The sequence below is a fragment of the Bicyclus anynana genome, chromosome 9 (genome assembly GCF_947172395.1).
Source record: "Bicyclus anynana chromosome 9, ilBicAnyn1.1, whole genome shotgun sequence".
Taxonomy (NCBI): Eukaryota; Metazoa; Arthropoda; class Insecta; order Lepidoptera; family Nymphalidae; genus Bicyclus; species Bicyclus anynana.
In genome coordinates this window covers 4,017,175-4,083,554 of record NC_069091.1, presented here as the reverse complement: position 1 = coordinate 4,083,554, position 66,380 = coordinate 4,017,175, and the positions used below count along the sequence as shown (strand labels likewise).

The window sequence follows — 66,380 nt, the reverse complement described above, 5'->3', positions numbered from 1 at the left end:
GAAAAACGCACGACTGGTGCACCTCACTTCGCACGATTTCACACCCGTGCAGTTTCCCCCCGTCGCCCGCATATCATGGGAGTATCATCAAAGAACTTGCCAGACTTACTAATTACTCGTAGTACCTACGTGAGAATGATAACCGATAGTATATTACTCGCAAGCACTGCAAATGGCTGTCATAAGCACCGGAACTAATATCGTAACTCGGTAGCCGGCGTTTGCAATTAAACGGCGAATTAGCTATTACAATACATCAGGCGTGGTTGCAACGATCACGCTCGTATGCAAATTGGGTAATAGGGGTTAATCCCGTCCACCGCAAAGAGTTGACAGTAATTGTTAAAACGGCATAAAAGCTGAATAATGACTTTAGTGGTTTTTATAGTTGTACTGATAATTAGGTAGTAATTTTGATATTGCGTTTCCAAAAAATTAACTATTTCTCTGTCTTGTGAATTACTTACGAATTGCATGTGTTTTGATTTTATATTTCACTAGCGGACGCCGGCGACTTCGTCCGCGTAAAAATCGATGTCAAATTTCAACCCCTATTTCAAAATCTTCTATTTATATTTTTGCAACCTAAATAACGTATACCTAATAAACTGTTCACTAATCATTTTACATTTACAAATGTACCTAGGAAAATGAAGGACTTTCCATACAAACTTTCTACTCCTACTTCACCCGTTTTTGATTTTATTTTCGTATTATTCTTCTTATAATAGTCAAATTCGTATTATATCAAAAAAAAAAAACTTGGCACAGTTTCATATAAATTCATTTAGTGTTTTTAGCGTGATGCCCGGTCAAAAAAGCCAGACAGACCGACAAAAAATAACAAAAAGTATTTTAGGCTTCTGTATCGATCAAAGTGCCTTCCAAGAAAATTATTCAAAATATTATATTCAATAGCGGACCTGGTCAAGGTTTGCTTTTACTTATGTGCACTTCTTCCCTACCCCTAACTTACCCTACCCTACCCCTACCCTAACCCTACTCTGCCTTTCACCGTTAGAGACACGTGATATTTATTTTCTTAAAATGCACACAAATGAAAAGTTGGAGGTGCATGCCCCGGACCGGATTCGAACCCACACCCTCCGGAATCGGGGGCAGAGGTTGTATCCACTGGGCTATCACGGCTCATGCATGTGATATTAAAGACATTTTATTATTATTTTTGTCGTAATTTTCGACCTATTTGTATGTAACTGTGTTTTTTTTTTAAATACTGATAATCCAATTTAGATGAGGTTCTTGTAACTTAGATGCAATGTTTGTTAGGAAATAATTACTTTGAGGCGGTTCATGTTACCTTGCAGACAATTATTATCGTTCTTTCTGATTCCGGGCAGAGTGAATTTTACACAAAAAATACCTATCCACTGTTCGATCATGTATGGGTACATCGTTATCAACCCATATTCGGCTCACTGCTGAGCTCGAGTCTCCTCTCAGAATGAGAGGGGTTAGGCCAATAGTCCACCACGCTGGCCCAATGCCGATTGGCAGACTTCACATAGGCAGAGAATTAAGAAAATTCTCAGGTATGAAGGTTTCCTCACGATGTTTTTCCTTCACCGTTTGAGACACGTGATATATAATTTCTTAAAATGCACCCAACTGAAAAGTTGAAGGTGAATGCCCCGGACAGGATTCAAACCCACACCCTCCGGAATCGGAGGCAGAGGTCATATCCACTGGGTCATCACGGCTCTCGGTATGGTATGGTACATATTGATAAAAACCAATTCTTCATTATGAGTAACTGAATATTGTGGTTTATAAAATCACCAGAAAGCAGAAAGAAAATCAGAAATTTCTCTGAAGTTGTATAACATCTGTTTTGTGAAGAGACAAATTCCTGGTTTTAGACAAATCGATTTCATAGGCGAACGAGTAAACAACTCGTGTTCACTTCGATCTACGTGATTTCCGATCGGGATAAGCTTCTACTTACGAAATCGACACGGAAAAATATATGTGTAATGCGAGTACAAACTACATCTGCGATCTATATGTGGACTACAACAATACGTCGTAAGTATATGTATTTTAAAATATTAGAGCAATGATATGCTCAGTGGATATGACCTCTTTCTTCGATTCACATGAATTCTATCAGTATTATCTGTAGTTAGTTTCATTATCGAACCATATTCGGCTCACTGCTGAGCTCGAGTCTCCTCTCAGAATGAGAGGGGTTAGGCCAATAGTCAAAAAATCAAAAAAAATCAAAAAAACAAAAATCATTTATTTCAAGTAGGCTCAGTTTACAAGCACTTTTGACACGTCAGTTGACTATTTGTAAAGATTCTACCACCGGTTCGGAAGGCAGGTTCTGCTGAGAAGATACCGGCAAGAAACTCAACAGTTGCTCTTTTGAAAAAGTCATACAGTATTATAATTTACAATTAATAACAATTACTGTTTACATTTTTTATAGTTTTACTTTCTGTGTGAAGGTGGAAGCTGATCCAACGACCTCCAAGCATCTTTATCATTAAGGAACTCATCAATGTTGTAGTACCCTCGACTAAGTAGATGTTTTTTAACACATTGCTTAAAGCTATGCATTGGCAGGTCCATCACAGTCTTGGGGATCTTATTATAGAAGAGTACACCCAAACCTACAAAAGATTTTTTTACTCTTTGGAGACGATATGCAGAAATAACTAACTTATGCCCGTGTCTAGTAAGACGTGGGTTTAAATCTCCTTTTCGTTTGTACAAATTAATATTTTGTCTTACATATACTATACTGTTATATATATATTGACAGGCTACTGTTAGTATACCTATTTCTTTAAACTTTTGACGAAGGGACTCGCGTGATTTTAATTGATATATTGCTCGAATTGCTCTTTTTTGAAGAACAAATATAGATTGTATATCGGCAGCCTTGCCCCACAATAAAATACCGTAAGACATTACGCTGTGAAAGTACGCAAAATAAACAAGCCTAGCTGTATCAACATCAGTAAACTGTCTTATTTTTCTCACGGCAAATGCCGCTGAGCTAAGTTTACCAGACAGTTTTTCTATATGAGCACCCCACTGAAGTTTACAATCCAAGGTCACTCCCAGGAAAACTGTGGAACTCTCCATTTCCAGTGTTTCACCATCGATCTTTATAGACTTATCTAATTTTTTAACATTTGGCAATGAAAACTCAATACATTTAGTTTTCTTGGCATTCAAAAGTAGATTATTTGCAGTGAACCAATGCGACACATGCGATATGGCAAGGTTTACGTCGTCAGAGTTATCTTTATTTCTGTCGGACTTAAAAATTAAGGATGTGTCATCAGCAAACAGTACAATCTCACATATGCCGCTGACATGGTATGGTAAATCGTTTATGTACACTAAAAATAGAAAAGGACCCAGAATTGAACCCTGTGGGACGCCCATTATGGTAGTGGAACCGTGCGACTTTATATCATTTATGCATACCTTCTGCGTTCTATCACTGAGATAAGAGGCAATAAGATCGAGTGCAACACTTTTGATGCCATAGTGGCTTAACTTGAGTAGAAGGGTGTTATGGTCAACACAATCGAACGCCTTGGACAGATCACAGAACACACCAATAGCATTCTTAGAACCTTCCCATGCTTCATAAATATGTTTTAAAAGTTTAGCCCCTGCATCAGTTGTATTGCGACCTTTTGTAAAACCATACTGTTCAGGATGAAACAAGTTATTTAAATTAAAATGACATAAAAGTTGATTTAATATGATTTTTTCAAAGACCTTGCTAAGTGTTGGCAATATTGTAATCGGTCTATAATTATTAAGATCTGGAGTCGGGATGATAATATACAAATTATAATACAATTGTGCGTATGTGAAGAGAGCCTTACGCAGGCCGACCTCTAATAACTTGTGTACGAAGAAAATAACGTGGATGTCACGTATTTTCCGTACCTCAACGTCATATTGTATGTTATTAAATAATGAGAAAATAGGTTGATGTTTATGTATTAATGAACGTTCTTTGACTCAAATTACCTTCAGTAAAGAGGAACTCCGCTATCAAAGACTCTGTTACTTAAGGAAAGTGTATTTGTTTTAGTAAATACCCGTATATTGAACAGGGGATGTATTCTGAGCGCTTTATACAATGGAGTGAGAGAATGAATTGCATTAGCTTTTCGTTTGTTGTAACAAACCTTCAATAGAGGTGAAGACTTTTCGGCTGTATAAGCATATTCATTATGCTTACATTGTAAAGGTAAGCATGGTTTTTGCAAGAGATTTGATAAACAATCAATATACGTGACTAAATATACACGATATAAATTATTTTTTATAGAAGCAAATGTGCAATACACTAAAAGCTTTGGTAGATAAAGTTGGTAGATGCAAATGGACTTCCTTGCGTCGTATTCCTCATTACTGAGGGTCATGACCCCTAACACAAGCTTGCTTCTTCACGATGTCGCGCCATGTGGCTCAGCTTTTCGCGACTTGCAGAGCCTCGTGTACTTTGGTGTCGAGAGTGGTGCGGATTTGGTCTGACCAACGCATCGGGCTACGTCCTCGAGCTCACGTTCCTTCCACATTGCTATGTAAATTGACAAGAGTTTATAAATAAACTATAATATACCTTACAATTACGAGTATAATAAGTTTTCATTAATACAGATTGACCTTTTTTCTGACATATTCTTTCACTTGTTTTAATATCACGATAAAAAAAAGGCGTATGAAGATACGGCGGACTGTTTACCTACAAAAAAAGCAATAAGAATCGCTAGATTCGTGTGATTGTGACCACAATACCGGCAAAGACGTACCGCCAAGCGATTTAGCGTTCCGGTACGATGCCGTGTAGAAACCGATATGGGTGTGGATTTTCATCCTCCTCCTAACAAGTTAGCCCGCTTCCATCTTAGACTGCATCATCACTTACCATCAGGTGAGATTGTAGTCAAGGGCTAACTTGTAAAGAATAAAAAAAAACACACGATATATTTATAACATTAAACTAAAATTAGGTACAGTCTATGTAAACTCAAAGATAAATAAAGAACATTTTGTAAGGGAAATTCGCAGCATAAGTCGTTGGCATCCATAGATCACGTATGTCGATGTCGCAAGGCGTATTCAGAATAATCTTATTTCGCGAGGATTGGGCAAACACGACGTATTTACTCGCTCTTGTATGTGATAGCTTCATCTAAAATTCGAAATTCTATGTAATTTTATTAGTTTAGATGTTATTTAGTTCGAAGATGTCTGGAAATCATATCGTAAACTCATATTAAAGTTTAATATGCTGGCTTCAATCGATGGACAGTAGACTGTAGATATGAATTAGTCTTTAGGCCCTTGAATATTTATTTACTAGCAGATTTTCGTCCGTCCTTAGATCTCATTAATTGTGCCTAACTTCAAAATCAGTTCGTAGTGAACATTTAGGTACTAATTTTCTAATTACGGAATGTATAATGCCATCATCGTTCATAGTATAACAAAGATGATCATACTGCTCAAACGTTGATATTCATGGCGAATCACAAAACTATGAATATATCGAACTATAATGATGGTGCGTACTCGTATTTCCAAGCTATTGATCCAGACTTCGGTGCGTTCGATAACAAATATGCCGTGTGAAAATTGTCCGACAAGGTTACCACTTGTTTTTTAACATCTGTTTTTGGTTATTGTGCAAAAATATCTTGGGGTCCAACCTGAGGTTTTAAGCCTCATATTTTCATAATTACCGGCAACAATGACCTTGAAATGGGAACACATGTAAGGCAGAAACAAACAGTGCTGCTTTCCCGGAATTTGAAGTTATACCTGGATTACCACAATCTTTTGATGACCACAATCGCTATAAAAAAACAATCCTGCGATAAGCTTAAAGACTTGAAAGAAGGTTGAGGCATCGGATCGAGTTCTTAGGCATTGAGTAGAGTGGCACTATTTTAGATTTAACGTTTTTTCTTTCTTTCTTTTCTTTTTTTACCTAAGTATACCGTTTCTTGGAATTTCAATGGGAAACCATTTAAACATGACCGATTTGTTCGACCGCCACAGCTAAATTGGAACAGTCCTTTGCAATTAGTCAATGGGAACGGGAACAGAGGAGATCGACCGAATGTTAGCAAAGCATTCAATTAGTCTGCGGTACACATAAGTGCTCTACCTCGAGAATGGCGATTGAGTAGCGAGAATATCCTGACGTGAAGTATTTGAACTTCACTCCAAGATTGAGGTATTCTTTTTGTTTACTCTATAGGTACTTAGTATAGCCACAATAGCTCCAAGGAAAAGTCACAGTCAAAGTAAAAAATCATTTATATATTGGGGTTATATTCTTTACCGAAAATTTATTAAAAATGTACAAAGAAAATGTGTCGTCTGTTCGCGACAAACTCAAAAACTACTAAAGTGATGCGAATGGATTCATGAGGTTTTCAATAATGAATAAAGAGATGAATGGTTTTAAGTAAGGTTTGAATGTATAGTTTGTCAAGGCTTTGTGTAAATCGGTTTGAACGACGATAATTGTTGGAAGTTCTTTTTATTCTCTACAAGTTAGCCTTTGACCACGATCTCACCTGATGGATGCTGACGCAATCTAAGATGGAAGCGGGCAACTTGGTAGGAGTAGGATGAAAATCCACACCCCTTTCGGTTCCTACCGGGAAAGACGTACCACCAAGCGATTTAGCGTTCCGGTATGATGCCGTGTAGAAACCGAAAGGAGTGTGGATTTTCATCCTCCTCCTAAAAAGTTAGCCCGCTTCCAACTTAGACTGCATCATCACTTACCATCAGGTGAGATTGTAGTCAAGGGTTAACTTGTAAATAATAATAAAATAAAAAAAACATCATCATCATCATCATCATCATCATCATCATCATCATCATCATCATCATCATCATCATCTTCATCATCATCATCATCATCATCATCATCATCATCATCATCATCATCATCATCATTATCATGATTATCAGCCGATGGACCTCCAAGCACAACGGTCTCGAGCCGCCAGCATCCATCGGCTACTGGTATAGGGTTGATTTTATTTTATTCTACACCGACACTTAACATCAGGAGAGATTAGGCGCTAATAATAAAACTAATGGGTAAATTAAAAAAAACACAACTATAATTTAATGAAAAAAAAAACGTTTAGCGTTTTCTGTGCTTTGTGGTAAAACATGTAATTTGAAAAGATAACAATGAAGGGAACACCCGGATTTGAACCGGGGACCTATCGATCTGCAGTCGATTGCTCTACCACTGAGCTATATTCCCGCGTGTTATTTCTACTTAAAATAATAGTTACTTTTTAAGTAGAAAAGAATATGTATTATTTTTTTATTTTAATCACTGACTTAATCAACTAAAAATCGCAAAATGTACAATCAACCTTTATTTCATATTATGAATTGTATAGCGGTGTCTAGCTGAGAATTGTTCACCCCATTGATAGCATGAATAAAACAAGTAAATAATTTTGTACATTGTTTATTTTCTTACAACAATTTTTCAGAAAAACGTAAAACCTATAATTAAATTATATTAAAAATCTAGAATATTATTCATACATAATATCTATTACTGATGACGGGTTGCAAAGCTGAAGTGGCAATGGGCGAGGCACAAAGTTCGTAGAGCCGATAGACGTTGGGGTCCCAAAGTGCTGGAATGGCGACCCCGCACCATTAAGCGCAGTGTTGGTCGACCCCCCAGGTGGACGGACCCCCCAAGCGAGTCACAGGGATTCGCTGGATGCAGGTGGCTCAGTAACGTGATGTTTGGAAGTCCGTACAAGAGGCCTATGTCCTGCAGTGGACCTCTATCGGCTGATATGATGATGATGATGATGTACTAAGTGAGTCCTTTAGATAGCAGACGATCCTTTAGATACTTTCGAAGATTTATGAACATGCTCGAGAAAATCTTATTCAGATATTTTTAGATTAAGGTTATCAAGTACATGAGACTGCTACGGATATACGTGTTTCATATATGCGAATTAGATTAGGTATTCTTGGGATATGGAGGGCAAAATTGTGTTAAGCTGTAGGTTATTTTTAGACGGACGTTCTTTTTGAGGGAGGGTAACTGCACAAATACTATACATCATCATTTCTTTCCCTTATACCACTTATGTGGGGTCGGCAATGCGGTACAATAGTGGCGGCGATAAAAGTAACAAACAGTCGTACCATCAGATTTCCCAAATTTAGGGAAACCATAGATTTTACGGGACAAAGAATAGCCTATGTGTTAATCCTACTAATATTATAAACGCGAAAGTTTGTATGGATGTTTGGCTGAAATAGATTTAACTCTGGATTAAAACATAGGCTACTTTTTATCTCGAAAAAATCCCAAGATTTGCGAAAACTGATGATTTTGATGATATGAATGTTTGTTACTCTTTTACGGATTTGTGAAAAACTAAATTCCACGCGAACGAAGTCGCGGGCGTCCGCTAGTCTAGGGTATATTTTCTTTTTAATATTCATCCGAATCGGTAACGTAGTTGCGGCGTTAAAAAGAAACTGTAGTGTTGTAATGTCTGGCATACTATATTCTTTGGTTATTACTAAGTGAGGGTGAGTAAATAAATCAGTTAGCATCCGACCGCTGTGTTTCATTGACGTACATTACACTGTCGTCGAGTCGGGATTTTTAATTATTTAGATCACGCGTGCTTAAAGTTCTTAATTAAAATGCCTTACGGTAAAATTGAACCGTTTGATCTTTATTCCGGGAAGTGGTCATTGTATGTTCGTCGAGTGGAACAGTTTATATTTCTTAATGACATTCAAAGTACACACAAAGTAGCCACGTTGATTACGTTAGTGGGTGATCGTACATACAATTTAATGTGTGATTTGTGCGCGCCGACTAAACCGGAGGAAAAGACGTTCGACGAATTGGTGAAAATAGTAAAGAATCATCTGGAACCTCAACGTTCAATTTACGTGGAGCGAGAAATATTTCGACAACAAAAACAAAATGTTGGAGAGTCCATACTCGAATTTTTACAAAATTTGAAACATTTGGCGACCGAATGTAATTTTGGGCAAAATCTTGAAGAAAACCTATGTGAGCAGTTTTTAACTGGGTTGCGAAATTCGGAGATTAAAGCCAGATTATTAATGGAGAAGAATTTAACATATAAGAAGGCGGTGGAGCTAGCTCTCGGTTTAGAAGCCGCGGAGAAGCATGTAGACAGAGTCAGCGGCCGCAACAGTATGGGCGGTGCTTATTCTGGAGTCTTCGGCGGTAACGCAGGCGCGAGCGGCGTCGGCGGTGGAGCCGGTGCGCCCGGCGCGCCCGGCACGAGCGGCGCGCCCGGCACGAGCGGCGCGGGCGGCGCGAGCGGCGAAGCGGGCCGGGAAAGTGTCCACGCACTACGGGGCGCGGGCCGCGGACGGCCTACCTTCTCCTCGGCGCACTGCTGGAGGTGTGGCAAGGGACATCAAGCAGATAAGTGTCGATTTAAGCAATATAACTGTGACCTATGTAATATAAAAGGCCACCTAAAGGTCATGTGTAAATCTGGGAATAAATCAAGTGCTAAGCGCCATAATTTTTTAAGTGATGATTCTGAAAGTGAAATTTATAACATAAGGGCGGTTTCGAGCGGTGACAGACCGTATTTTGTAGACGTAAAAATAGGCAATGTAACATTGAAATGTGAATTAGATACCGGTAGCAAAATTTCGGCTATAAGTGAAAAATGTTACAATAAAATGTTTTTAAACTATTTAATTCATAAAGACGGAATTAAACTATGTTCATACTCGGGCTCACGAATCGAACCGGTCGGTTATATTTTAGTAGACGCATGTATTGATGATAATTACCAAAGTAACTTAAAATTATACATTATAAAGAACGGAAGTCGTCCGCTATTAGGTAGAAGTTGGATTCAGAAATTTAATATTAATGAACTTTTTATTAATAATATCTCAAAAGAGATTAGTGACCATGAATACCGCGACCGGTTCGTTGAGGAGTTAAAAAGAGAATATCCTTCTGTATTTACGGATAAATTGGGTGAATGTAAGAAACAAATTCGCTTACAGCTCACAGATAATGACCCTATTTTCTTACGCGCGCGGCCGGTACCATTGGCGTTGCGATCCGCAGTGGAGAGAGAAATTCATCGCCTAGAAAAAGAAGGATCGATTTATCCGGTCGAACATTCAGATTATGGTACACCGATCGTCCCGGTGATTAAATCGACTGGAGATATTAGATTGTGTGGGGATTATAAATCAACTATTAATCCTAAATTAAAACGGGATCATTATCCTCTACCGCGTATAGAGGATTTATTTGCGGCTTTGAGCGGGGGGCAAGAATATTCAAAAATTGACCTCACGACCGCGTATATGCAAGTACCTCTCCACCCGGATTCGCAAGCGTGTACGGCAATTTCTTCGCACATAGGTACCTACGCATTTAAACGGACCCCCTACGGTTTGAGTTGTGTACCGGAGAAGTTTCAGAAAATAATGGAAGAAACTCTTAGAGGTCTATCTAATACGGTAGTATTCCTAGATGATATATGTGTAACTGGAAAAGACCGAGAAACACATAAACATAATCTGCGGGCTGTAATCGAAAGATTGGCGGCAATGGGGTTAACTGTAAAAATAAACAAATGTAGTTTTTTACAAAAAAGTGTATCGTACCTAGGCTTTATTATTGATAAAGATGGTTTACATCCGGACATGTCAAAAGTGGAGGCTATTGTGAAAGCTCCAACCCCGACAAACGTGACTCAATTGAAAGCGTTTTTAGGCCTAATAAATTATTATGGAAAGTTTGTTCCTAATTTAAGCTCTTTGTTACACCCGTTGTATGCCTTATTAAAAAAAAATCAAGAATGGAAGTGGGATTTAAGTTGCGAAAATGCATTTAAAAATATAAAAAATATTTTAGCTAGTGACAGAGTATTATGTTATTATGACCAAGCATTACCGTTAGTTTTGTCAGTGGACAGTAGTGCTTACGGCATTGGGGCAGTTCTGGCACATGCTTTTCCCGATGGCACTGAACGCCCTATCAGCTGTGCTTCAAGAACTCTTGGAGACGCGGAAAAGAATTATAGCCAATTAGATAAGGAGGCACTGGCGATAATGTATGGCATACAAAAACATCATCAATATCTATTCGGAAGAAGATTTATTTTGAAAACAGACCACCAACCACTAGTGTATATTTTTGGGCCAAAAGGGGGAATTCCACAAACGGCAGCGAGTCGGCTGCAAAGATGGGCGGCTAAATTAGCAGCGTATGATTTTGAGATTAATTACGTAAAATCAAAATCCAACGGAAATGCAGATGCGTTGTCGCGCTTACCGCTTGTTAGTAACGACCGCGAGCAACACATAGAAGAGAAACATTACTTATTCTACATAGATGAAACGTTACCGGTGAGTTATAAAGACATCGCAATTGAAATAAAGAAGGATAATTTATTGAGCCGAATATATGGATATATAATGTTTGGATGGCCAGAAAAATGTAAAGAAGATGAACGAGCGTTCTACGTGAGGCGCGCAGAACTTTACATTGATCATGGTTGTATTTTGTACAAATATCGATTAGTAATCCCACAAAAATTACAGGAAAGAGTGTTATTTGAAATACACTCAGGACATTTAGGAATAGTAAAAATGAAATCCATTGCTAGAAATTATGTGTATTGGCCGTCTATAGATAAGGATATAGAGTGTATCGGGCAGAAGTGTGAAGCATGTCTCAATGTAAGGGACGCCCCTCCGAAAACCACTCTGCATCCTTGGGAGTTTCCTTCAGGACCTTGGAAGCGACTCCATGCAGATTTCGCTCAAATACAGGGCAAATACTATATTGTTGCAGTCGACGCGCACAGTAAATGGATAGAGGCGGAACAAATACGTAGCATTTCCGCATACCATACTATCAAGTTTTTCCGAAGTTTATTTTCTAAATTTGGATTAATTGAGCAATTGGTAACAGACAACGGACCCCCTTTCCAAAGCGCAGAATTCAGAGAATTTTGCAATAAAAACATGATCCGACATGTCACGTCTTCACCATATAGACCTCAAGGAAATGGAGCTGGGGAGAATGCAATTAAAACGGTGAAGAAGACGATTAAAAAAGCAATTCTAGAAGGTGCAGACATACATGCTAGTTTATGTAGATTTTTGATGCAGTATAGGAATTGCCCACACATAACGACGGGAATAGAACCGGCAGTTGCATTAATAGGGAGACGGCTTCGGAATAGACTAGATGCTATGCGACCGGATACGTCTAATATTGTAGCAGAAGCCCAAAATAAACAAATAGAGAACTCTGGGGGAATCGTTCGAAAGTTCGAGATTGGGGATAAAATATTAACACGTAACTATTCTGCGAAAGACAATAAATGGATTGAAGGAGATATAATAGAAAAAACGGGACCAGTATCATTTAAAATTTTACTAAATAAAGGAAATATTTGTCGCCGACACACAGATCAAATTTTACCACAAAGAAGTAGTCGTTTCTCGTGGGATATGGGAGGTAGATCAGAACCACCTGCAGAAATAAGCATATCGGATCAATACGTTAACACAAAACCCCGAAAAAATAATGAAAAACCAGAAGATAATGGTTCTCCCGAGAGAGAAATGGAAATAGAGGAATCACCCGAAGGCGTCGAGCAATCGCTCCCGATGCAGTCACAACCTCAACCAGCATCGGCACCTACGTCATCGCCAAGATCGCCTAAAGGAGTAGATTTGATTCCAGAAGCATCCGAGGATACGGTAGGAAGGCCGAAGCGGACCTGCCGACTTCGTAAAAAAAAAATCATAAATAAATTGTAGGCATTAAGGGACCTTTCAATTGGGACAGGTTTGAAATTTAAAAAAAAAAAAAAAAAAAAATGGTAATGGATATAAAGTTCTGAAAATAATGTAAAAAAAAAAAATCTATTGTACTATTAGACAAGTCAAATGTTTATAAATAATTTAAGGGCTAATATAGATATTTAGATTTTTTTTTTGGTAAGGGAAAGGAAGATACTAATAGTAAAAGTAAAAGTAATTAAAAGTTATCTTGTATTGTAAAAAAAAATAATAATAATAATGTAAGACTTTTCATAGGAAAGAGATGTGTAGTGTTGTAATGTCTGGCATACTATATTCTTTGGTTATTACTAAGTGAGGGTGAGTAAATAAATCAGTTAGCATCCGACCGCTGTGTTTCATTGACGTACATTACAGAAACAAATATCCATACAAACATTTTCGTTTGTACTTAGGTCATATTATTAGTAGGATGTTGTTGTATTTTAGACGGCCTTCGTAGCGCAGTGGTATACGCGGTGGATATACAAGACGGAGGATTGGCCGATTGAGGTTTTCTTAATTGGTCGAGGTCTGGCTGGTGGGAGGCTTCGGCCGTGGCTAGTTACCACCCTACTGACAAAGACGTACCGTCAAGCTATTTAGCGTTCCGGTATGACGTCGTGTATAAACCGAAAGGGGTGCGGATTTTCTAAAAAGTTAACCCGCATCCATGTTAGATTACATTATCACTTACCATCAGGTGAGATTGTAGTCAAAAACTAACTTGTGAAGAATAAAAAAATGTACAAATAACATATATCAACCTGTTACAGTTTTATGAAAAGTATAGATTTATTCCCATATTCCTACGGGAGCGGAGACTAGTAAGTTAGTAACTACGTGCGTTTAGGTTTATTTATTTGAATATAGTAGGTAGCAACTTGCAGATACCGAAAGGGTACCTGTGTCAATAATTGGTATAACGGTAATTATTCTTAAGATTATATATGCCTTTGTATGGTAATGGACTCCGATATATAACTTATTCGTTAAGAACTTATGAAGCGTGATATAAAATCATACAGCGCCATCTGTTGACAGATTTCTGCAAATGTTTGTAATATTATTTTCATACTAGAAAATAATTTGTATTTAAAAAAAAATTCAAAAACAAATTATTTTATTTCTTTTCCTAATGTTTTTCAAATTAGGTAATACAACAAAAAAATTACAATCTTCTCCATTCGTCTCTATTACTCATCAACTCATTTACAGAGCAGAGCAGGTATACATACATACATGCAGCACATAAACAGGGTCACTGGAAACGTATAGCGAACTCTATAATCCACTTTAAAGTAGAGTAACCCACATTTCTTAAAAAAAAAGAGAAAAGCCTCTTTTTTAGAAATTGGTACATTTTTGCCCCATATAACCTAGTTCAATTTGATAGCTAATGATCTCTACTATCACCCCTTAAAGGAATCGCTATACGTTTCCAGTGACCCTGTATACTCATACATAATTATTATCAACCAATGGTCTATGGGGTCTTAAGGCCTTTCAAACATCCAAGGACTTGAGCCGCATGCATCCTTTTACCCACTTGATGTCATCGGTTCACCTAGTGGTGGGTCGACACTGTGCTTTCCGGTGCAAGGTTGATATTCCACGTTGCTATTCCACGTTTAGGTGCACCAAATTCTATCGGTTCTTCATAATATGCTCTGTCGATTGCCACTTTAGCTTCGCGGTTCGTTGAGCTATGTCGGTGACAGTGGTTCTTCTGCGGATCTTTTCAGAGGGCCTAGTGGCAGCTTGATACTGTTACTATCGCGTTAACGTAAACGCGAATTTCTAAGGAATTGAAACAGCGCCATCTAGTGGCTACTACTGCACAACTGTTCCACTAGGCACATTGATTCGTTTACACCGAGACATTCCGAGCGTAGTTCGATTGATTGTATTCTAAGAAATATTTTACATTTTTTAATATCGGTGCATGATTGATCGTGAAAACAAGTATTAAAATATTGTGTTTTAATATAAGTAAAAGTGTGATAAATTTTATGATTTCACAGACATTGTGTTTTCCAGCATTACGTAATATGAAAATGTGGTTTTCAATATCTGAAACATGAATACGTTTATTAATTGATTATTGTTTTACACATAATAACGTTACTACACAGACTAATTACTTGAACAAGGCATATAATACAGGACCACATGTGGTTTGGTTGCTATTGAGATTTTCAGGAGGGCAGTAAAGGACCCAGAGAAAGTTACAGAGCATGGAGATGCAAGTAGGTAAATTAAAATATATCTGCCCATTAAAATACGTCATTATAAATAGGCAGATAATTTTATGAAAATTGAACTAAAAAAAATTTTTATTTACATCAAGATATTGGATGTTATAAAAAAATATTTTTAAATCATTATTTAAAAGCATTTTAGCATTTATTTAAAAGTTGGATGTTTCTGATGAAAATATCATGAATCATTCATCATTATCAACCCATACTCGGCTCACAGCTGAGCTCGAGTCTCCTCACAATGACAGGGGTTAGGCCAATAGTCCACCACGGAGGCCCAATGCGAATTAGCAGACTTTACACACGCAGAGAATTGAGAAAATTTTCTGATAAGTAGGTTTCCTTATGATATTTTTCTTTCACCGTTTTTCTTAAAATGCACGCAACTGAAAAGTTGGAGGTGCATAAAAGTTGAAAATATCTCAAATATTTTTTTCAAAATATAATATATCTCAAAGTATATTCTCAAAATAATGTTTAGAACCTATAGAATAGTATAGTATGATACCAACCGAGACCATAGGCTTAACTCCGGCAGTCAATATACCAAGTGCCACAAATTCGAAGACACTCTGCACGCGTTGTAAAATTAGTAGTACCGTTTTCTGATTTTGCACCGACATCTTTTCCCATGGCATACTGTATACAACTTCTGGTAGATCTTCAGCCTGAAATGATGAATATAATAAAAGAAAACTGCCCCTGTATTCAAGTGGTACGTCGACTCTCTTTCTATGATCGCAAACGATTCGAAAACTGGAAAAATGTATAGGAATGACATTTGGTATCGACTCAAGTGATCAAGATCTGTCATTCCCATATATACAGGGGCTGTTTTTCCATTTATCTGTGTTTACATCTCATAATACAGAAATTTTTCTGTATTCTGAGGTTTACATATTGTTCAAAGTTATTGTTAGCAAAGAAAAATAATTATTAAAATCAGAAAAAAATAAGTTGATTTAGAGCTATTTCAGGATATCCTTCATCTATTTAGTTTCCTCTAGAAACCTCTAGAAACCGCAACTAAGTTTGCATAAACTAGTTTCGGAAATTTCAATACAAGAACTGCAATGCAATATCGCCCTATTTAAATTTTCATTTTACCTCTTTTTTGACTTCCTCGAGCACAAATGACATCAAAATTGGTCCACCGGTGTAAGCCATAATCATTGTGGTATATAACATCTTATTTTCTCTGCCCTGTAATATTGTCAATTTGAAAAACTATACCATGAGCTTTGACACAAAAAAGCCCTTATATCATTATAGTACAATAATAACTTATTACCCCGTACATAAGTTGATATAAGACAATACTGTTTCCGAAAAGATTTTGTGCGTAATTTGCCATCACATTAAACCCAAACGCGTTTTGAACTTCTTTAAATACGCTGAAATATAAATATATCGATTTTAATTTCCCTATTTCATACTTTAGAGAATCTATTATATCCAGGCTATCAATATTTGATAAAAGTATTTCACACCATGCAATTATAAGCAACCAGCCCGCGACTTCCGGTTGCGAATGTTAGCGATGTTAGCTTTCCACAAATCCCGCGGCTACCATGGATATTATTATACAAATAAACCATCCTCTTCAATCACTTTATCTATTAAGAAAAACCGAATCAAAATCTGTTGCGTAGTTTTAAAGATTTAAGCATACATAGGAACAGAGAAAGCGTATTTGTTTACTATTTAGTGATGATTATCATTACCTTCTTTTTAGGAAAGGAGATATGAGGGGTAGATCCACCACGGTGCCCCAAATGTGGTTGGCAGGCTTAGGGTGATAATTATTTAATCTACACTAATATTATAAAGCTGAAAAGTTTGCTTGTTTGTTTGGACCCGCTAATCTCAGGAACTACTGGCCAGATTAGATTTTTTTTTCAGTGTTAGATAGCCCATTTATCGAGGAAGACTATAGGCTATATTTTATCTTCGTAATCTCACGGGAACGGGAAACACGCGGGTGATACCACGTGGCGTCAGCTAGTTAAAAATAATTATAAAATGTTTTTAACGATCTATCACGTCGTGTTAATGATAATGACGCCTTTCACGCTAAAACCTCAGAATAACGTAGATTATATATTATTCCTGTATTCTCATTAGAACGAGAACTACACAGATGAAACTGTGGGGTGGTCTACTAGTAAAAACTAAAAATAAAATGCTGTGCACTAACTTACCGCGTTATGAAAGAGTAATACTTAATAATTTTTACAAGCCGTTTATGGACTTCCTCGTCACTCAAATCCTCATTGAAATCTGTTCTCATCATATTTTTTAAAATCTGAATATGTCCGATGATATTGAAAATAAAAATGTTACTAAGAGATTGAAACGTAGCCATTAAGGTAACGGCACACCAGACTATATGAATATTGATGGCATGAATGACGCACCAATTACGAAAATCGTAACTATAGTCTAGGGGTAACCATAAGAAAACGCAAGTCTGAAGTCTCGCAGTGCGGTTGGCCACAAGCTCTTTGTTGTTGTAATTGTTCACTGCTGTTATGGATATCCATCCTATCCAGCTGATGATGAAGAAAAATGCTAAATAGTAGGTTGTCCAGCGAGTGTAGCGTTCAGATTTTAGAAGTATCTGAAAATTTAAATGATATTATGCATTGTTCAAAATGTTTTCCTGCAAAAACAACAAATGCATTCCCAAGTACTTATACTCGTATGTGCATACGAAAGCGTTTTTAAAACACGTTTTTTTTCGAGCAGTGTTACATTTTCAATTTTGGGCGTTGGAAATAGACCTTCATTTAACTTCATAGTATATTTGAAAGCTTTTTCAACGTCCGTTAAAAAAGCTCTCGTGCGAATGACAGCTTAGGTACAAAGATACAAGTACTTTTGAAATAAGCAAACTGGTTTTATTGATTGTTGTTCAATTGTTTATAGGTCCTAGATTCTTGTTGTTTAGAAGGATCGAGACAAAGTCACTCAATCACGATTTGTTTCTTTAGAGTAGGTAGTCTGGCAGACTTTCCGAGGTTTCACCCGTGTAGTTTAAATTTCCGTGGAAATACGGAGATAATATACAGTTCATGTTACTCTGTGATAATGTAGTCTTCAATTCGTCGTTATCAACCCATATGAGGGGTTAAGCCAGTAGTCCACCACGCTGGCCCAATGCGGATTGGCAAACTTCACACACGCAGAGAATTAAGAAAATTCTCAGCTATGCAGGTTTCCTCACGATGTTTTCCTTCACCGTTTGAGACACGTGATATTTAATTTCTTAAAATGCACACAACTGAAAAGTTGGAGGTGCATGCCATGGACCGGATTCGAACCCACATCCTCCGAAATCGGAGGTAGAGATCATGTCCACTGGGCTATCACGGCTTCAGTTTTCCATTGGCAAAATGGAATTTTTAGTAGATTCATTAGGAGCCTATTTGTAACAAACAATTAATCTTTCCGCATTATAATACCTAATTATATTATTTCCATAATACTTACACGTTTTACAAACTCGGTTTTATTATCTTTGTATACAGTGTACAAATGAATTTCTGTAAATAGTGATTTGATAAGTCGCTTATAGCTTTTCAATCTACATGAAATGATATTCGCCTGAAAAAGTTGTTGCTTAAAAAAAAACTTGTAAAAAAAGTACCAATTCTCGGAACTCAGTTCTTCTAAAGTAAAAAGTTGTGAGATCCATGTTCCACTTAAGTGGTCTGTCTTAAGTTATTACGTAATTAGCTAACCTTATAATATCAGTGACCATATCAACGTTAAAAATCTTTGGTATTTCAAATTACCGGCAAATTGCTTACCGCGCACTCACTCACGTTTTGGTCGTTGGACACTCAATATTCAGGCTTTTAGTTTCATCCACAACGAAGATATACGTAGAAGTCGAAAAAGGCTTGAATTGCTTCGAGAAAAGTATGGTACGGCCGTGCCTCCTTTTTGCTCGACTTGACAGATGATGATACTAAAAATTGTCTCCTGTATCTAAAATTCAGCCTTCAACTGCAAGTTTTTGCAATAAAAGAAACAACACCTTTTACCTACGTGAGTGAGTGCGCGGTGAGCAATTTGCCGGTAAGCGATAACAACCTCCTACTCAAGCGGCCCCCCACATACTGATGGTATTTATCTTTACAGCATGAGTTGCTACAGAAATTATTATTTTTTTTTTTATTATTTACAAGTTAGCCCTCGACTACAATATCACCTGATGGTAGGTGCTGATGCAATCTAAGATGGAATCGGGCTAACTTGTTAGTAGGAGGATGAAATCCACACCATTCGTCGTACCGGAACGCTAAATCGCTTGGCGGTACGTCTTTGTCGGTAGGGTGGTAACTAGCCACGGCCAAAGCCTCCTAGCAGCCAGACCTGGACCAATTAAGAAAACCTCAATCGGTCCAGCTGGAGATCGAACCCAGGACTTCCGTCTTGTAAGTCCACTGCGCATGCAACTGCGCCACGGCGGCCGTCAAAAAGGAATATAGAAGGAATCATTTACGTATTGTTGGTGAGGGCGGCAAAATGATCATAGCGTGCCCACTCCAGGGTTAATAGGTAACTTACATTAGACAATAATGAAGCTGGAAATATCGAGAAAATTATCCCCAATATATCGAAATTGAGGTCACTGTAATTGACATAAAGGTAGATAAGTTGAGAGACAATGACCCATGGACCGAAGTAAAATATTATTTTACTGTTAATAAATGATAATTTTGAGGTTTTATCGAAACCCATGAGACGTCGATCGCCAAGGCTTGAATAACTCATCACTAAGGTTAACACGCGGTAAAACTTTTGCTTTCTTGGCTCCTGCCTGAAAACAGTTTTAGGTAAAGTAAGTTAAAATATAATTCTTAAGTTGTATTTGTGGTGCTTAAACACAATAGTTTTTTTTAAAGTAAAGTTTGCAAGGGCCCAAATACGGAAAACAAAAACTTATTTATTGTACTCTTTGTGTTGTGAGAGCCTTCTGAATGTAGGCATGAATATCGTATTACAAAATCTAGCTCTACGAAATATATTTAATAATAGATAAGAAAAAATAAATAGAAAGATAAAATATAGAGATGTCAAAATAAACCAAAATATGTAATTACAAGTAATATTCTTCACTCATATTTACACAAAATTAAAAAAAATATATGTTAATTTGGTCAAAAACTTGTTGGATATCGATTGATGTTTGAAAATGAATGCTCAGTGGAAATGTAACATGTAAAATGTTTTGTTTTAATAAAGTAAATACAATTTTATACCAATTTAATGAATACGTTGGACTGTGTTGTGTCCCGTACTACAAGTTTCTTAGTTTTTTTTTTATTCTTTACAAGTTAGCCCTTGACTACAATCTCACCTGATGGTAAGTAGGTAATGATGCAGTCTAAGATGGAAGCGGGCTAACTTGTTAGGAGGAGGATGAAAATCTACACCCCTTTTCGGTTTCTACACGACATCGTACCGGAACGCTAAATCGCTTGGCGGTACGTCTTTGTCGGTAACTAGCACGGCCGAAGCCTCCCACCAGCCTAACCTGGACCAATTATGAAAATCTCAATCGGCCCAGCCGGGGATCATTTCAAATTTTGTCAATCCACCGCGCATACCACTGCGCCACGGAGGCCTTTATGATATTTTATACCTTTTATAAACTCATACCAATGTCTACCTATTTAATTAATTATGCCTAATTATAGTGGTTTGTACTATATCTACAGTTTTGCAACCAATAGCAAAATTTCACTACACCAATAAAATTGTATTTTACTCTATCATATCTAAACATAGATATTGTGTTTATTTATTGAATTTATAGCTTGTCTTCTTCTTCTCTTCTTTATTCTTTCAATAATTCCTTAGAAAAAACGTGTATTAATAACAAAATTGCACATATAGAAATAAATACCTAAATCATCAACGGATATACAGTAATCACGAGTCAATTTTACTTTATTGTAAGCAAAAACCTAATTTAGAAACAATTTCATGATTAATATTAATTTTATTAAACTGATTTCTATGGTAAAGACTTCATGCATAAGAATTCTTTATTAAAACACGATAAAGAGACATGAAACGACTTAAGAATTCAAATTAAAGACTCGGTATCTTATTAGATTATGCAAGGTATTTTAATTTTTATCGCGATGTATTCGCAAACAAGTAATTTAGCGGAAAACATAATTTATTAAATTCTCATTTCGTGCCTTTGATATGTTGAAAGAAAATGATAAGAATTTAATATTCTGATTGTTCTTTTAATCAAGTTAAATCTAACAACATTTTATACTATAGACATGTTTAGTGCCTACAAAATCACCACAAAAAGTGGCCGAATTTAGCTACTCCACTGAGCGCACACATGCAAAATTTATTGATACAGTTTCTAAATTTCCTAAACATACAACTCAACATTGTTTATGTTTATTGAAGAAAGAAGTACACTTTATTTACACAAAGCACAAACAATACAACAAATACAAAAAAAAATTACAAAAAATGCACAATAGGCGACACGCACTATAATTAGGTATTATTTGTTTAAATAACTTTCGTTGTTTACTACGACTCAATGAATTGCGGTCAATTAGCCGCCATTGTTTGCCTCAGTTTTGACGCGTGACATATCTCTAATATAAAATCTTTGATTAAATCATTTGATTTGATTACGCAAGAATTAAATAAAACTGCTTATTGGCAAGTGGTTCTCGTCTTTATTCTATTGCTAACAGAACCTCAAGGCCTTAAAGGCCAAGGTCCTAGGTCACTTTGTAAAAATAAGAAACTGTAGCTTATTATCAAAAACATTTTCAATGGCAGTCGACAGTTGAAAGATCTTTTTGTAACACCTTCGTGCTTCGCAGAGCAGTACGGCTATTCTCTAACAATGTTTTGTATAACTCGCAAGTGCGAGTTTCGAATTCACTGCTATCTTTCTCTTTCTATAGTATTGTGTTAAACAGAAAGAGATAGAGGTAAATTCGAAACTCGCACTTGCGGTTTATAAAAATATCGTTACAGAATACTCTAGCAGAAGACGGAGTGTTACGTCGTAGGTTTCAGTTATTAACATCAACTTTATACGTTCTTGTTTTTATCCTATTGGTAACAGATCACCACTCCACGTGGGTTTGATTTGTATCGTTATTAGGATAAGTTTGCTTAACCTTATTGTATTCTTACTCAATAAACAAATATATTTTTATTAAAATAATTTTATATCAGGTATCGATGCATATAAGTTGTAAGAAGAATTTTGCCAGAGTTTTCTTTGGCAAATCTTTGCATACGTGTGCAAGCTCGGCGATAAACTTAAATGGAACGTCTTGGAAAAGCACAATCGTGCAATTTCAGCGTATTGATAGCGTTCGAGAATGCACATTTTGTGACAAAATGAATTTTCAGTGGGTAAATAAATTAATTTTTCACAAGTGAACATTTTTTAATTATCTCTTATTGGTTTACTTAATGAGGCGTGTTGTGTGTTTTAATGACATTATTTAATTATTTTGGCCAATTAAGCCACCAGACCTAATTGAGCGATTTATAAGGTTTTTGTGTTTGTGTTGTTATATTTTAATTTTCAGATACTGCTATCGAATCACTATTTCTAGTAATGACAAGTAATTATAGTCATACAAAATACAAATACAAATTCTTTATTTGCTGGATACATCCAAATAGAATACAATGCATTTGGCCATCTCTGGCATGCAAATTAAATTAAATAAAATAAAATTAGTCTAAGAATTTTGAACATTTACATTCGTATAAAAAATCATTTACTGAATAAACGCATTTATCCAACTACCACTCGAATAGAGATTTTTAAATTATTTTAGAGGTTGTTGGCGTAAGGTTGGAGGTAACTTGAATATATTTTTATACACATAGCATAGCTGTTTTGTGGAAAATTTATATATATTGGGCTTATAGTTCAATAACAGCAATTATCCTTATTTTACTGAATTATCATCAAAAAAAAAACTATTTGTAAAGTATATCACTAACTATACCAGGAAAATGTAATTTAATGACATAATATACAAGTTAGGAGTATCTCTGCGTGATCGAATCAGAAATGAGGAGATCCGCAGAAGAACCAAAGTCACCGACATAGCTCAACGAGTTGCGAAGCTGAAGTGGCAACGGGTGGGGCACATAGTGCGAAGAGCCGATGGACGTTGGGGTCCCAAAGTGCTGGAATGGCGACCCCGCACTAGTAAGCGCAGTGTTGGCCGACCCCCCACCAGGTGGACTGACGACATCAAACGAGTCGCAGGGATTCGTTGGATGCAGGTGGCTCAGTATCGTGATGTTTGGAAGTCCCTACAAAAGGTCTATGTCCTGCAGTGGACGTCCATCGGCTGATATGATGATGATGATGATGATGATACAAGTACGTAATGTAAATATCGAGCTTTTTCAGGTCTTGCTTTCATTTGCCAGAGTTTAATATTATTTATTTCTTGAATTTACCATTTTCTTTACAACTCTGAGACGATTTCGTAAAACAGATCTCGCTGTTGCTAAATTTTATCCAAAAATAAACGAAATAAATGTGAATGCAGTTCCAAACAAAATTGGGTTGTCTGTACACAACACGAAATCGGTTTTACTCAATTAGCTCGAACACGGTGCACGTCAAATTGTTTTGAATGGTTTTATTTACTTTTTACCTTATTTTATATATGGCTTGATAATTAAAACGAGCGAAATTTGTACAATGGGACGCCATTGGAAACTCAATCTTTACTTACATAAAACTGTAACGGGTGAAGTTCTATACATTGCAAATATTTAGAACATCCGTCTGTCTTTATTAAACACGTCATTAGCTGCTCTAATTTTTAGGATCTGTCGCTTCATTATCCAGTTATGTATCATCACCATCATCATCATATCATCCGATGGACGTCCACTGCAGGACATAGGCCTTTTGTAGGGACTTCCAAACATCACGATACTGAGCCACCTACATCCAGCTAATCCCTGCGACTTGCTTGATGTCGTCAGTCCACCTGGTGGGGGGTCGGCCAACACTGCGCTTAATACTTTGGTTCTTCTGCGGATCTCCTCATTTCTGATTCGATCACGCGGAGATACTTCTAACATAGCTCGTTCCATCGCCCGCTGTGTGACTCTGAGCCTTCTTTTAGGCACATAGTTAGCGACCAAGTCTCGGAACCATAGGTCATCACTGGCTACACGCACTGTTCGAAGACTTTTGTCTTCAAGCACTGAGGAATTTCGGACGATTTTTCGTCAGTTATGTATAGCAGGAGGTAATTGGGCATATTGAACCGATTTTGAAAAGTGTTTTACCACATTAAAATCACGTTACTTGAAAGTGCCATAGGCTATATTTTATTTCTGTATTCTTATGGGAAAGGGAACTACGCGGGTGAGACCGCGGTGCGATGGCTAGTTTTGAATTATCATCAGCCCATATTCGGCTCACTGCTAAGCTCGAGTCTCCTCTCAGAATGAGAGGGGCTAGGCCATGCTGGCCCAATGCGGATTGACAGACTTCACACACGCAGAGAATTAAGAAAATTCTCTGGTATTATTCCTCATTAAAAATATACAACTAAAAACGATACCACTTAAAACGTGTTTTTGAAAAAAAAAAGCGTGTGTCAGCTCCGACGCACGAATGTAGTTTACTCTTTCAGATCGACTGTCTAAATAGGTGTATGTTGCTCCGCAGTATACACTATGTACATCTCAATACTAACACCGGAAAAGTAAAGGTGCGCAACCAAGGAGCAGCAGTCCATGGCGTGCGCGCCCGTGAACAGTGTACGGTGAAAGGTGCACAGAAACACGTATAGCTGTCATTCATTCATCAACTTTTACTGCCCATATTTTTTCATACCAGGGGCTATATATGTAAAATCGATTAATATGGAGTAAACTCCAAAAATAAACCTTTATAAGAACTACAATGTTCACCAGTACGTGTAAAACCGTAGTTTATAAATTCAGTATGTTATTTAAGTCTTAATTTATCTGCTCCGTACTGTATATCATGCACAGGTATTCAATTATCACGCGAACTTAAATATTCTCCATTTTTGCAAACATGTTCTGAAACGAAGCAAACAATTGACTACTATGAATTCAGAATAGAAACAAAAGAGAATGGAAAACTCTTTGCTTTATTAGTATAACAGATATCTGAACTATATTCCACAAAACGCACGCAGTATGATATTTTATATGCCACAAAACGCACGTTCCGCTCCACTGGCACATCCTCCGGAGATGACACATAAATTGAAAATAAATATGATTCCAGAAATCTAGTTAACAGAGCAGCAATTTAAATTTCAAGAATGCGAAGACGCGGAAATGCCTGTTGCGACGAACTTTGTTTTTTAGTGCACCACCGGTTACGGCCCTGATATAAATATTGAACCGACTTCAAAAACCTATCAATACCATTTTTTTTATTCTTTACAAGTTAGCCCTTGACTACAATCTCACCTGATGGTATGTGATGATGCAATCTAAGATGGAAGCGGAGACTAACTTGTTAGGAGGAGGATGAAAATCCACACCCCTTTCGGTTTCTACACGACATCATGCCGGAACGCTAAATCGCTTGGCGGTACGTCTTTGCCGGTAGGGTGGTAACTAGCCACGGTCGAAACCTCCCACCAGCAAAATGTGATGGGTGTGCTTGTTTCTTGTCGCAAATGGGTTCAATGTTAGGAGTAATTTTGGACAATTGTAAACTTAATTCTGACTTAGTATCAGTTACGTAAATCTTATCACAAACCCCCTGCCGTCCGACCCCTAAGTGGTTCGCGTACCCTACTTTAAACCTCGAAACCTTGAACTAGGATATAGAGCTTACACGCTGTCCCTACGAATTTCAGAAAATAATTTCTTATTCGAATAAATACTTTTGTATTATTATTATAGTTAATTACACTTAGTATCAACCACGTAGAATTAAATTTTAAATTACTAGTTAAAATAGCGTAAAGCCTAACTTTAAACACCCCAGTTTGCTAGTAACATTAAATTCTTGCTAACGAAATGGTAATTTAAATAGTATGAGGGTGCAGAGTTGCGGAAATGCTAAGTTTGTCTTAAGTCCTACATTACGAGTTTAACTCGCTATACAAGCGCACAGTTTTCAAATTGTTATTCATGACAAACATTATTTTGAAAATTGTTTTATCAGTAACGTTAAGCACCACTGGTACGGTATTTCTTAACATAACTAGAAGCCCATACAAATAGTCCACCAAAGCTAGCCCTCCCTTCTTTTAGGAGGCCTTACTCTTACTCTTTGAAGCCTTAAGACGCCCGGATCCGACGACCACGAACGGACGTCCGAGCAAGCTGCTCCAATGAAGGTTCTCCAAAAACGTATTCGTGCATTTTCCGATAGAATAGTAGCTTATTCTGTATATTTAATAGATACTAGCGGACTTCGTCGGCGTGGAATTTAGTTCCTCAAATCTAAAAAAATCCCTCGGGAACCATGGATTTTTCCGGGATAAAAATAGCCTTTGTGTTAATTCAGGCTATAATATATCTAAATACTAAATTTCAGCTATTTTCGGTTGAGTAGTCGTAACATTCATATCACCAAAATCATCAGTTTTCGCAAATCTCGGGAAACCATGGATTTTTTCGGAATAAAAAGTAGCCTATGTCTCAATCCAGGGTAAAATCTATTTCCATTTCAAATTTCAGCCAAATCGCTTTAGTAGTAGCGGCGTTAAAGAGTAACAACCATCCACACATCCAAACATACATCCATACAAACTTTCGCGTTTATAATATTAGTAGAATTTAATAAAACAAGCGTAATGGTGAAGGAAAACATCGTGAGGAAACCTGCATACCAGAGAATTATCTTAATTCTCTGCGTGTGTGAAGTCTACCAATCCGCATTGGGCCAGCGTGGTAGACTATTGGCCTAACCCCTCTCATTCTGAGAGGAGACTCGAGCTCAGCAGTGAGCCGAATATGGGTTGATGACGACGAATGGTGATATTTAATCAAAAATGATCAAAACTTAAAATTTGGTGGTGCATGCCTCGGGCTGGGTTTAAACCTACGGCCTCCGAATTGATGTCAGAGGTCATCCACTGATGACACCACACACAAATGTTATTTAACTATGCCAAATATTATATAACTTGAGCGGTTAGAATGTATACCGCATATATGCTTGAGAACATCGCAGAGAGTTTAACTTGAGTTAATATTTATGTTAATAGAATTAACGTGTAAAGCAAATAATTGCGGTAAATGTTAAATAAAGGTAGCTTTGTGGAGTTTTAGGGTGAAATTTTCGTTTAGTAATAAATATTGAAAAAGTATATAATGTACTTTGAATTCAACTAATGGAATGTAGTTGGAATGGAAAGTTGAACTTGAAGGCACCAAATTCTCAATTATACAAGTCTTAAATGTATATTATTCATATATCCAAGTATTTATACACTTATAATAAATCTGTAACAGGTCAAATTCTGTACATTGAAAACATTCCGACAATAGTTAAAGGGCATTGTGTAGGCAAACATATTTGTTTTTTATTTCAACTTGGCACCACCGTAATACAAAGAAGGCTTCTTTTTGTTGTGAACATTAAATCAGAAGCGGGTGAAACGGGGGCTATAAGTTTGTATGGAAAGTCCTTTAGTTACCAAGTTATATTTGTAAAAATTGGTGTGTAAACCAGAAAAATACTAAAAAGAATATCTTTTAAGACTTTTTAAAATTCTGCAAAAAAAAGGGTTGAAGTTTTTAAAATATAAATTGTTCATGTTTTGAGTTATAGTTTTGTAAAATGATTATTATTAACGACAAAACATGCGTAAATTGGGCACTCAAATGTCTTGCAGCTGAAGGGTTAAGTTTTTTTTTATAAATTTTAATAGTATTTTGTATTTAAAAACATTGTTAAAATTTAAAAAAGGACAAATTATTAAATGAGAAATCATGCGAAAATATAAATAGAAGGGCGTGAAATATGGATTGAAAGGATACATCGATTTTCACACGGCCCAACATACTTCATTTTTTACTAGAATAAATAGGTATGTTTGACTAAGAGAGGCTCTCGGTTCATAACATAATTCAGATATCGAAGTATGTTCAAGAACTGAAAAGCACAACTCACCGTTAGCGTAAGGCTGACGGCACACGATGCGTTGCGGCGCTGCTTTGCAAAGATTTAACCGTATCAGCGCGCACACGAGCGGTGCGGCGCCGCAACGTTATTTTGTCGCAGCGGCGCCGTAGCAGCGTTGGACAGTCTGTAAATCCTTGTGACGCATAAACAAGTGAGCGGTGCCGCTCCGAAGTAGCAACGCCTTCACCCCTTCCCGCCTCGTCTCGGTGGTTGCAAGTCCGGTGCGGCGCCGGAGTGCATCGTGTGACATGCCACAGATATTTCTATGTAAGACGATGCAGCGACGCCGCACCGCTGCTGCAATGCATAGTGTGCCCCCGCTCTAAGAACTCAAGCTAGTACATAATATAGCCTCGGCTTATCGGAGTTTCGAGCAAGTCTTACCAGGTTTGTCCGCTATACAATATCTCTCAACCAACTTTATCCTTCGTCTTCCTGCAATAAGTTTTACAACAACTCTTTAAAGTAATAAAGTTTTGGCGATTCGACGAATTGATGCAGAATCTGGTTTCAACTTAAAGTTGAACATTGTGCTATCCAGGTATAAATGGATGTAAAATTATTATTATCAATCGTTTGTTAAAGTTGTGTCGGTACTAGCTGTGGACAGCGGTTTAGATGCTATTTTTGTAGGTATTGCAAAATAAAAAAATCCCTATGTACCTACTATTCTAGACTACGAGTATAATAACTATCTATTTTAATCCAGAATTTCATCAAGATCCATTTGGTCCATCACCCAACCAAACTTTCACGATTACAATTTTAGTTTAGTTAGTATAATAGCTGCTTTTCACGACTTTTTTATATTTTTGGATAAAAAACACCAACAATAATATTTATTTATTTTACTAACTTGAGAAAGTAACGATTCAGTGTTTAGTTTTTATACCCTTTTTTAAGTTATATTTGCGACTAAACATAGAATTTTTATGGGTATCAATCTATAAATTTTATTGTTTGCTGATAGGTTTAACAGGGTAGGCGGAAAACGGCAGAAATAAGCCAAAAATGTGTTTTTGGTAGTACATAAAGTTAATTTTACTTTGCAATTTAAGTTAGATCAGTAAGATACAAGAAAATATTTCGTAGCATTTCTTCTACGGATAACCTGAAAATTTAATTTCAATAGTTAATCATTTTGTGAAAGTATTCGAGTTAGACGTACCAGCTGATGCCCATTCCCCGATCTCTATCAAAACGGAGACTGGGATTAGTCTTATTAATGATTCGGACATTAATAAATTATGATGATGAATTTACTGTTTCATTTCTTAGTTACCAGAATTTAGCAAAAACCTCCGAAAAACATTTCGTTTTAGAACTGAACGCTGCAATATGAATGCAATAGGCAAATGGATTCTCGGCACGAGGGAGTGAGCTTGCTTTTCCGAGTATTGACTGCGAAATTTTAGTTCTTGTGAAACAGATTCCTAAATTGACACTATACAAGCAAGAGTGACATAAAACAACGCTTAAAAAAATAACAATGCTTTTGTATATTTGTGGCATCGTTAATCACAAATCACAGAGCTATTCTGGAACGATGGTTTTAAAATCGCAAGTGCGAGTTTCGAACTCACCTCTATGTGTTTGTATCTAAGACGATTCTATAGAAAGAAAAAGATAGAGGTGACTTTGAGTTAAACAAAACATCGTTACAGAATAGCAAACATTCCAATTACACAATATGCTAATTTGTATCTATCGCTCTCTGTCTATAGTATCGTGTTAGATAGGGAGAGATAAAGGTGAAGAGAATACAGAATAGCAATGCTGATCGACTAGCATACTCAATAAGCAAAGTTGTTCAGGAGCGCTAAAAGCACGCCCCCTTCCACCCGCGTAGCAAGTAGCATGCTCATAAATCGCACGACTGTTGATTCTTGAACAAGCTCGAAATAAGCATGCTCATTATTGGCAATGTTGCGATATGTAAATAAGTAGCAACTGCTCAATAGTCGCATGCTTTCGTGCTTGAAATGAGCATGTGTAACAGTAGCTTTATTTAAAACTACGTGGGTTTATTACTTGAAATATCAGTATGGAAAAAGTTTTTGCGGAATTTCGGGTATTCGCACGTTCCAGACATGTTACCGCCCTAATTAAGTTAGTGTGCACATAATACGCTATGTATCATGATATTTCGCTCCCCGTTGCACTGCACGTACCTCCATAACTCGTGCTTGCAACGAAATTTATAGCCATTAGCACCAGAACACCAGCTCTCCATGTCGCTTTTATTAAAACAGCAGATTATGTCGTTAGTTCCAATTCAATTTTATGGTTAGTGTTAAATTTGTGTCGGGCAATAAGAAAATTTATATCTGTTTTAATGGTTTAATCTAGCTTCCGTTTTCCCTACCACCTACAACATGGGTATATTCAAGTCAAGAGTGGATAGGCATCTGCTAGGCAAGCGCGTTCCACCATAGGCTGTATCATCGCTTACTCTCAAGCATAATTGCAGCCAAGCACTCGCCTATATCCACTGGGCTATCACGGCTCTGCCTCTGATTCCGGAGGGTGTGGGTTCGAATCCGGAATGAACCCACACCTTCCGGAATCGGAGGCAGAGATTATATCCACTGGGTTATCACGGCTCAAATTCATTATAATAGAGTGTAATTAGAGGTTAATGGACTCTTCTATTTTATATACAAAGAAACAAGTAAAACAGAAAAATTGCATTAAATTAGTAGAATAAGAAAAGCGACGGTACATTTTTCTGAATAGACAAGTAGGTGCTTGGTTCACGAGCACATTATGAGGCAATACGTTATCTCTTGACAGTGAGGTTCTGAAGTGGAAAGTCTTACTTTAGAATTTAGTCGCTGTTAAAGACACATATTCTATCTTGTGTAAATACGATGTTAGTCTAATTTAGTAGTAGACTTAGTAGAACTCCGGAGGGTGTGGGTTCGAATCCGGTCCGGGGCATGCACCTGCATCTTTTCAGTTGTGTGCATTTTATGAAATTAAATATCACGTGTCTTAAACGGTGAAGAAAATACATCGTGAGGAAAACTGTATAAGAATTTTCTTAACACTCTGCGTGTGTGAATTCTGTCAAGCCGCATTGGGCCAGCGTGGTGGAGTATTGGCCTAACCCCTCTCATTCTGAGAGGAGACTCGAGCTCGACAGCAAGTCGAATATGGGTTGATAATGATGATGATGACGATGAGAGCTCTTTGTGACACAATTTATCTGAGGAAGTAGTACCGCTACATCCATTTCCGCTACGCCAGTCAACGTTTACCTGTACCACTCAAAAACACTTGGCGGTCAGTTAAATTAGTGACAATATAAAGCTTAACATCTGTGCAACTTGACAACGGTTTTAACTTAACATAGGCAAAAGGTCTTCTCCTTTATCTATGAGCTATTTCAACAGTTTAAAAAATCAATCGTTAGTAGGAATAACCGAGAAGTCATTCGGTAATGTACTATGGACAAGGTCAAGTAGTAAGGCTTTTTTGATGTGAAGGGCCTACCTACCTAGCATACGACCAATGACATAGTTCGTGAATAGAAATAGGCAAAATGTCGACCAATGGCGGTGGCGTAATCCCAGTCTCAACTCTTTTGTCCCAACGCAACGAAAGCGACAGCGATATTTCCGGTTTTGCTGTTGTTGTTGACGTGTCGTTTGGTTGTATTTTACGATTATGATGGAACTCCAACCTATCAAAACTCCGTTAAAGATTTTTCAAGGAGTTTTTTAGTGGTCATAAGTTCTTACTAATCACACTAATATTATAAAGGCGAAAGTTTGTGTGTAAATGTGTAAGTATGTATGTTCCTCCTTTACGCTGCGGCTACTGAAGCGATTTGGCTGAAATTTGGAATAGAAATAGATTTTACTCTGGATTAACACATAGGTATCTTTTCATCCCGGAAAAAACCACGTTTTCCCGCGGGATTCGTGAAAAAGTAAATTCCACGCGGACGAAGTCGCGGGCGTCCGCTAGTATTTCTATAAGCGTATGTATCTACATTACAGAAATGCTTATGTACTTACTTACAAAACTTTGTCCAAAAGCGAATCCGGAAAGTCACGCAGGAAACCTTTTCATACGCTCATATAATCTGCTTTGCAAAGACTGTAAGCCCCTTGAGAGATTACAGACTTGGATCACTAAGTTTTCCTTTGTTATTCTATTAATTAATTTGCAAATCCGTTATATTTAATATACAGGCTTATTTATTACCTACTAGCGGACGCCCGCGACTTTGTCCGCGTGGAATTTAGTTTTTCTCTCGGGAATCATAGATTTTTCCGGAATAAAAAGTAGCTTATGTTAATTTAGACTATAATCTATCGCTCTTTACGAAAAATCGATTCGTAAGGAGTAAACTCCAAAAATAAATATAACTTAACTTTAGATATTAATAGCTAAACACAATATGTGTGGAACCAAAATGGCAACCACTCAGCATGTGTTATGCTAGTGCTGGATCCACCAGACCGGCGCTGGTCTTCCGTGGAGCCATGCGGTGACGCGGGCGGAAACAACCAGAATAAAGAATATTTAATGGTATTAATAAGTACCTTTAACTTTGAAGATAAATTGAATTTTTACATTTGAATAACCAATATCGAATAGAAATGTCCCACTGTACTGCGAAGTAACATAAAAACTAGGTGCTAGAGCGAAGTGAACTGTAAAAACGTCACAGAATAGCATTTCAAAGAAAAAAATCCAATATCGAGGAGATTTGGATGATAGATGAAACACATTAGCGACAGCGCAAAGGGCGATAACTCACCCGGTATAAAAGAGGGAATTTCATCACGGCATAGGCTTTAAATTTACACCTTAAACAGAATGTTTCAATTTTTGAACGTTATACAGGTTGTATTATTTATGTATCATTTAATTAAAAAAAATGCTTTGCATCCATTTCCATAGAATTTTACCAATCTTTCACGATCTAATCGTGAAAAAACACGTATTCAAGAAATAATTTTTGAATATGTGTTTTTTTCTCCTAAATTTTTGTTGATTCCTGGGTAGGTTATTATTTTTTGAAAAACCTGATTGTGCAATTTTTATTTTTATTATCAAAATGGGCTCAAACTTTGTTATATGTATATTGTACTTCTCCTAAAAATTTGGCCAACCAACGTTGAAACGCGTTTACAAAAATGTTCGATAATCAAACTTGTTGAAATATTAAATTAATCAGTGACTTTCTTCCTTCATTAAACAGTGTAACTACTACTCTATTTGTACTACTACTACTACTACTTGTACTACAGTATATCTACTTTCTACAAATTACTTTAAGACAATCGCGGACATACAAACAAGCATACATACAGGTCGAATACAAAACTTCCTTTTTGAAGTCCGATAAAATCATTAGAGCTTTAACCTATCCGATTTCAGCCGCTCCTTTAGCGTTTACCGAGGATTTATGAAAACATAAAACGAGGCAATAATGTGGTGTCACGTGTGAGCCGTTTAATCTCCAGCAGTGGCCGCTGAGGGTCGGTATAAACCAGATTGCGATACCGCCACAGACTAAGGGAAAAGTTGCAGTTAGCGACAGTACGTACAACCAGTAGATCGAAAGTTAGTGGGATAGAGGGATATAGTGACAGAGGGATATAGAGATAGAGGGATTGAGGGATAGAGGGATATAGGGATAGAGGGCTAGAGGGATTGAGGGATACAGGGGTAGAGGGATAGAGGGGTAGAGAGTAGAGAGAGGATATATTGTGTGATCGCGTGATCTTTTCAGTTAATCTAAATCAAATAAACTCCGTTTATTAAAGAAAAAGTTTACAAGTACTTTTTAACGTTAAATTTATCAGTATGTACTAGAGTCTAGAAGGCATACAGATAAACTTGACTTACTATACTACTATACTATACATACTGACTGATTTTCAGAAAGCCACTGAGAAGAGCCGAAAAACATATATCATTTCTTATTTATTATAGATAACATATATGAGAAAAATGTGTATATCATCATCATCAGAATGATCTGATGATGAGTGGCATCTTTAATATTACAGACAATTGATAGAAGATTGTTTTCTACAATATAATTAAGTTTGTTAGCCCGTTAGACTGCATCATCACTTATAAACAGGTGAGAGTGTAGACAAGGGCTAACTTGTAAAGAATTAAAAAAAAATCATTATTTTAATATGCATATCTTGTTTCGGAAAGAATAGTTGTTAGCTTTATCTATTTGCCGTCTGATTACTGTTACTTTAGAATGAACGTCGACATTTTTTCACTAGTCTATGGTTACGGGGTGTAACGGCCGTGTGATACGCGTTATTTCGTTACGTGTTTAAAAATATTTTGATAGCAGGCTTTTTATGTCAAAGGACTGTATTGATATTTTTTACGTTTCCATTATGCATTAATATCGATCGTGGATTTTTATGGCATGTTTTTTATGAACAATCAAAAAGTATGTTTTATTTAGATTTCGATGGGCTTTTATATATATTTTTCGTCAATTTGTACCTACATTTGTAGAAGCAGTTGGCCCTCGTTTTTGTATATGAATAATATATGTTTAGTTTTGCTGTGGGAGTCTCAGTCTTCTGAACTGAGACTCCCACAGCAAAACTAAACATATATTATTCATATATAAAAAGATAAAACTTGATATTTTGGATTTGGAATCCGCTCTGTAACTATTGGACGAATTTTAACCCTTTTACTCTTTCACCAATGGAATTCTACATTATCAGTGAGTAATATAGGCTACATTTTATCCCTGTATTCCCACGGAAACGGGAACTACGTGCGTACGTGCTAGTTGTATAAGTCAAAGGTCAGGTATATGTCAAAATTTAATTTAATCTAATGGTGGTAATAATAGTCGAAAATTTTAAATTAAAGTTACGAGGGTACCAAACGCGCCTTGGTCCGAGAAGAGCCCACAACAAACTCAGCCTATACCTACTAATACAGGTACTACTCCTGTTTGTAAGAATATCTGTGTCCGATCTACACACGTAATACATATTACATAGTAGACACAGAGTAGCAATGTCAGATAGAGTCAGAAACTCCGTCGTAGCCCCACGTACGCTCGTGCATCGTGTACATATTTCAATTTAACTGCCGCCTTTTATTCGCTTAGGAAGCGTACACGGAATACGGAAACAAAAGAAGTAAATGTACCTACAAGCATATACCGTCGGCCGGTTTTTGAGTGCTCAAATGCAATAAACTCATGACGACTTGTGTCGTATGTAAGTCCTGAACAAGTAAAGGACTGTGTGTGGTGGTTTTTAGGTTTTATTCTCGTATCGTTTACCCGACTACGACAAAACCAAAAGGGTTGTGATTTTTTATTTCTAATCAATTTAACAAATGATTTCATTAATTTATACATTTTTATTGCAAAACCCTAAATAGCTTTTTTATATATTTGTATATCTATTTGTCTCTCTCCACGAGACTTAGGTCCTCGGTTCGATCTCCGGCTGGACCGATTGAAGTCTCTTAATTGGTTCAGGTCTAGCAGGTGGGAGGCTAAACCAAAAGACGTACAAAGACGTACCGCCAAACGATTTAGAGTTCCAGTACGATGTCGTGTAGAAACCGAGAGGGGTGTGGATTTTCATCTTCCTCCAAGTTAGTCCACTTCCATCTTAGATTACATCATTACTTATCATCAGCTGAGATTGTAGTCAAAGGCTAACTTGTAAAGAAAAAAAAACTTACCTCTGGTATTACCATGGGCTGACAAAGTTTCAGCCTTTGAAAAATTTGGAATATCTGGCAAACACAGTCTCTATAAAGCGTAAACAAAAGTCCTTCGCAACCTAAAAAGTAACTTCGGTACCCAGTACTCGTACTTTCGCATTATCTTTTAAAGTTAATCAACACTTAACCATGCGAACATTACTTTGAAATATTATACGCAGTTTATATTTAAAGACCACTCGAGGTGCGAACTCGCGAAGGTCGGCGTTGGGGTGGGAAGGCTAACAATGATTGATGGTCGCATTAGCATCGCGACTTGCGTACCTACGGTTACTTGGTGTATCTCGTTTGGATCTTTTTCTACACGTAAATGACACAATTCAGTTAAAAATATTCAACCAAAAATGGTTTCTTTTAAAACAAGATCCATGCATATTGTTTAAATAATAGAAAAAACCCTTAATCGCTATTTTATTTAGCGTAACTGGAATTGTTGGTCCAAATGGACCATTTTATTAAAACATTTGTTACTTTATAATATAGACACGATTACTCAAATGGGTTGTAGATGTATTTAAAAACGTTTATTGTAATATATAAATGAAGTTTTCACTACTCTTGCTCAAAAACGCTGTCATATTACCGCTCCACAGCGGGGCTAAACAACCATTTCAGCCTCTAGGGGCTAAAGTAATTTTGTTTTTTAATTTTTTTGTATGTTAAGTAGTACTCGTAACTACTTCAATCGAAGGAGATATTATTGGTAAATATAGATTATATTTGTTTTTTTTTATAAACTAGTGTATCTATACGATAAAGAAATAAAACAAAGTACATTAAGAAAAAGGTCACAAAAACCACGTCTGCACATTTTCGTCTGAGAGAAACAAAAAGCTTTTCGAGACCACTTTAATATTATTTAAAGGAACCCCGAACAAATAATATATGCAAATTCACGTTTTCACAAGAAGACAAAGTAAAATATTTGACAATGTACTGAAAGCAAGAATGCATCGAGCTATTTCATTCCACTAAGCTCCCCCTAAGAGAGGGGTTCTTATGTTCTCGTAGTTTTATTTGAATAAATAGCTGAGCTTTCCTCGGCGGGTGGTAAGTGAGCATTTGTTTTCACTTAGAAAAACCGCTCGACGCGTGCGCCAGTTTGTGTATCAAAGGCCATGGAACTAGCGTGTTATACGAGCTAGTGAGTTTATTTATTTGAGCTGTGACATGACTTGTATGTTTTTATTAGCTGTGAACTGCACATCTGGTTCCGTAGCAATATCCGGATAAAAAGTAGCATATAGTTTCAGGAACGTTTGTAAACTAAGCCCATTTGAATTTGTACACTCATATCCGTTCAGTCGATTTGATGGAGTTATAAGTGGTGTAACTACCCGTATGTACCTAGTTTTTATACGATTTATCTCATCTACGTTTATATTATGTTAATAAAGTAAAAGTAAGTATCGAAGTTGTATTTCTCTAGTGTAGGTATACTCGTTCTTGTGAATTTAGTCTAGTTTCAAAAACCCCTAACAACCTTTATTAAGTAACAGTTTGCTTATACTTGCTAATTTCGTGGCCGTTTAATCGCTTAGCTTAAACGTGAATGGAAAAGGAGTGGGCAGTTAATCGAATCTTAATGTCATCCTACTGAAGAGCAGGGTTAACATTTTCAGAGCTCTTTTAACCGGAACTTTGGTGCATCTACTCCAATGGATGCCAATCCAATTCTTTTCTCCCATCAACTAGAAGAATATTAGATTTCGAAGTGTTTTTGACGTTAGAGCGACTTAGTGCTCCGGTAAGATAGCGGCTATAATAATTTTTCAAAGTTTCTAAAGTTCCTCTCTTTATACTCAATCTTCGCTTTCTTTAGGCTAAGTGAAAAGTTATTTGGATATTAACTTTCTTTATAAACATAACACTTTTTAATAAACGTATCACGTATCTCTATCAATTGATTGATCTCTATCAATTGATCACTTGATTAATGGAGGTGGTCACGACCCTCACACATGAGGATTACGACTCACGGAGGAGGATCTCTATCAATCTAGATGCAATTATGGTGTGTATCTTGTTATTTTTGTCAAAATCGGTGTAGCGGCTTAGCCACTAAAATACTTTACTAACCAATGACAAGTCTCATGTTGCATTTAAGATATAGTGAGTAATAAGATGTTCAGACATTATGGTTTAGTTTTGTGTTGTATTTTACTTGCTTGGATTACAAAGAAATGTATACGTATTTTAATTTTCATTTAATCTAACTACTAACTTCTAGCTGGACGCAATGTCATCTTTATCACTTCAAATCAAATCTATTTTAGCTCCACATAAAATTAATTAATATTATCAGGTAGTGAAATGACGAATGACATTTTCCGAATGGTAAAGGGGTTTTAATGAGAAATTTAATTTTCCCGAACGTGAGTATTCCCAATTCTCATAATCGAAATGCAAGGAACGTAATCCATATTAATTATGAAAAGCACAAACAAGAGAATTCATATCGAAGCAATAATATTCTCGTGCCTACTTTTAAACTTAATTGGTGACCTATTTTAAGTATTTTAAAATACATTTTCTCGTAAGTGTAGTACTTTTGACACAATGTATTATTTATTTCGAATAATATTGATAAATAACTGCGACCCACTCAATTTATTTTTTTAATATAATAGGGATGATGACAGTTTTTTTTTAATTGTATATAAATTAGGAGTATGCTAATAGTAAAGCAATTTTGTAAAAGTAACAGGATATCTGCGATCATTACTTTCGGGATACAGGGATTTAAAGAGTCAGATTAGCGGCGCTGCCACGGATCCCTGAAAAACCATACAAAATGGTACGAATTGATGACGTTATAGGTACATAATGATCGTTTAATTTGTATTTAATTGTTGTTAGTGTTAACTTTTGAAATACAAATTATGAAAGAAGTTTGTATATGCGGATGTCAAGGAGACGCGTGACATTTTTTTATGGGTTGCACCGGCTTCACTGCACGCAGTTTTTAAAGACTCTCTGGTTACTCTGTGATTAACCATTAAAGAAAATTTTCATTCTTGTTCCTTTGATTATATTTGAGCATCAAACTGAAAATTTTTAAATGTTTTCTTAAAATACTACTTACTACATACTTTATTCTTTAATCGAATGAACATCAAACATAAAAAAAAAACAATAAACATTTTTTATAATTTTGCTAATGGCCAAACTAATACAAAATTAAAAGTCTTGTGTTGAGCGGAGTTATTCTGATCGTGATGGAAAATTAGTCCACTTGTACCGAATAAGACTGTATTACTTATATCAAAACGGAAAATCTAGTTAAGGATACTTATAATAAAACTGTAGCAAGACCAATTCTGAACATTGAAGATATTTTGAAAACTTTTGTTGGTGGCAATTTTTTTGTCTGTCTATCTGTCCGTGTTTTTTTTTTTGTTATTCGGGCATCACGCTGAATCTACTAAATGAATTGAAATGAAACTTGGCACGGTTTAAGACCATAATACGAAAAAGGTTATAGGATACGTTTTATTGCGAAAATAAAATAAAAAGGTGGGAAAATAGGGGTTAAAAGTTAGTATGGAAAGTCCTTCATTTAAGAGTTACAGTTTTAAAAATTAGTTCATAAATCATGAAAAAACTACGAAATATAATGTGATTCGAAAATTTTTAAAATTCAACCCCTAGAGTGGTGAAATAGGGCTTGAAAGTTTACATTGATTTCCAAGCGGACGAAGTCGCAGGCGTCCGCTAGTCTTATATATATTTTATGTCTGTCTCCATATTCCCACAGAACCGGGATCTACTGAGACCTGGAGATAGATGAACAATTAGTATTATGAAACACTTTCGAGTATGTTTTAAAATACACCACATTGTAATCACTTCTATGCATGTTAGAACAAAAACAATTCAAATCACAACAAACAATGCATTGCAATCACAACTTCAACAAAATTTACTTCACTTTACTAGTCTTGGAACACTGCACATAATTTCCCTACGAACATACCTGGAGTTAGCAAGTTGTTTCTGTGGTATACTTTAATTAGAAAAGCTTTGACGTCTCTACTACAGGGTAATATTTACGAACATGTAGGTCAGTGTGTTGAAGAACAAATAGTGCTTGTATAATAATTATGTTTTGTTCCTAAAAGCTCTTGGCGCAGTTGGGAATGTTTTGTTTTAAAACATAGAAGTCCTTGCCTCGGGGTAGTTAAGAATTTTAAGTTATTAACACGTACCGGTACTGCGTCAAATATTCATAAATATTCTGGTATTAGGATCAAATACTAAATAATAAAATGTATACTAATGATAAAAAGCTGAAGAGTTTTTCAGTTTGATTGAACGCGCTAACCGCAGGAACTACTGGTCCGATTTGAAAAATTCTTTCAGTGTTATATAGCTCATTTATCCTGGAAAGCTAGGCTATAGCTATAGGATATATTATCCCCATATTCTTACGGGACCGGGAACCACGCGGGTGAATACCGCGCCGCGTCAGCTAGTTAAATACAAAGTGTATACAAATAGATGACCATTCATTGACTCACTAATGAATGCAAATGTCTTCTCTCTTGTGGTTACTTCATATTTTGAAAATATTACGAAGGATTGTCAGATGTACAAGTGTGTTCCTCAAGATTTATTTACCTTCACCGTTGAAGTTTAACGAGTACATAAATCAGAGAAGCATATCCGAGTTCAAACCCATCACATAAGTGGATATCACCTCTTACAACCCATACAAATAAAGTAATTTTTTTTCTTTAACGCTTCAACTAATCAAGTGTCATCATAATACTTTGCATACTCGGTGTCAGGTACATAAATGTATATGGGGTACCTTTCATCTATAAAAAAAACTTATTATTTCCGAGGGATAGAAAGAAAAGCGTTTTTTTTTATCCTTTTTTACAAGTTACTTTAAGATGATGTAATCTAAGATGGAAGCGGGCTAACTTGTTAGGAGGAGGATGAAAATCCACACTCCTTTCGGTTTCTACACGACATCGTACCGGAACGCTAAATCGCTTGGCGGTACGTCTTTGTCGGTAGAGTGGTAACTAGCCATGGCCGAAGCCTTCCACCAGCTAGACCTAGACTAATTAAGAAAAACCTCAATCGGCCTAGCCGGGGATCGAACCCAGGACTTCCGTCAATAAATCCACCGCGCATACCACTGCGCCACGGAGGCCGTCAAAAAAGCGTTTACGTTAGCGTTACGTTTTATATAATTATTTTGGTTTTTCAGATGGAAGGAATCTTTCTCAAACAAAAGAAGGAAACCTCGAATCTTTTATGGATACATTTTCAGATAATGTTCCGGGTACGGTAAATAAAATGTAATTGGTTCATTCCAGCCGTTCCTCTTCACAAAGCTAAGCTTACAGTGTAGTCGTTTTATATGTAAAAGCGATTGCTATTAGAACAAAAGAGTTCGTTGCTACTAAATTTCAATCGAGTTAATGAAACGAACGATCTCCATTCCGAATGGGGGTTTTATAAGCGAATGAGTTCGGAACTCCGAATGAATCGTGCGATTCGAACATAAATTAACCAGATGCTGAGGTAAACAAGAACATTTTGTGCGAACGTTTTCGAAAATATTATTCGGCACCGACAATGATAGATATGGGAACAAAAGTGTTGGTGTTGAATGAATGGGATAAGCTTTCATATCTAACAGTCACGATTATCAGTCAATGATTATTTTATATCTATAGATCGGTTACGTCCCTACAAAATCACCGCAAAAAGTGATCCGAATAATAGGCTACAAGCGCACACAGGCACAATTTTTGCCTTTAAAACCATTATATACTCAGAGACACAATTATCCGCCCACTTTAATATACTCGAGTCATATTACAGAGGGCGGCTAATTGTGCTTCTGAGTATATATTTATGTATTTATAGTATTTACACTTCCTGAACACACAACTCGACATTGTAGACAATATTATGATATTATTTGTTTAAGTAACATTCGTTGTTAACCACGACTAACATTTGCGTTGACTATAAATTTCCTCTTTTGAACGCCTTATTTTTCATGCGCTAGTAACACATCTAATAGTATTTAATATCATTGTTTGCCCATTTGTCCACTAGAGCCTATTCTTCTACGAGAGGGGATTTAGCTCATCAATGCAAGTGGACTATTTTAGGTTATATTTGATTATGTACCGATCTTTATCGGATATAAACCATAACCCGGATAGACGCACCGGTTTATCGCGGTACTCGTGGTGCGGTGATATAATACCACCAGCTTTCTAAGTCATTGAAACAAAAGCATATCGAATATCCCGATAGTCCCGGTAGAGGTTCGAACCTGGGACCGTACGATTCGAAATTACGAAGGTATCACCTGTATGTATACTCTTTGCTTAGAAGAACAATCAAACAAAGGCTATTATTATATAAGTGAGATACAAGAATTGCTGTAATGAATAAAAAAATGTACGCATTGGTGGTACAGGTGGTAGTGTCTTTGCAGTACGTCTTTGCCGATAAATTAAATTGTCCCCGTTCAAAACTTACCTCCAGACTAGACTCTTCTTAGTACGTCTCTTCGCAGTACGTTTTTGCCGATAAAGTAAATTCCTTTCCGTTTAAATCTTACCTCCAGACTAGACTCTTCTCAGTATGTCTTTGCCCATAAAGTAAATTGTTCCCGTTCAACACTTACCTCCAGACTAGACTCTTCTCAGTACGTCTTTGCCGATAAAGTAAATTGTTCCCGTTCAAAACTTACCTCCAGACTAAACTCTTCTCAGTTCGTCTCTTCGCAGTACGTCTTTGCCGAAAAAGTAAATTCCTTCCCGTTCAAAGCTTACCTCCAGACTAGACTAGACTTGAGCCAATTAGTTTTGATGTTAATTGATGAACATCATAGTCACTGTGCATCAACTGCTAAAAATAGATCTCTTTAAAACGACTCCAAGATACCTACAAAAATATAAAGTTCTAAATTAACCCGAGTCTGAAATCAAATCCATCCGGTTATAAAAATCGTTTGCACATGCGCTACAAGTCGTAAAACCGCTAAAATGGTGTCTTTACTCTAAAAAGTGAGTTGTACGAAATGAAATTCTCAAACTAAATTCAGACTCGACTCCGTAAAAAGGTTCATATTGGAATAGTGATGACACACTACTGAGATAAAATCTGTAACAATATCATCTATGTCGTAAAAAGCTGTATAGTTTGAGGAGACAAGCAAATTTTGCGAGCAAGCTTGTAGCTGGAAGTTTGTATTGCCACGTCATTTCATTAGATAATATTTTTAATGAAAATTATCGATAAAAAAATTAAGTTTTACATTACTTACAAAAAAAACCGACGAGGTTAGTGGGGCCATGGGAAATGGTGAGTTTTCGGGAAACGCTAAAAAGTATATGGGGCCTTTGGAAATGGTGACTTTTCGGGGGTAAAAAGTAAGTGGGGCCATAGGAAATGGTGAGTTTTCGGGGATAAAAAAGTAAGCGGGACCATAGGAAATGGTGAGTTTTCGGGGATAAAAAGTAAGTGGGGCCATGGGAAATGGTGAGTTTTAGGGGATAAAAAGTAAGTGGGGCCATGGGAAATGGTGAGTTTTCGGGGATAAAAAGTAAGTGGGGCCATATGAAATGGTGAGTTTTCGGGGGAAAAAAGTAATCTGTCTCCATTTCAAATTTGAAACAACTGTATTCAATAGTTTTTGCGTGAACGAATAACATCCATCCAAATTTCCGCTTTCAATATTGTTAGTAGTATTGAAGTTGAACAGATGCCCATTTTACAAGGCTTTCGTTTATGTAGGTAAGTAAATAAAGCGTCCGATTGTCAACTGGCCGTTCTTTACTTGAAATTGTCTTTTATTTTTACGGGATTTTAATGTAGGTTTCATCATCGTAAAAGAAGATTCTAAAAGGTGTAACTGAGCAATAGATTTTTCAATATATTTTCTCTTTTGAAATTGGTTTTTACATTACAATTTTCAAAGTCCAATAAAATGTTACGCTATATTTTCTGTTTCACCCGTATAGTTTCCTCACCTATGGGAATAGATGGATAAAATATAGTTATCGGTTGTATTTAAAATTTTGTAAAACAAAGTATAATGTATAATTTTGACGACCTCCGTGGCGCAGTGGTATGCGCCTTGGACTTACAAGCCGGAGGTCCTGGGTTCGATCCCCGGCTAGGCCGTTTGAGGTTTTCTTAATTGGTTCAGGTGTGGCTGGTGGGAGGCTTCGGCCGTGACTAGTTACCACCCTACCGATAAAGACGTACCGCCAAGCGATTTAGCGTTCCGGTACGATATCGTGTAGAAACCGTAAGGGGTGTGGATTTTCATCCTTCTAACAAGTTAGCCCGCTTCCTTCTTAGATTGCATCATCACTTACCATCAGGTGAGATTGTAGTCAAGGGCTAACTGGTTAAGAATAAAAAAAAATGTTTGTAAATTTATACTCGTTATTTGTAGTTTTGCGACTTCGAAGTACACAAGTCGCGGTCACAAATGTAAATGTCAGCTATGAATCTTTTGAAAGTCTTTCGACTTCATCGAAAGTCTTTTACGACTTCAACTGAACAAACACTTTTATTGGACTTTTTTTTAAGAATAACGGTATCGTTATTTTGAGAACGATGTCAAAGAACGTTGAAAAATCATTTTATGTTTCATTTCACTAGTTCGTATAACGAACAACGGTAAAACATTTTTCCATTTTCCAGCTTCATTTCTATACTGAAAATTGGAAATGTACTCAGTTTATTTCTGTTTATAAGGACTTTTATTTTTCGTTTACGTCTATTTTAAAAATACAACCGATTAATATAAACAAAGTACCTAATAATAATAATAATAATAATTTATTTATTCATGAGAAAGTACAGAAGGTTTACAGAACTTGCTATAGACATACATACTTTCTACCTTGACAGGTGTATGAATATTAAAAATAATATTATACTAACTAATAATTCCAAAATTCCAATAATTAAATATTCAATCGGTGAACATGGTATAAATAAATAAAAAAAAAAAAAAAATACAAGTACAATTAGCATAATTTGACGAAGCATTCTTAACATCAAATATAAATAATTAATATACTATCAGAATCCATTAAAATTAAACAATGTCAATATAAATGCTATGTCAGGTGTAATGCAACATTAAATCAATCAATGTCATATAATTTAAAAAATGAAGTCAAAAATTAAAAATTAATGTCAGAAATTAAAATTAAAATTGTCAATAGTTTATAAGGAAATCATAACTGATTATATTTATTGTTGCATTCAGAATTTGTCATTTAAAAAGTCTTTTACACAGTAATAATTTTTATATAATAATAATTTCAATAAATATTTTAGAGTAGTGTTGTGCCATTTTAAGTTCAGAAAGGTTGTATAGTTCAAGATGTTGGGTAAATATATAGATTGAAGTCTGGGTTGACACAAAGGTTCATTTTTTATCACGATCGCGTGGTTCCCGTTGCTGTGGGAATACGGGGATATTATATAGCCTTCCTCGATAAATGGGATATCTAACACTTTTTCAAATCGGACCAGTAGTTCCTGAGATTAGCGTGTTCAACCAAACAAACAAACAAACTCTTCAGCTTTATAATATTAATATAGATTCCTGCAGGACTATATCTAGACGTGAGTAACAAAGGAGAGCCGTTCTAGCTAATATTTATTTATTTATTTATTTTATTAGGATAACCAACAGCTATTACAATTTCACATGTTAATGACTTACATTGAAATAAATATATGAGTAGTTATTGCACAGCTAATTATAGGTTAACACAGCGTACACAAATTAATATTATGTCAATACTACAGTTGTCAGAAATGAATGAGTGTCAAATTAAACAATGCAAATTGATATGCAAAAAATGTCAGACTACAATAAACTAAAAGCAATAAAATTTAAAAACAAGCCACATAAAATTAAATATAAAAAACAAAAAAAATATATCTAAAACAATTACAAAAAAAAATACATTATTAAAGATTACAATACAATTACAATTAAAATATTATATTATTACAATTATTACATGTCATTATTATAAGCCAATTATAATGTTATGTCAATATTACAGTTGTCAGAAATGAATGAATGCCAAATTAAACAATGCAAATTAATATGCTGAAAATGTCAGAAAAGCAATAAAATTTAAAAACAAGTCACATAAAATTAAATATAAAAAACAAAAAAATTATATCTAAAAGATTACAAAAAAATATTACGTATCGATCTCTTTCATACTCTCTACAAACGCTAACCAATGTTTTAAAAAATAAAATTGTATAGAAATGCCATTCGTTATCGATAGGTTACATGATCAACCTATCAATCGTATTTATTATTTCTATTTGAACACGCTTACAAGTGAAGCTAATTATATTAGCTTAGTAGTAATATTAGTGTGATTTGACGAATAGCGTTTGTTATAATAGTCAGAAAATATTAGTAGTTGATGAAAATATTATTATTAGCTATGTATTCACGAGTATATGTGTGTCTGTTCTACAGTACGGAGATCGAGACATGCGGAGCGCGTCTGCCAAATTCCAGAGAACCACTGACAACAAAGACAAGGTACATATGTACTGTACAGTATAATACATACATAGTTAACTAACTAATTATTTAAATCATAATTAAGTAGCATAGCTTGATAATGGGATTAAAACTTTACATTATTTCTTACTAGCGGACGCCCGCGACTTTGTCCGCGTAGGATGAAAAGTAGCCTATAGCCTGTATTATTCCAGAGTAAAATCTATTTTCGTTTCAAATTTCAGCCAAATCGCTTCAGTAGCCGCAGTGTAAAAGAGGAACAAACATACTTTCACACTTACACACAAACTTTCGCCTTTATAATATTAGTAGGAAGTAGGATAGCTATAATGGGGATGATGACTAGGTTTGAATATATTAATTTTTATGATACATACGGGTAAATAAGGTCAATGTTAACTAATTTATACATAAAAAGCAAAGATTGACTGGATATTTGGAAAATAAATAAGATTATAAAACTTCAAAATCTACTAAGAATATTTCATCGTAATTAGATGAAAATTCATACAGTTTAGCTTCCTTACATTGAATGTGACATTTTTTAATAAATGAACTATAAACATAAACGCAGAAATAACAAAGATATTAGTAATTTTGATTAAACGCCCATACAAATCTAGCGATCATTAATTGCCTACGACGTCATAAGTTCGTACCATTTGTATGGGGCGTTCTTCAGGGATCCGTGGCAGCAAATCTGACCCTTTAAATCTTTGTAGCTCCGAAAGTAATGAACGCAGATACCCTGTTACTTTTACAAAATTGCTTTACTATTAGCGTACTCCTAATTTATATACAATTTAAAAAACTGTCATCATCCCTATTATATTAAATCTATAAAACATTGAAACATTTTTTAATTAATAACAGCATCGTAGAAAAATGTTATGTCGCAATGAGGATGCACCATTAGAGACAAATTGGAAAAGTTGTAATCGGAAAAGCAGAAAAAAAGTTGAAAGCGAACACCGGGCTGTGTGCCAGTTCTTGCACTATTGTTGGTAAAATTGGTTGTGTTGCGTTTACACATCTACTAATACACTGTAAATATTATGCAGCTTTTTGTTAATATATATTTTTTTATTTTATTTATTCTTTACAAGTTACCCCTTGACTACAATCACACCTGATATTCAATGATTTATTTTAATTGCAAATTAAATGTACAAAGTCTACAATTTAGGATATTAAGGGAGATGCTTTTACCCAGTAACATAATTTCCGACTACTGTGAAGATGAATAATGAGTATGTGAGGTAAACATGGGAGATAAAAGTTTAAAAAACTCCTTTCGTAAGTGAATCCATTAGTTGTTGTTTTCTCCACTTATTAAATTAAACCCTGATGGTAAGTAATGATGCAATCTAAGATAGGAGCGGGCTAACTTGTTAGGAGCAGGATGAAAATCCACACCTCTTTCGGATTCTACACGACGTCGTAACGCTAAATCGCTTGGCGGTACGTCTTTGCCGGTAGGGTGGTAACTAGCCACGGCCAAAGCTTCCCATCAACCAAAATATCTAACTAGTCGATGACCTGCGGCTTTGCCCGCGTTGTGTCCCATTCCCTTGGAAATATGCGGATAAAATATAGCCAATGATACTCATAAATGTGGCTTTCTATTGTTAATAGTACATTATGATATAAGTGCGGTAAGTTGCGATATTGAAAGAAAGAAAGAAAGAAAATTATATTATTTGGACACACACACACACATAATACACAAAATACAACAAATACTTTAAAACTAAGAAAGTAATTTTAAAAATATAGTGAACTAATAAATTAGAGATATTAAACTAATAAAACTAAATTAAATCCAAAAAAATATTAAAAAATGATGTGTGTGGTACCAAAATGGTCACCACTCAGCATATTGCAGCTCGAGCCAAAGGCGAGAGCTATAGTAAGGAAGCAGAGGCTGTAATTATCAAAGCGCACGTATGTCATACAATTTTAAAACACATTTACAAAACAATTTACGAAACACACTTTGAACAAACTTTCTGAAATTGAATGATCTTTGCCTGTTTTCTATATGATGACATTTTTATACGCTTGTCATTTTTGCACAGATAGCGAAGTACGGTTTTTTAGGCAAATGCACCAAAAACAGCCAGTATTACTAATAAAGTAAATTAATATTTTTGTGTTTCTGATACAGATAATGGTTGACATTTATGGTCAAAATTATTAAAATGAAATAATTAAATGTTTTTCTGACACGTTGTTATTCATAAAACGTTGAGCACTTTTCTGACATAATAATTCTTTGCCAAGATTTAAAGAAGTACCGTTCGTTTTTAGAAGGATGATAAAGGTTTTCTATTACTTATTACGGCACATGTGCATTCAACTTTACATTACGGCATCGATTTTCATCTCAAGAATATTTATAAACTTTGTATTGTATTGTGTCTTAAAAAAGGTCTATTACTTTCGAGTTTTCGAGTCTATTATTTTTTTCGAGTTGTTTGAAGTCAGATGGATCCCCACGTAATACTAACAAAAATTTGAAATTCGTGTCATATTATATGAATATGAATTTTATAAACATTGTTAAAAATAAAGAAAAGTATAAATGATCAATTATTATAAGGGATTGCGTCAATATTTTCAACGAATTCCATTACCTACAAATGTTTCGTATCTCCATTATTGAAATTCAAACGTAAGCTGATTTAATTAAATTCCGAAAATACAAAATACAACAAATACTTTAAAGAGATCATAATTAAGTACGGTAGACAATTTACAATTATTGTCTCTTTAATTAATTATTGAAATAAAACGGAATTTCAACGTAATAATGAAGTATTATGTAATATTAAATCAATTAATGGATGTGCCCACACTTACATTCACGTTGATTTTAATTGACTGTTATCATATTTTATTACAGGAGAATGGCAAGATTGCATGTAACTTGGGACTAGCAGATAGAAGTAGCGTACTTAATGGAAACTTATTAATAGTTGTTTACCATGATTTAACTAACAAAAAAGCAAATAGTAAGCAGTCTTGAAAAGCAGGCAGAAAAAAGATATACCTTAAAATTAACATCACAATCTTACTTGATGTATTAAACTTCACACAAATTGTTAAAGTGACGTCATAAAACAGTTGAAATATAAACCATCATGGCCGACAAGAGTTTTGGCTCATATTATCAAAATAATATTTAAAAATTAATATCTTCATGTAATCACGTCTCAAAAAATATGATATTTATTTTCAATGTAGTAGAACGATAATAATAACAATTTCACCTGCCACCCGTCGGGAATGACATGTTTTTTTTCACTCAACTAAATATAATTTTAATAATTTAAAGAAATACAATAAATAATTAAAATAAAATAGAAATTATCATCAATATAACAAGTGAATAATACAATGAACCCAAATAAGAGAAAACATGCGACGTGGAGGCGGCAGAACGAGCGCACAAATCAAGAACTATGAATCGTCGTCATCATCGCCGTCGTCGTCGGAGGAATTTAAAACCCCGCCAACATCTGCGGGGGATGTAACACCCACTCCGGTTCGGAGGACTCATCGGGGTGTCACCACACGGCGGCGGCAACAACAACAGCAACAATACCAGTAGCAGAGTGACGACGATATACTACCGGAGAGCTTGAGGCAAGTGGAGCTGCGGGCTCCAGTGAGTGCTCCCGCTACCGGTGGTATAGTGCGCCGCATGAGATGGTCTCGTCTACTCAATGAGAGCGTCATGCGTGCGTATTATGGGGCAACAGAGGGGGGAACTAACCTTACTGCGTACCGGTCAAGGATGTTGTCTATGTTTCAGACTCTTGAGCCAACAGTGACCGTGACTGCGCAGCGACTATCGGATCAGGTGCGAGCAATCCAGCGACGTCATCTGCTGGATGAAGCTAACCTTGAACGACTGCGCTCTACTTCAGTGCAAATCGATACCATCTGTAGCTTACCTCAGCAAACATTGCAAACCAACATCCCAGAGGTGCTACAGGATGGTATCAATATGCAAGTAAGTAGCCAGAATTATGAGCAATTGAGGAGAACTTTGGAGGATTCTATTATGACATATAGGTACATGCCTCTTAATTTAAGACCAAAATTGCCTCGTATGCCTGTACATAGACGAGGCGCTAGTAGGGGTTTTAGATCAGATTTTAGGTGAATATCTCGTAACATCTGAGGACCTAAGTGATACGCATTCGATTCTATTCTGTGGCGGCGTGTCGTATTGCGGGTGTCAAATTCTCTGAACCACGCACGGCTCCGCAGAGGACGGGTCAAGCACCAGCTTGGCGGACCAGAATCGAAAGGCGTATCACACTGACTAGAACTCTCATAGCTAAGCTAATCTGCTTCAAGGAGGGCAACAATCGCCCTAGAGTTATGCGATTTGTGACTCAGGCTTTTGCTGGGACTGACACACGTCCGTTCCAGTACTTGGCTTGTGTCACCGAACGCATTGACTTCTTGAAGCAGAAAGTCTATGCATGGGCACAACGTATTAGGCGTTATAAAGAGCGTATTGACCGGTATAATCAGAATAGGATCTTCCAAAGTGACCATCGGAAAGTGTACAGGAACTGGGAACGATCCAGTGTCTGTGTGACAGATGGGGAACCTCCGACTTCTGATGCTATGTCAGATTTCTGGCGTAGCATCTGTTTGGCCCCCGTAGGCCACACTGAAGGCGATTGGATGAGTACTGTCAAGGAAGAGTGTGCAATGGTGGAAAAAATGATTCCGATATCCATTACTACAGAAAATGTAAGTTGTGCAATTCGTCCGGCGTCAAACTGGAAATGCCCAGGACCGGACGGATTGCACAACTTCTGGTTAAAATGGTTTCGTAGCGCCCATTCTATCTTGGCAGTGCAATTTCAAAATGCCATTGACACTGGATCGCTACCGGCATTTTTAACAACTGGTGTCACGTTCCTGCTACACAAATCCGGAAGTACCACAGACCCCAAAAACTACCGACCGATAACATGCTTACCCACCATCTATAAGCTCCTTACATCCATTCTGTCTTCAAAATTAACGATGCATATAAATGCAAATCATATTTTGGCCCCAACACAGAATGGATGTAAGGCCCGGCCTCGTGGTACAAAGGAACTTCTCCTCATAGACACTGCTATTTGCCAACAGGTTCGGCGAAACAAAAAAAAATCTCACGGCTGCTTGGATAGACTACAAGAAGGCCTATGATTCAGTGCCTCATTCATGGCTCATGGAGGTCATGCGGTTGTACAAGGTCGATACAACACTATGCTCTTTTCTTGAGTCATGTATGAGACAGTGGATGACAGTTCTTCGTCACCCAGGCGCTTCTGAGTGTTCTGAATCGAATGAACTGATAGGGATTAGGCGAGGTATTTTCCAGGGCGATAGTTTGAGCCCTCTATGGTTTTGTCTAGCTCTTAATCCTCTCAGTACTTTACTGCGGGATTCAGGGCTAGGCTTTCGCCTTCGCAGGGGTGGTGAGCTCATATCCCACTTGCTTTACATGGATGACCTCAAACTGTATGCATCAAAGCGTACAGACCTAGTGTCATTGCTGAAGATTAAACCTTTAGCAATGACATAAGGATGGAATTTGGTGTAGACAAGTGTGCGGTCATCAATGTAGAGAGAGGAAGGATAGTGAGCTCCGAGAATATAGTTATTTCAGAAACTGTCATTCTCAGATCACTCCTTGAAGGCGAGATCTATAAATACCTTGGAATGACAGAAGCACTTTGTATTGAGGCAGGGAATATGAAACAGGTAGTGAAGGAACGCTTCTTTGGCCGCCTGAAAAAAGTCCTAAAAAGTCTTTTATCAGGTCTTTTATCAGGCGTGCCTTCAATAGCTGGGTCATGCCCTTACTCATATACACTTTTGGCATTCTAAAGTGGACTCAAACCGAACTGGATTCCCTGGACTGTAAAGTCCGCAAACTGCTGACGTCATACCGGATGCATCACCCCCGTTCATCTGTAATGAGATTGTACATCCCACGCAAGTGTGGAGGACGTGGCTTCTTAAACGCCAGGAACCTCCATAATCGTGAGGTGTGCAATCTCAGAGATCATTTTCTCAAGATAAATGTGAGTATGTATCAGGATGTCGTTGCAGTGGATAAGGGACTTACCCCGCTATCCCTAGGCAAAGAGAACTGGCGCAAGCCTATAGTAATCAGTAACTCAGATCGTGTGGCAATATGGAAGAGCAAGGAGTTGCATGGACGATTCTACAAGGCCCTTACTGGGCCGGATGTAGATCAAATAACATCTGTATCTTGGTTGCAATTCGATGACCTCTTTGGGGAAACCGAGGGTTTTGTCTGTGCAATTATGGACGAAGTTATAAAGACGAGAAACTACCGGAAACACATTATGAAAGATGGCACTCTAGACATCTGTCGAGCGTCTCATCGTCCTGGGGAGTCCCTCAGGCATATTGTGTCCGGGTGTTCTCACCTTGCTAACGGCGAATACTTGCACAGACATAATCAAGTAGCCAAGATAATCCACCAACAGCTTGCTCTTCAATATGGCCTTATCGATTTTGAGATGCCTTACTATAGGTACGACCCAGCGTCAGTTCTTGAAAATAGCAGTGCATTGCTCTACTGGGACCGAACGATTATCACTGACAGGTATATTGTAGCCAATAGATCTGATATAGTGCTAGTCGATCGGTTAGTGCGTCGTGCAATAATTGTTGATATTACTGTTCCACATGACGATAATCTGGTTAAAGCCGAAAAGGAAAAAGTATCAAAATACTTGGACCTTGCTCACGAGATTACCGCCATGTGAAATGTTGAGTCAACTATTATTGTTCCGATAGTTGTTTCAGTCAATGGTCTTATAGCGAAAAGCTTCGACCAACACCTTAAGAAGCTTTCGCTTAACTGTTGGATCAAGAGTCGGATACAAAAGGCAGTGATTCTTAAGACGGCGCGTATTGTGAGGAGGTTCCTCACTCTGGAGCCCTGACCACCGGTTGCTTGGACACTCAAATGTCCCGCAGCGGGAGGGTGAATTTTTTTTATAAATGTTTAATAATGTTTTGTATTTTATACTTATATTGTTGAAAATTTAAAAAAAAAGAAGTAATAAATAAATGAGAGAAATCATACAATTTCAACTAGCCTATTGCCGAAGGCACTAGGCTAATATATAATAATAGGGCCGAATACTGAAGATAAAGAAATAGACGGAACGACTCTTTAATGGACTCTTCTGTGTAACTATACTAAATTAGTATAATATTAATGTCTGTGATGCTTGATTACATAAACAAATAAACAAACAGACTAAAGTCTTAAAAGATTTAGGCATATTTGTTTTATTTCAACAGGAGTCACAGGCATCTAGATTTCTACAGAGCTTAAAAATGAATAAAATAAAGCTTTATGAAAATAGATCTTACAAAGATGTAAAGATGTTTTACGACTTTTGGATCTATTTAAAACCTAAAGTTTTAAAAGTAAAGTTATAGTAAACATCCGATTATAATCCATAGATAACTGTTACTGTAATATGACGGTATTAAACACTATTCCATGTATATTCCACGTAACACCCGATATTTTCTTGTGATTTATGGAACTAACCCATTTTCAATTGTCCAGCATCTATTATTACCAAGTTATGATGCATTGTAGTACAAAAACGAATTACGAGTGGTACTGTTCGGAAAATTTATCGATGTATAACATTGAAATATTTGATATGATCATTAATGGATTTAGTTACATATAGCATAGTCAGTTACATAAATAAGAAGTTATAAACATTCATAAATTTCATACAATGGGGATGGTGACTAAGTTTGAATATATTGATTTTTATGAGTCAACCAATCACCAACCATAACAAATCAACCCATATTCGGCTCACTGCCGAGCTCGAGTCTCCTCTCAGAATGAGAGGGGCTAGTCCAATAGTCCACCACGCTGGCCCAATGCAGATTGGCAGACTTCACACACGCCGAGAATTAAGAAAATTCTCTGGTATGCAGGTTTCCTTGCATTGTTTATTTTATTTTAATAAAATATTAAATGCATATTGGTATATTCTCTAAAATAAACAAAGATATAAAAAATCCTTGATTATATTTATTATTGTACAATTTGTTTATTTTTTTTTAATTCATGGCATATGAAGCCATTCACAAATTCAGCACCCCATTATCCAAACTTCCCGAAAAAATAAAGCTGGTCAGGTCTGGTAATATTCATTAATACAAAAACTACACAGCTGTAGTGAAAATATTAAATTTTTAATTAACAAAGATGGCGGACCGCTGCATAGTACAATGGCCGAGAACAATTATTATTATCAATTGTATCACTTAAAGAGAAAACTTTCACTACTACGCTGTATGAAATTTACGTTGAAAAGCGGACGTGAAAATTTTGCATAATTGTGGCTTGAATCATTTTCCTTTGTGAGGGTACCTGGTTTGGAAACTTGCCACGTTCTGACTTTGCGATACTTGAAAATACCACGAGAAAGCCAACCACAATGCGGGTTGCTACCGAATGTTGCCTTTCTATCGTAATTCAAAATAGTGCTTGCGTTTTGTAATCAAAGTGCCCTTAGTAAAAATATATACGGTCGAATTGAGAAACCTCCTCCTTTTTTTGAAGTCGGTTAAAAATGAAAGAGCTTACTTATTCGGATGACACAGGGAAATCATCAACAGTTTAATGGCAGAACAAAGCTATCACCACGATGCTGATCTCACATGGTATAATGGCTATAGGTTTGGAAATTGATTTTGTGACGATCACCATCAGGTATAATAGCTAATGTTCGGAGTTGACGACTTTAAGAAATATCTTTATTAGACTTAGGGTTATGCACCCAAAGGGTAAAACGGGTTCTTACTACTAAGACTTCGCTGTCCGTCCGTCCATTTATTTGTCACCAAGAGTTATCTCGTGAACCGTGATAGTTAGACGTATACATTTTTAAAGATGGTGCATTTCTGTTATCGCTTTAGTTACAGATTTTAAAAGCAGAATAAAACAAAAAATCAAGGGGTCATATAACTGGTTTGGGGGGTAAGGCGAAGAACGACAATAACATCTAGTCAAACTCAAATGGCAACCTCACGTGCACGTGGTGCCCCTTGCTGGATAACGGACGAGGCTCTGGTGACCGACCTATGGCGAGATACCCATACACCTATCTGAGAAACCAGGTGGAAGAGGCTACAGTGACCTTGAAGTATAAATAACTCCTAAATGTCTGGTGCAGAAGGCAAGGGGAAACCACAGCACTATTTTCCCAACAGAGAAATGGACCGTAACTCAAGGGAAATTTTGTCGGACGATCCGGCTAACACCATCCGGGTTAGGTAGTGGGAAATATGTTACCGCCCACGTGAGTGTGACGCATAAGGCACCACTTGGACTATGCATCAGCGAAGGAAAGATACCAGCGAGAAAAAGATGAATTTCTAGACGCTAGCAAAAATGGCCACCAATAGAAGCCGGTGGAAAACGTGGACCCGCAGGACGTTGGGATCTTACCAGGACCACGATCTTCAGTAATGAAGGGACGACTCAGAGAGAGACAACTAGTTTGTATTAATAAGCCAGTTCAACGCCTGTGTGAAACTTACCCTTTGTTTCTATTGGCCCAAGTATCAGTGATTTCTTCCAGCTGTGAAAAACGGACTAATTTTAATTCTTTTTTCCAGCAGTTAACTAAATAGCAGCGTAAACTCGTACTGAAGCAAAGGAAAACGACGCCAACTTGACAAATTAAATTTAACAACGCCGAGCTGTTTCAGATACATTTTACAGTCTCCCCCCAACTCTGAGTTGGTAGTTTGAACAACTTTACAAAGAACTTGTCCGATTTAATTATTACTTTGAATGTTACGAGTGCTTACTTAAGTTAACATAAATGCTTAAGCGGCTCCTTATTTGGTCTTGCATAAAATTGTGCTTCTGATTTATTATTATTAAAGTAAGTATGGATAAATGATGGACTGCATTTATGTTCATCATGCACACTTCAATTCAAGCCACAGAGCAAAGCGTCCAGTAGAAATACAACTAACCCAAAAAATATCCAACGTACCCGTGGCCACAGGCACAGGCACAGGTACAGCACACAGCTTAATATAACTTTATATTTAGGTTATCTAACAATACTAACATAACATAGTTTTAAGGTAAAAATTGTTACTAATCTTACTTACTCTTCTAATTGATATTTAATTCTATGGAGATTTATTGAAAATCTAAATATGTGCAATAAATGGAAAAAATCTAAAGAAACTTTATTGAAGTCCTAGTCGAGTTATCGGACTATGAAATTTTTTTTCTAAATCTACTCCGGTTTTGAGAAGTTGGTGGTGTTACATCCTAGTACCTCGAATAGCATGTTTAGCTGTCGTTTTCAATCATTATCGTTACATAGTCATAAGGAATCATCAGCACCATTACCTAGGAGCAGCACGGACGGTCTACGCTCTGTATCCCGTCTCCTTTATGTAAGGAGGCATTACCCTATTTATGATGACTTGTAACTTCATTGAACTTCGTATTAATGAAAACCTATCATTATATATTTATTTTCAAATTCTAAAATAAACCATGATAGCCCAGTGCATATGACCTCTGCCTTCGATCCGGGGCATGCATCTCTAACTTTTCAGTTATGTGCATTTTCGTTGAAGGAAAAGCATCGTGAGAAAACCTGCATAGCTGAGATTTTCCTGAATTCTCTAGGTGTGTCTACCAATGCGCATTGAGCTAGCGTGGTGGACTATCAGGCTAACCCCTTTATTTCTGAGAGGAGCCTTGTACTCAACAGTGATCCAAACATTTGTTGGCAATGCTGATGGGGATGATGAATTCAAAGTATGTAACTTGACCATTTATGTATTGTCGTATCTAACAATAGGTATTTATACCATTAATTAATTTACGTAGGCAGAACCCATTAACTTAATTTTTATGTCATGCGTTTAAATTTGCTTTCGGATAAATAGTGGCCGTGAACACATTTTAATTACGCTTTTGTTTATTTTGGTGGTATGCCAACCTTTTGAACATATCGAATTACTTGTATTTATGTCCTACTCATAATAAACACTAACAGACGCCTGCGACTTCGTCCGCGTGAATTTCAGTATCACAAATCCCGCAGGAACTGCGGAGTGCGGACTTTTTATAAAACTTTTAAAGGGTAGCAAACTGGCTGCCTCCGTAGCGCAGTGGTTTGCGCGATGGATTTACAAGACGGAGGTCCTGGGTTCGATCCCCGGCTCGGCCGATTGAGATTTTCTTAATTGGTCTAGGTCTGGCTGGAGGCTTCAGCCGTGGCTAGTTACCACCCTACCGGCGTTCCGGTACGATGCCGTGTAGAAACCGAAAGGGGTGTGGATTTTCATCCTCCTGCCAACAAGTTAGCCCGATTCCATCTTAGATTGCACCATCACTCACCATCAGGTGAGATTTTAGTCAAGGGCTAACTTGTAAAGAATAAAAAAAAACTCTCAATAGGAAAAAATCCCCCGATTCTAAAACATTCTTTAATGGTGCTCCGCTCCTATTGGTCTTAGCGTGATTGGATATAGCCTTCTTTGATAAATCAAACACTGAAATAATTTTTCAAAACGGACTAGTAGTCCCTGAGATTAGCGCATTCAAACTAACTAACAAAAAACTCATCAGCTTTATAATATTAGTATAGACACCGAAATCACACAGATAATATTGCACGGGACTTTTAATTAAAATTCAACTTTTAAATAGAAATGCGGATTTCCATTTTCTTACAATCTACTCGGTGATTGCAAGAATGTGGCCACGTAACTATCTTCTAGGATAAAACATTTTACACAAAATTTTTTAAAAGTATTTTTTTTTTCAGTTCAAAGTTCTCTTTACTAATATTATAAAACTGAAGAGTTTGTTTGTTTGTTTGATTGAACGCGCTAATCTCAGGAACTACTGATCCATTTTGAAAAATACATTCAGGGATAGATAGCCCATTTATCGAGGAAGACTAAAGGCTATATTAAATTTTCAAAAAAATTAGGGAAATAGGGGTTGAAAGTTGACATAAATTTTTACGCGGACGAAGTCGCGGGCGTCTGCTAGTAGTCAATATACTTTGGAAAGTCTTTTGGGTTTGGGTGTCTATTTTTAGGTAAGATGAAAGACTAAGCGCGTTTGCATGTAAAAACTGAAGGTTCGTTTTCCAATTTTACATGCCAAAGCGCCGTCTGCCAACTGTCTCCTGCGAAAAAATTGTAATGTAATGTAATTTTTGTATTTTTTGGAAATTAGCCCTTGACTAGACAGTTATCGCCTTTTGTGTTTAAATCAAAATAACTGAAATATGTGTTCAATTTTACGGTTAAATTTTTATGTTAAACAGATTTTAGATTAAAAGGTATAGTTAAGGCGTGAAAGTGTGAAAACGAATAAAATAAACTGATAGAGTATCTCATTAGTTAAATTATTATTATCAATTGATTTTAATGAAGTACACGTACATAATATAATGCGAATTTATGTTATTACCCATTTCATGATTCATTGCAAAATGGATGCAGTTACGAGTATAATTATTATATTATTCTAGCGGACGCTTGCGACTCCGTTCGTATAAAATTCTGTTTTCTACAAACCCTGCGTGAACCAGGGTTTTCCCGGGATTAAAAGTAGCCTGATGAATTCTGGTTCTAAGGGTTTATTATATAGGAAATTTCAACCAACCCGGTTCAGCCGCTTAGACGTAAAAAGGTAACAGACAGGCAGACTTACTTTCGCTTATATTATACTAGCGGATCCCCGCGAATTCGTCCACCCTTAGACCTCCTTGATCCAGCACTGTCGCAAAATCCGTACTTAGCGATTTTCGGAATTTCTTTTTTAAGATTAAATTTCATTAAGTGGTTTTCGATATTTCGTAATGAGTGACCGTTCGTCTATATTTACATTAGTATAGATTAATATGCCGAAACATGGAAACTGACAGCAAGGTTAGTCCACAAACGTCAAGCCACTCAGCGTGCTATTTAGAGACCTGTCTTGAATCTCTTTGAGGGATAAATTCCGGAACGAAGTGATTCGACAAAGAAGGAAAGTGACCGACGCTCTCAGGGCTAGTAAGAAGTTTTGAAGTGGCAGTGGGCTGGTCATGTCTCTCGGATGACCCATGGTCATTGGACCTTGAGTGGATACAGCGTCTCGGTAAGCGAAGTGTACACTTGGTGGAGCGATGACCTCCGGAAGGTGTCTGGCATCGTTTGGATGCAAAAAACCAAAGGTAGAGCTGGCTGGTGCTACTTAAAAGAGGCCTATGTCTAGCACTGAATGTATAATGGCTGATGTGCTGATGATGATGATGATGGATTAATAAACTCATCATCATCATCATCATCATCATCATATCAGCCGATGGATGTACACTGCAGGACATAGGCCTTTTGTAATGACTTCCAAACTTCACGATACTGAGCCACCTGCATACAGCGAATCCCTGTGACTCGCTTGATATCGTCAGCACCTGGTGAGAGTCGACCAACACTGCGCTTACTAGTTTTTTTCTGATTGTGTGAGTGCCGTAGGCTCCTTATGGGACCTCAGTGGCGCCACCGAGGGGTGCTTACTAGGGCGGGGTCGCCATTCCAGCACTTTGGGACCCCAACGTCCATCGGCTCTTCGAACTATGTGCCCCGCCCATTGCCACTTCAGCTTCGCAACTCGTTGAGCTATGTCGGTGACTTTGGTTTTTCTGCGGATCTCCTCGTTTCTGAGTCGATCACACAGAGATACTCTTAACAAACAACACAGTACACAGTAGCAAAATCATATTTCCCGCTATATACCTACCTGATGAAAAACATTTCCGTAAACTGGAACGTAGCTTAGCACTTCTTAGGTATATTACTAAGTTTGTTTTTTTTTTAATTGCATGTTCCCATAATTTCATGTTTATCTTTTTAGCGAGTCTCGTTGACCTAAAAACTTGAATATTCATCGCAGTTCTCGCAACTCCGTAGAGAGAAATATGTCGGTGAGAGCGAAATGTTTGTGATGCAGATGCACGCGTATGCATTGCTTTCGAAATAATTTCATCAGGAATGGCAAATTATTAAAATTTATAAAATATACGCGGTGACGTTTTTTCTAGGGCGGTTAGAATATGAAATGACTTTTTCCAATAGCTGAAAATGTTGAAATATCTATTGCATTTCAAATCAAATTTGTTTATTCAAGTACTTTTGAAACGACAATATTTATATTTTTTTAGTATATATACCTTACCAAATAAACCATAGATCTAGAGAGTTTTTGACGTACCGCCAAGCGATTTAGCGTTCCGGTACGATGTCGTGTAGAAAACGAAAGGAGTGTGGATTTTCATCCTCATCATAACAAGTTGGCCCGTTTCCATCTTAGATTGCACCATCGCTTACCATCAGGTGAGATTGCAGTCAAGGGCTAACTGGTAACTAATAAAAAAAAATAAAACGTTCAGAGAGTTATTTAACCAATACTACTTTTATATATTATCAGGGGACTCCTATATTTTAATGGATGATTATAATGCGGTATGTAGCACAATTTATAGTATTATTTTTATCTTATATCTTGTTTATCTTTCATGAACTAATCATGAAGTCCAGTCCAGACGAAGTTGCAGCTTCTATCTTCTTCATCATGACAGACAATGTACCCATACTAGTATCTAAGTGTACAATAATGAGTTTGTGTAATTGTGTTGATTTCTGGATCTATTGAACCGATTTTGAAAATTCTCTAATCTATAGAAAGCCATGTTACTTGTAAGTGTCATGGGTTACATCCTCAGAACAATTATTGTATAGGACCTGCCTCGCTAGACGTTACTTTTCTGTCAAAGTATATGATCAACGATCTAATGCGATTATAAAAACTGTCTCTATATAATCGATGTTAAATAGTTGTAATCGTGTTAGTCGGTTAAAGAGCTCCGTAAAAATACCTTTCTGTGTAATTGATTGGTGTAGAAAACGGGCAAAAACTTCTATTTGAGATATGAACCAAATCTAAGCTCGGTTTCTTTAGAAAATGACAGACAATTTTGTTCGTGACTATTGGTGCGATACAGGTCCTTCTATAATTGGTCTGAGGTTACATCTTATTTCTATATTCCCAGAGAAATGGAAACTACGTGGGTGAAACCACGAGGCAGCTACTAGTTTTAAATAAACAATAGAGTAAGTAAAGATAAATCCCAGAAAGTCCTCGTGAAAATCCTGTTGGTTCATTTAGTATGCATCACCACCAGCAAATCTGTGGGCGATCCTCATTCTAATTTCGAGTCACACCTGCGTTAAGGACGAGAGTTGGCACTTTAGTTTTTCTGTATTATTTATTTTACCGGCACAGTTATGAATTTTAAAAGGAATCGTATATTTTCATATAAATTAGGTACTTATCTACCGATGCTTATTTGCGTAAACCGCTTTTGAAACGATTTAAGAAGTAATAACGATGTGTATAATGTTTATTGGTGTTATTGAAATAATGCATCGTAAGACCCTTAGGTATGGAAACTTTAGAATTAAATTAATAAAATTTGCAAAAATATGTTTTTAATATTTCCTGAATTAATTACTTTCGTCTGAAAGTTTCATACTAAAAATTCTGCTTAGTTGTTTGATGTAGGTAATAATTAGCCATCTACTTAATCATAGTTAATGATTAAGTAGATGGCTAACTTAAGTTCGACTGGAAATACGCTACCTGCAATATCAAATCACTTAACAGCATCACTCACTAGAGACGCATCCCACAATTTGTTACCCTGATCGGTTCGTCCTGTGGCATAGGATTTATGGAAGAGGTATTCAAAGTGCCCCTTACTAAATTGATTAAAGATGAGTTTGAAACCAGGAGAATTCAATGATGCATGCATCTCTGCGATTTGCTTGATGTCGTCAGTCCGCCTGGTCGACCAACACTACGTTTTTTAGTGCGGGGTCGCCATTTCAACACCTTGGGACTCCAATGACCATCGGCTCTCCGAAATACGTGCCCCGCCTATTGCTATTTCAACTTCGGGACTCGTCGCCCTATGAACGATGACTTTGACTCTTCTTCTGCGGATCTCCTAATATCTGATTCGATTGCTCAGAGATACTCCGAGCATCGTTCCGTGGCGCGCTGTGAGACTCTGAGCCTTTTTTTGAAGCCATAGTTAATGACCAAGTCTGGAACCATGAGACTTTACTTCTATAAAATTAATAGATGGACTCTGTCATAGACTGCTACAAAATTCATAACTTCTCTGAGGTTAATATAAAAATTTGTACCCGTGCCTGACTCAGTATTTAATGAGGCTCTAGCTTCGTCCAGAGCTAACTGAAAATGATCCCAGGTACAGGCGCGTACAGTTTAATTACAAGCGATAGCATTCAAGCTGCAGCCCAACCGCGGCTCCATTTCTATGCTAATGTGACTGCACCGCACACGGCTGGCTTAACGGTTAACTTTAAATTGTTAAGCGCACCTTACTTTTAACTAGCCTTGAAATTTTGGAGCTGGAAGCGTAAAAATATTAGCTACTGGACTTATAATGGTGGACGCACTTGCAGTTTATAGCTCTTACTAGAATTAAAAATATCTCTGACACAGTTGGTAACGCTATGTTTTACACTTAGGGGATATTAAAAAGGGTATAAGATTATAAGTTTAAAAGTAAGCGCCATATCAAGGGATATGGTCGATTAACATTAGCTAAGCATCAGCTAAACGCTGACTAATCGTTGAATAAAAAAAAATCCTAGTGAAATGAATACTCAGAATGAGAGGGGTTAGGCCAATAGTCCACCACGCTGCCCCAATGCGGATTTACACACCTAGAGAATTAAGAAAATTCTCCAGTGTGAAGGTTTCCTCATGATGTTTTTCCTTCACCGTTTGAGACACGTGATATATAATTTCTTAAAATGCAAACAACTGAAAAGTTGGACGTGCATACCCCGGACCGGATCCGATTAGTCAGCGAAACGCTGACTATGCGTTAAATAAAAAAAAACTGATGAAATAAATATTAGTAATATTACGTGGTTCATGAATTTCGAAATTAAAATAAGGAATTAGCATAGCACGAATAAAAATAAAGTTATTTTTGTGGGCTTTTCACGGAACCGAGCCAAATAAATCAATCAGTCACTATTTGACTATTTGATATTCTTAGATGCAATAAAAATAATTTATTTTCTGTCCACATCCAGTATCAAGTAGATACCATGTAACTGCAATAAGCACATTTCTGACGTCCACTGCTAACAGGATACTATTTTGAACCCTCAAGTGTCAAATAAGTTGCCCAGTTCAATTACGGCTATCGGCTTCCCTTAAGTGAATACTCCCCAACCACATTAAAGCGACCAATATAATCTACAAGGAGACAGCTGTCTCGAGGAGCCAAGACATGGCTTCATTATTTTTCCATTACATTATTCATCGTGTTGTAAGACGGTCCTTTGCGCGTCTACAAACCACAAGCCACTTAGCTAGGATAAATTGTTAACAGAATTGTTGTTATTTTTATTCTGCATAGAACTTAGACTAATTATGGTATAAGACCTGCCTCGTTAGACGTTATTTTTCTGTCAAAATATATGATCAACTTCTTGATGATGATTGATTGATGATCAACTTGATATTTCATAATTGTAATCGTGTTATTAAAAGTTCCGTAAAAATACCTTTTTGTGTAGTTGAAAAAACGGACATAAAGCTACCAAATCTAAGCTCGTTTTCATCAGAAAGTGACAGACAATTTTTTTCGTGAATTATTTATGAGCGATACTGTTACTTATTTATTTGGTCTGAGGCTTAAAATTAAGAAAAGTATGCTCTTTTATGTGCATTGGAACAACGGCTTAATATCAAACTATTTCGGATTTCTTTAAAAACCAACGCGGCCTTTAATCATAATCTAATAAGAACTACGGCGTAATCGAGCATACCTACAAAATATAAAATCATTGGCAACAATTACGTAAGTTAAGCTGTTTCTCAATTTTAATCTAATACGAAAAATTTCTAATCCGAAGAACTTTTGTAATGTAAATTTTGTAATGTTTAACTTTTAAAACTTTTTTGTTTAACGCACGTATTTTTATTTAAATACAGCAATTTATATTTTATGTTCCTGATGAATACTATTTGTTTCGGAAAATTCAGCAGTATAGGAAATTTACACGCAAACTAAACGCACGGAAACTAATGCTCATAAAGCTTGATCGTTGAGCTCGTATCTGCGCGGATCGCCAGTTTAGTCACAATCTCTTTGAACAATACGAACGGCCTGTGAAATTGTAAAACACAAAGTGCGAGCCAGCAAGCATTTCATAGAGCTGACCGCTGTGTAACGTGCGAGTAGTTTTGACCACTTGATAGCCGCTCGCGTGGCATTCACTGCGTGAAGCGGATAATCCTGGCATCGCATACCCGATTTTCATGATTGTATGACTGTCAACTGTTGGCGTTTAGTTTTCAGAGGTTATTAGAGATTCTACTGCATACCTTCACCACATCGATCTATTATTGCGTCGTTTTTAAGTGCATTGTCATGATGAAAAAGATTGTTGACAGCATTGTGGTAAACTTTAAAGTGAATTATCAACTATGCAATTGTTAACAATGCGAATTATTAACTAAGTTTTCTTAAACCGAAATCGCTACTTAGCGATAAGTAATTTTCTTTTCTTAATATGTTTTTATTTCACTTGTATTTGTGATACCACCCTTCCGGCTAAGTCGTACTACGATGTCGTGTAGAAACCTTAAGGGGTGTGGATTTTTATGCTCATTCTAACAGGTTATCCCGTTTACATCTTACATCATGACTTCCCATCAGGTGAGATTGTAGGTAGTAACTACAATCTCTATATATATCCGTAATATATATTGAACTAACTTGCAAAGAATAAAAATAAAAAAAGAATGTTTAAAAAGTATTGTTTGTATTGTAAGTATTATTGCAATTAATAATTATACCGTGTCGGAAAATTTGCTTATAAAAGCTTACCTACTATATTCTTAATTGTATGAAAATAATTTCATTACTTTTTCCTATTTATTATAGCATGGTCTCTAAAGATGTGGTGTAGTTAACTTATTCATAAGTATGGTATCTCTCTACTGAACCGACAAAGTTCTCAATAGGTTTCCTTAGCTTAAGGATCTTGTTAAAGTACGTCAAAGATGTAATTACAGTGTCGATTCCGTTGCAAAAACTTGAGACCCCTTTCAGTTCTAGCGTAACAACTTTAGAAAGAAACTTTTAAATAAGCCGGGGATACTTTGTAAATACAGGATGAGTAGACGAGGACTATAAATATCTCTTTGATGAAACGATTTCAAAGCGTTTCGTATTTGAATTGAATATTCTTTTTAGATGATTTTGTTTTTGATATCTAAATAGGTACTCATTAATATTAGAAAGTTTTCATTAATCCATACGCTGTGGCAGGTTATACAGAAGAATCACGAGTATAACCAGCCACTATGCTTAGCGTTTGTGGACTATGAGAAAGCCTTCGATTCGGTGGAAACCTGGGCTGTGCTAAGGTCATTGCAAAGATGCCGAATTGATTACAGGTATATCCAAGCCATACAATAACCTGCATACCAGATAATATTCTTAATGCTTTGCGTGTGTGAAGTCTGCCAATCTCCATTGTGCCAGCGTAGTGGAGTATTGGCCTAACCCCTCTCATT

The 66,380-nt window shown here is 36.6% G+C and overlaps 1 protein-coding gene and 1 non-coding gene across 2 annotated transcripts; both read right to left on the bottom strand.

The window, feature by feature from the left end:
• Window positions 1-7,219: 7,219 nt before the first annotated feature.
• Window positions 7,220-7,291, bottom strand: Trnac-gca (transfer RNA cysteine (anticodon GCA)). Its single transcript has one exon. It is a non-coding gene; the product is annotated as a tRNA-Cys (tRNA).
• A 7,604-nt stretch (window positions 7,292-14,895) lies between these two features.
• LOC112052718 (uncharacterized) lies at window positions 14,896-50,365 on the bottom strand. The gene is made up of 8 exons (XM_052883587.1): window positions 50,232-50,365; window positions 19,657-19,974; window positions 18,639-18,732; window positions 17,348-17,766; window positions 16,438-16,540; window positions 16,254-16,349; window positions 15,659-15,814; window positions 14,896-14,958 (listed from the first exon to the last, which is right to left on the bottom strand). Exons 1-8 carry the CDS (start codon window positions 50,363-50,365, stop codon window positions 14,896-14,898), a joined length of 1,383 nt encoding a protein of 460 aa, XP_052739547.1.
• Between the last annotated feature and the right edge of the window lie 16,015 nt (window positions 50,366-66,380).

Bases quoted from the DNA above. Each gene is read 5' to 3' on its own strand.
- LOC112052718 (XM_052883587.1), bottom strand. From the start codon at position 50,365: ATGACGCTCTCATTGAGTAGACGAGACCATCTCATGCGGCGCACTATA. The intron at 18,733-19,656 runs GTAAATGATTCC...CATTTCATGTAG, and splicing joins GCCGCCCTCACCAACAATAC to ATTGAAAAGCTATAAGCGAC. The intron at 17,767-18,638 runs GTAAGTATTATG...TTAAATTTTCAG, and splicing joins AAACCGAGTTTGTAAAACGT to ATACTTCTAAAATCTGAACG.